The sequence below is a fragment of the Pan paniscus genome, chromosome X (genome assembly GCF_029289425.2).
Source record: "Pan paniscus chromosome X, NHGRI_mPanPan1-v2.0_pri, whole genome shotgun sequence".
In the NCBI taxonomy this organism is placed as follows: Eukaryota; Metazoa; Chordata; class Mammalia; order Primates; family Hominidae; genus Pan; species Pan paniscus.
In genome coordinates this window covers 145127950-145200038 of record NC_073272.2, presented here as the reverse complement: position 1 = coordinate 145200038, position 72089 = coordinate 145127950, and the positions used below count along the sequence as shown (strand labels likewise).

At 40.0% G+C, this 72089-nt stretch overlaps 1 protein-coding gene across 9 annotated transcripts; it reads right to left on the bottom strand.

Annotated features, from left to right (window-relative positions):
- Positions 1-45447: 45447 nt before the first annotated feature.
- SLITRK2 (SLIT and NTRK like family member 2) lies at positions 45448-57468 on the bottom strand. 9 transcript variants are annotated; one of them, XM_057301071.2, is made up of 5 exons: positions 57232-57468; positions 54723-54785; positions 53374-53427; positions 53090-53251; positions 45448-52870 (listed from the first exon to the last, which is right to left on the bottom strand). In XM_057301071.2, exon 5 carries the CDS (start codon positions 52825-52827, stop codon positions 50290-50292), a length of 2538 nt encoding a protein of 845 aa, XP_057157054.1. In that variant the 5' UTR covers positions 52828-52870; positions 53090-53251; positions 53374-53427; positions 54723-54785; positions 57232-57468; the 3' UTR covers positions 45448-50289. The 9 variants fall into 9 exon arrangements, with proteins under 9 accessions (XP_057157054.1, XP_057157053.1, XP_057157052.1 ...); XM_057301070.2 differs by having other exon boundaries at positions 53100-53251; XM_057301069.2 differs by having other exon boundaries at positions 49241-52870; positions 53374-54516.
- Positions 57469-72089: the final 14621 nt, after the last annotated feature.

Genomic DNA, 72089 nt, shown 5'->3' with positions numbered 1-72089 from the left:
ATGTGCTATGCTATGACATCATTAGATCACAGAAATTTTTAGTGCTATTATAATGTTATAGAACCATCATCAAATATGCAATCTGTCATTGACCCAAATATTGTTATGGGGCACAACACTGTATATAAAACTATATATATATATATACACACACACACACACACTCATCTATAGCTATATACATATAACTGTAACTAGTTACATATATCATGTGTATTATATAGAGAGAGTTATAATTATCCATGCTCTGTGTTCTAACAATTTACACTCAGTAAGTTAATTATATAAATTTCTGTCTCATCACTATATTATTTATTTTGCTGACCACTGGTGGACATCCATACATCTACCTGTGTGGGTATGCATGCACATATGTTTGTGTTTCTCTGAATAATGGTAAACAAATGCAGATAGTTGTAATCATTAGACACGGTGATATGGTTTGGCTGTGTCCCCATCCAAATCTCACCTTGAATTGTAGCTCTCATGACCCCCATGTGTTGGGGGAGGGGCCCAGTGAGAGGCAATTGAATCATGGGGACAGGTCTTTCCTGTGCTGTTCTCGTGATAGTGAATAAGTCTCAGGAGACCTGATGGTTTCATAAAGAGGAGTTCCCCTGCACATTGTCTCTCTTGCCTGCTGCCATGTAAGACATCCCTTTGCTCTTCCTTCATCTTCTGCCGTGATTGTGAGGCCTCCCCAGCCATGTGGAACTGTGAGTTCATTAAAACTCTTTCCTTTATAAATTACCCAGTCTCGGGTATGTCTTTATTAGCAGCACGAGAACAGACCAATACACACAGTTTAGAGAAAAGCATTAACTCTTGGAAAGGTGTCACTAAGGTGACATAAGTTGCTTTTCATAATGTGCAAAATTATTTCTATTTTACTTCACCCAGCCTAATTAAATCCTCTCCCTCTTGTGGTACTAGAAGTAGTGTCAATAGCATCTCCTACCTGTAGCTCTAGAGCATTAAGCTAAGGGGAGTAGCCAAGTTGAGAGTGCAGAGGCCTGAATGAGATCTGACAAGTGAAGGAATTGCATGCTTTGAGTAGGCAAATTAAGAAAACCTTAAGATAGGCTTGAAGGAGTGCAGTATAAAGCAAAGGGCTTCAAGTTCTGAGAGTATCAAGGGAAAAAATAAGTCAAAATGGATGAGGATGAGGGCATAACAATCTGGAAGAATATTGGTAATAAGATGCCTTTAACCTTGGATCAGTTTTCCTTTTCCTTCAGCAGGTGGAAGTGTGGGTAGTTTTCAACAGTGCCTTAATTGACCCTGACTGTATCTACCACCTTTGATAATGGAAAGTTGTCTGCATTAGGCTTCCTTGCTTTTATATTATAACCAAAGAATGTATGCAAAGATGCCCAACTATGGAAGAGACTCAACATATTTAGCAATTATTGGGTATGTCCTCCTAGGATTTGCTTCTGAAGAATCACATCAAGTGGTCCAGAATAGAGCCTTTAAATGCTTTTTTGAAATCCCCAAAGTAGAAGGGCAAGATGGCTAACTAGACACAGTCAGGAGGAGCATCTGTCACTGAGGGACAGAGACATCAGGGAGACTGGTGCACTCCTAGTGGATCTTCAGAAGGAAGGCAATGAGAGTGGACAGAGGGAAGACACACATGCTGGGCTGAAGGGGGAGGAAGCTGGAAACCTTGCACAGGGCTACTGTGTACCAGGATTCCTTCCTGGCCCCAAATGACTCCTGGGGAAGGGGTGAGTTACACAGGAAAGGAGCAACCTGCTCTCGCCAAAGGCCTCTGGAATCCTGGCAGAAGGAGATCCCACAACCACCACAGACATTTGAGTAGGCAGGGAGAGCTGCTTAGAGAAGAGGTAGGGGCAGAACTCCAGCCGGGACACAGCCCAGAGAGGTTAGTGCAAGAGTGTCTGTAGTAGAGCATGGCCAGGGACACTGATCCCCCTGGGCTTGACTTGCTCTTATAGATTTCAGCCTTAAGGAATGGTCAGACCTGAATACTGCAGGGCAGTCTTGCTGATGAGATGGGGCCAATCAGACCTGAGCACCCCTTGGTCTGCTTGCCACTCCAGGGGCCCCAGCCTGTTCACGCAGGCTTGGATGCCAGGGGGGATACCTCCTACGAGACTGAATCATAGCTCCTACTCTGGTGAGCTGTGCCTGACTGGCAGACAGCTCCAGCAGAGCGACCCCCACATACATGTACTAGCCTGCCCATGCCTGCCCTACTGAAGCCTCCCCTGAACCACTTTGCCTGCATATGCTCTCCCACAGCCACCTCCCACATCACTTCGCCAGTGCGTTTGCACACGGGCAGACTTGACTCTCCTTCCCTGCCAGCACGCATGCGCATGTGCACGCTGGTGTGTCACTGCTGCCAGCATGAGTGCACCTCAACTCCCCTTTCCCCACCACACTGCTATTGCCATTTGAGTGTTGGAGGGAACAGGACCCACAGGTACCCTGTTCCTGCACCAATACTGCCGTGGGTACAAAACTAGGCACAGGAAACAGCAGACTTGCCCCCAGCCTGAGCAGCCATCATCACCCAGATGAACGTGCACAGAGGGTGCACAGTCCTGTGCCCACCAGTGCACTGCCCCCATGCTAACACCACCACCAGCATGAAAACATGCATAGTTGCCAGCATGGTCCCCCTTCCCCCTAGAGCCAGGCCCCCCCTGCTACTGCTGCAAATGCCCACATAGAGGCTGCCAGCCTGGCACCCACTAGCATCCTGCCACTGCTGACAAACGGGCACCCCACTGCACTGCTACTGCCACTGCTGCTGACATGTGCAAACAAGAATGTATCCTTCTGTCACTCCCCTACCAAGTGCTTTGGCTGGCACCACCCACTTGAAGTGTTGTGACCAGTGGTCCGCAAACACCTTGACCCCTCAAGCACAGCAGGTTCTTAACATCGAGGACCCAGAGAACAAAGCCTGGGCCCAAAACAAGTTCCCCATAGATAGAGCGTGCAGTCTAGGAGTCCTGAGCTGAGCCTTGCCCCCCTAAAAACTTCCAGAAATGAAGCCAGTCAACTAAACCCACCTTATAACACACTCAGACTCCCAAGGTCATCAAATAGAATTACAAAGAAAAAACATCCAAATGAGAGCAACTTCAAAGATTGAAAGAACATCAGTCCACAAAGATGAGAAAGAACCAGCGCAAGAATTCTGACACCTCAAAAAGCCAGAATGCCTTCTTTCCTCCAAACAATGTCGCTAGTTCTCCAGCAAGAGTTCTTAACCAGGCTGAGATATCTGAACTGACAGAAATAGAATTCAGAAAATAGATAAGAACAAAGATCATCAAGATTCAGGAGAAGGTTGAAACCCAATCTAAGGAAGATAAGAATCACAATAAAATGATACAATAACTGGCAGACAAAATAGCCAGTATAGAAAAGAATGTAACTGCCCTGATAGAAACACACTACAAGAATTTTAAAATGTGATCACAAATATTAACAATAGAATAGATCAAACTGGGGAAAGAATCTCAGAACTTAAAGACTGGCTTTCTGAAATAAGGCAGTCAGACAAGAATAAAAAATAGAGAATGAAAAGGAATGAACAAAATCTCTGAGAAATATGAGATTATGTAAAGAAAGCAAACCTATGACTCATTGATGTCCCTGAAAGAGATGGGGAGAATGGAAGCAACTTGGAAAACATTTCAGAATATCATCTTTGACAACTTCCCCAACCTAGCTAGAGAGGCCAATATTCAAATTCGGGAAAGGCAGAGAACCCTTGCGAGATACTTTACAAGAAGATGATCCCCAAGACACAGAATCGTCAGATTCTCCCAGGTAAAAATGAAAGAAGAAAATGTTGAAGACATCTAGAGAGAAAGGAGACGTCACCTAAAAAAGGAAACCCATTGGACTAACAGCAGACCTCTCAGCAGAAACCCTGTAAGCCAGAAGAGATTGGGGGCCTGTGTCCAGCATTCTTAAAGAAAAGGAATTCCAGCCAAGAATTTTATGTCCGGCCAAACTAAGCTTCAAAAGCAAAGAAGAAATAAGAGCCTTAACAGACAAGAAAATGCTGAGAGAATTAATTACCACCAGACCTGCCTTACAGGAGCTCCTCAAAGAAGCACTAAATATGGAAAGGAAAGACCATTACCAGCCACTACAAAAGCACACTTAAGTACACAGAACAGTGACACTATAAAGCAATCACAAAAACAAGTCTGCATAATAACTATCAAGCCATATGATGACAGGATCAAATTCACACATATTAATATTAACTTTGAATGTAAATGGGCTAAATGCCCCCAATTAAAAAGCACAGAGTGACAATCTGGATAAAGAAGCAAGGCTCAGCATACCATTGGGCCTTGCTTCTTCATCCAGATTGTCACTCTGTGCCTTTTCTCACCCATCTCACATGCAGTTACACTCATAGGCTCAAAATAAAGGCATGGAGAAAAATCTACCAAGAAAACAGAAAACAAAAAAGCAGGAGTTGCAATCTTAATTTCATATGAAAAAGACTTGAAACCAACAAAGATCAAAGAAGACAAATAATGTTATTACACAATGGTAAAGGGTTCAATTTAACAAGAAGGCATAACTATCCTAAATATATATGCACCTGGATCACCCATATTGATAAAGCAAGTTCTTAGAGACCTTCAAAGAGACTTGGACTCCCACACAATAATAGTGGGAGTCTTCCACACATGACAGACAGTATTAGAGAGATCATCAAGGCAGAATACAAAGATATTCAGGACTGGAACTCAACACTGGATTAAATGGACCTGATAGACATCTACAGGTCTCTCCACTCCAAAACAACTGAAGACACATTCTTCTCATTGCCACATGGCAAATACTCTAAAATAGACTAAATAATCGGACATAAAACAATCCTCAGCAAATGAAAAAGACCCAAAATCTACCAACCACTCTCTGAGACCACAATGCAATAAAAATAGAAATCAAGACGAAGAAAGTAGCTCAAAATCACATAATTACATGGAAGTTAAACAACCTGCTCCTGAATGACTTTTGGGTAAATAATGAAATTAAGGCAGAAATCAAGTTCTTTGAAAATAATAAGAACAAAGATACAACATACCAGAATCTTTCATCCACAGCTAAGTCAGTGTTAAAAAGGAAATTTATACCACTAGACACCCACATGAAAATGTAAGAAAGATCTCAAATTAACAAGCTAACATTCCAACTAAAAACACTAGAAAAGCAAGAGCAAACCAACCCCAAAGCTAGCAAGAGAAAATGACCAAAATCAGAGCTGAACTGAGGGAGATTAAGACATGAAAAATCATTCAAAAGGTCAACAAATCAGGAGTTTGTGTTTTGAATAAATTAATAAGATAGACAGCTAGCTAGACTAATAAAGAAGAAAAGAGAAAAAATCTAAATAAACACAATCAGAAGCAACAAGGAGGATATTACCACTGACCCCACCAAAATACAAATAACCATCAAAAACTACTATGAACACTGCTATGCACACTAACTAGAAAACCTAGAAGAAATGGATAAATTCCTGAACAGTACACACACCCTCCCAAGAATGAACCAAGGTGAATTTGAATCCCTGAACATACCAATAACAAGCTTCAAAATTGAATCTGTAATAAATATCCTATCAACCAAAGACACCCAAATTCTACCAGATGTACAAAGAAGAGTTAGAACTGTTCCTATGAAACATTCCAAATAATTGAGGCAGAGGGACTCCTCCCCATCTCGTTTTATGAGGCCAGCATTATCCTGACACCAAAATCTAGCAGAGACACACACACAAAAAGAAAATTTCAGGTCAATATCTTTGATGAACACTGATGCAAAAATCCTCACCAAAATGCTAGCAAACTGAATCCAGCAGCACGTTAAAAAGCTAATCCACCACAATCAAGTAGGCGTTATCCCTGGGATCCAAGTTTGATTCAACATATGCAAACCAATAAATGTGATTCATCACATAAGCAGAACTAAAGACAAAAACTACATGATTATCTCAATAGATTCACAAAAGTTTTTTTATAAAATTCAACATTCGTTCATGTTAAAAACTCTCAATAAACCTAGGTATTGAAGAAATATATGTCAATATAATAAGAGCCATAGATGACAAACCCACGGCCGGCTTCTTACTGAATGTGGAAAAGTTGGAAGCATTACTTGTGATAACCAGCACAAGATAAAGATGCCCTCCCTCACCACGCCTATTCAAGATAATATTGAAAGTCCTTGCCAGAGTATTCAGATAAGAGAAGGAAAGAAAGGACATCCAAATAGGAAGAGAGGATGTCAAATTTTCCCTGTTTGCAGATGACATGATTTGATATCTAGAAATATCCATAGTCTCAGAACAAAAGCTTCTTAAGCTGATAAACAACTTCAGTAGTTTCAGGATACAAAATCAACGTAGAAAAATCTCTAGCATTCCCATATACCAACAACAGCCAAGCCAAGAGCAAAATGACGAATGCAATCACATTCACAATTGCCACAAAAAGAATAAAATACCTAGGAATACAGCTAACCAGGGAGGTAAATGATCTCTACAATAACAATTACAAAATACTGCTCAAGGAAATCAGAGATGACACAAACAAATGGAAAAGCATTTCATGCTCGTGGATAGGAAGAATCAATATAGTTAAAATGGCCATACTTCCCAAAACAATTTACAGATTCAATGCTATTCCTATTAAATTACCAATGACATTCTTCATAGAACTAGAAAAAAACTATTTTAAAATTCATATGGAATGCAAAATGATCCCAAATAGCTAAGGCAATCCTAAGCAAAAAGAACAAAGCCGGAGGCATCACATTACCCAACTTCAAATTATATTACAGGGCTATAGTAACCAAAACAGCATGGTACAGGTACAAAAACAGACACATAGACCAATGGAACAGAAGAGAGAGCCCAGAAATAAGGCCATACACCTACAACCATCTGATCTTTGACAAAGCTGACAAAAACACGCAATGGGGAAAAGACTCCCTATTCAATAAATAATGCCGGGATAACTGGCTAGCCATATGCAGAAGATTGAACCTGGACCCCTTCCTTACAACATACACAAAAATAAACTCGAGATGGTTTAAGGACTTAAATGTAAAACCCAAAACTATAAAAACCCTGGAAGACAACCTAGGCAATACCATTCTGGACATAGGAACTGACAAAGATTTCATGACAAAGACAGCAAAAGAAATTGGAACAAAAGCAAAAATTGACAAATGGGATCTAATTAAACTAAAGAGCTTCTGCACAGCAAAAGAAACTATCAACAGAGTAAATAGAAAACCTACAGAATGGGAGAATTGTTTTTCAAACTATTCATCTGACAAAAGTCAAATATGCAGCATTGTGAGATACTTGAACAGATATGCAGAAAAAAAACATTAAAAAGTCGGCAAAGGACATGAACACTTTTCAAAAGAAGACATGTGTGGCCAAGAAGCATATGAAAAAAGCTCAATATCACTCATTGTTAGAGAAATACAAATCAAAACCACACTGAGATATCATCTCACACCAGTCAGAATGGCTATTATTAAAAAGTTAAAAAATAACAGATGCCGGTGATGTTACAGAGAAAGAGAACATTGATACACTGTTTCTAGGAGTGTAAATTAGTTCAACCATTGTGGAAAGTAGTGTGATGATTCCTCAAACAGCTAAAAACGAATTGCCATTTGACCCAGCAATTCCATTACTGGGTATATAACCAAAGGAAGTAAATCATTCTACCATAAAGACACATGCATGTGAATGTTCATTGCAGCACTATTCACAATAACAAAGACATGGAATCAACCTAAATGCCCATCAGTGACAGATTAGACAAAGAAAACGTGGTACATATATATCATGGAATATTATGCAACCATATAAAAGAACAAGATTATGTCTTTTGTGACAACATGCATGGAGCTGGAGGCTATCATCCTAAGCAAACTAATGCGGAAACAGAATATCAAACACTGTATGTTCTCACTTATAAATGGGAGCTAAATGATGAGAACACATGGACACATAGAGAGGAACAAGGCACACTGGGGCCTACTGGAGAGTGAAGAGTGGGAGGAGGCAGAGGATCAGAAAAAAAAAAAATCTGTTGGGTACTAGGGTTAATACCTGGGTGACGAAATAATCTGTACAATAAATCCCCATGATGCAAGTTTACCTATATAACAAACCTTTATGTGTACCCCTGAACCTAAAATCAAAGTTTTATTAAATAAGAAAATCCTCAAAGTCTCATAATATTGAAACTATCTCTACATCTCTACTCTGTGTTATTTTAGAAACAACATATCCCAAGTATTAAAGCTTTACAACATACCTCCCAAATTAATTTTCAAGGTCCCAGGGAGAGAAGAGTGTATTCAGAACTAAGGTCGAGAAATTACAAATTTTTTTGATAAACAACTGACTTAACTGGCCATGCAATCAAACATTTTGTCCTGAGAAATTAAGCATATTTCAGAAAATGCTTTCATATAATCTTAAATATGTTTTTGTAAGGACAGTTTATGATGTTCTCCCCTAAGGATGCATTCCTCAGAACATATCTCCATCGTTAACTAACACATGACTATATGTGTGTGTGATATATATACCACACACACACACAGAGAGAGAGACAGAGAGACAGAGAGCCTCCACGTGCATGCAAGAGAGATTGGTATGTTCAAAAAGTTTTAGAAGTGATTAAACTTAACCATTTGAGGAAAAGTAGCAAGTCTAAAATTAAATTATCTTTGGAAACTCCTTAAGTTGCCTCCAAAAGTACAGTTCAGCACGTCTTTCAGTAATTCCAGCATAGCTAGTTTTTCCTTCAGTGTTGATGTGGATTGTTTCTTCATTTGGTCATCAGATAAATTAATTGGCTTGTCTTTAAGGCCTATATTAGTAGTCAGGGTTCTCCAGATAAACAAAACTAATAGGGTGGTGAGAGAGACAGAGGCAGAGAGAGAGAGAGAGAGAGAGAGATTGTGATTCATTGTAATGAATTGGCTTATGCAATTATAGAGGCTGACAAGTCCCAAGAGCTGCGATCAGCAATCTGGGGACCCAAGAAAACCAATGATGTAGATTCAGTTGGAGTCTAATGGCCTGAGAAACAGGAAAGTTGGTGGATGGTTAAGTTCCAGTCTGAATGCCAGCAAGCTCGAGATCCAGAAAAAGCTAATAATGTTTTAGATCAAGTTTGGAGGCATGACACAAAGATGTCCCAGCTCAAGGCAGGAGAAACTCCCTCTCACTCAAGGAAGGGTTGGCCTTTTATTTTATTCAGGCCTTTAACTGATTGCACGAGGACCACCCACATTAGGAAGGGCCATCAACCTAGCCATTCAAATGTTAATCTCATCCAAACCACCCTAACAGGCACACTCAAAATAGTGTTGGACCAAATACCTGGGCACCCAACGGCCCAGTGTAGTTGACCCATAAAATTAACTATTGCAGGGACGATGTTGAGTAAAAATGAAGAATCTTTTAAACTCTTGAATCACACTCTGCACAGAGAGATACTCATGTTTCAAAAGTCACAGCACTAAGATTCTGAAAATATTCGACTCAGGTGCACCATCTACTGAGTTCATTCTGGGGACATAGGCTTACAAAGTTTACTTATGAAGTAAAATGTCATGAAGATTTACCCTCATCATTTTAATTATTCTTGTTTTCTTCTGTTCACTCTTTCATTCCCTCTCCCTCTCCTCCTCCCCCTGTCACCCACCATCCCTCCCTCTTTCTCTCTTCCCAGCCCACATGTTTACAATTTAAGTTAAATGCACATATGGTACATCCTTGCTATGTATGCTTCTCCCATTTCTTGCTATTGCAACAGAATGTTGAATGGATCTTTTCCGTACGACTTTAGAACTTTTGGTTAATGGTTAATGCTCCAAATCTGAGGACATTGGGTAATAAATAACTCCACCTTCTAAAGAGTATTTGCTAGACACATTCCCATAAGGCTTACCAAAGTGTGGCTAACAGGTCTTGCAAGCCTGCTCATTGCTACCAGCCTGTAGAGAGAGAAGACTAGAAATTTCTGAATTCATTAAATTAGGTGCATTCATTTAAGTGGGGGAGAATTCATAGCAGGAAGAGGTAGGCCTGTTGGTGCGGGGGTATGGTTTTACACTTTTCCTTCCTCGATCCTCAGCCCAGGAAAAGGGCTCTAAGACAAACACTTAGAACCGTTGGGGCTGTCTGCAACTGGGGAGGCTTATATATGATTCCCTGGCTGGATGTTTGCTAAGCTACAAAAAGCATCACCCCTTGCCCCCACGTTGACATCAGAGTGAAACATAATAGAATAATTCTCGGGAAACTTGATACGTGTCTTTAAAAATGTGAACATAGACACTTGTGTTTGCTTCTCACCTGAATGTTGTTTGGCACTGCTTGTAGTGGCAGGATGAAAAGAGAGTGTCAGTGGGGCAGCCTTCACTTTTCCTACTTGGCATTTCAAGAATTTGGAGTATTCTTCCCAAACTAGTAGATGCCATAGAAGGGAGCCAGGCTTGAGCCATCTTGCTTCTTATCACAGTCTTCTACGGAAATGGGACCCGGGATATAGTGTCATGGGGAAGAACTGAGTGGGTTCACAATGTTTTTGCCAGAGTATACTTTGCTCACATTTTAAGGAACCATGTAGTGCTGAAGACCCTACAGTCAATTTTCTGAACAGTCTATAAATGTTTCCAAAAAGGAACTAGCATTTGGGTCACTAGCCACACAAGGAATTTACAGCTAAATAAATAGTCATTCCTCCTTTCTCTCAACCACCTCTCTCAACCTGATCCTGGGGAAAACTGGAAAATAACAAATGAGAAGCAAATAACTGAGGCTACTTCTCCATCTCAATTTCAGGTGCCTAAGCCACAGGTCAGGCCTGAACTTGGAGAGGGGGATGAGTGCAGGAAATAGAAGTTTTGTATTGGAAGTGAGATTGAAGTTTTGATTTGGACTGGGATGGACATTCAAATCCCTGAAAACGTGTCATGAGGCTTTTTGTAGGTGTAACTATGTAGGAAAAAACAATTCTATGGAAGCTATGCTTTCAGTGGTAGGGCAGGGAGATCCATAAAAGCAGGGTAGGGAATAGTGCTGGGAGAAGAATGAAGTCATTTCCTATTTGTGCCTTACCAATTTCAGTCCATTCAATAAACTGGTATCAGTTTTGTAGTAAGGTCTGAAGTATATCAGGGGATGGGAGAGGTTTGTGAGAGAAACTGACTGTAGTCTGTCACTCTGATTTACTGGGGGAACATTATTCAGAGTCAGAATCCATTTCAGCCAGTCTGGAGAGTAGGCTTCATCATTTAGATGCACTTTTAGGGAAATTATTTTCCAGCCTCTTTGAAAAAGCATTATCCAAAGTTTAGATTACTTTTGGGGAATATTATTGGATTACAGTCTTTGAACAATGGCTGACACATGGTCTGAGATTTGCTGTGAGTTGATGGAATGCCTGTGAGGTCCCACCATTGAGATCATTCATGCCATCCAAGCAAACAGCCCCTTAGAGTCTAAAGCAGAATTCTTTAGTGCCCTTGGAGGCTTTCAGGTGAGGAACAAGAGATCTGGAGGACATAGTGCTGGTTGGTGGGTCAGAGTACAGAGCTGGGTTCAGCCTCCAGAAAAAGCAGCATAGGTTGGGCTCTGCATTCTTTTAGGTCCTCAGCAGGTGTGGATTATGATAAAGCTCCAAATGCAATAAGAAAAATGAATTATTTATCTGGAAAAGAAGTGGAAGTGAAGCCAACTGGACTCTGCAAGCAAGGGTGTAAAGGAAATGTTTTGGTTTAATATTGATACATTTTAAACAAGACACAGCCATGATTGCCAGATTAGGGCAACTAGGATAGCAAGACTGGGGAATATGGGCTCTTAGGGAAGTACCAGAAATGGTCAAGATTGACTCAGGTGTAATCCCAGTTGCACCTGCAGATACCAGCTGATGAGGGCTTGAGAGAGATGGAGCTGAATAGCCATGGGGTTTCTGTCTGAGTGCATTATCCACCACTCTCACTCTCTCATCTTCTTACTCCCTCTTCCACAGGCAAGCGAAAGTGACTTAAGATGATGTGGAAGTTCTTAAGAAACGCCTGGACCTGGAAAGCCTCGTCCCTTTTCCTGTGTTTCTCTAGGAAGAAAGATGCTGCAGTAGGCTTTGTGTGAGTAGGTGTTTTTTTCTTTTTGAGGGAAGAGGCTAAATTTTCTATGTGAGTTGTCATTCTGTGTTAACAGGCACAGTGTCCTTAAGAGACTGAGGCAATCCATCAACTGGCTAAATACAGCAGGGGTTGGGAACCCTTGATCACCATGGGATTTTGTGGCACTCCCACTATCCCCCATCCAAACCCACAACTTTGAAAATCATAAAACTGGGGGGAACATTTTGGACTTTGGCATGATGTAGAATGGCATCTCAAGCTGATCTTATCCAGCTCTTAATGTGAAAGAGAACCTTAGTTGGTATGGGAGGTGCATATAATATTATTATTTGCAAAGCATTCTTTCAAATAGAATACTTAAAAATGCTTTTTCATCATTTTCATAGGGGAGGATTGAGAGTAACTATTTCCAACTCTTTCACAGGAATGAGAACTAATGTGGTACTCTTGTGATAGTTACAGTAAAATGATCTGATTTCATGCTGGTGCTGGATGATACTTTTCACTTGCCTGAGATCGGCCTGTCATTGATTTCCATATGAAAAAAGAATATGAAACACATAATTCATATACATGTTTGGCACACCGTTAAGTATATGGTTAATACGTATTGAATTCAGTTGGAATTTAGAAGTTATTACATGACCAATAGTATATAATTCACAGAGGCATGTGACATAAATTAAGCATTTATGTGTGGAAATGTGGTTCATTGCTTGTGGTTATCACACATATAATCAATATAGATAGATACAGATATGGTGAGAAATTATGTGACATCTGTTGTCAGTGTTTTTGGTTTGGTTTGGCCAAGAAGGCATTTGTGGGACTATTTATTTCTTAGGAGGGGCCTAAAATTCAAGTTTTCTGCCTGAAGGTGACCAGTGATCTTCAGAGACATTTATCTTTGGCAGGAAACCAGCAAGCTTCCATTCAGACATTCATACTTCTTTCAGATCTTTCTTTATCTTCCTTCTTACACGTCATCCAAGGAATCACTATGATTGTCCTTCCAAGTGCCAGCTGATATTTTCAGCTTCCTGTCTCTTTGCCCAAGGGAAAAAATGCTGATTTCCTCTTTGCTATTTGGCAAATGTCAAAAGAAAAAGACTGGCTACGCTATGTATTCCTTTCAGCAGCATGAATGGACATGCTGTATTTTTTCTCCAAAGAAGATTTAACTAGCTAAAACTTAATTAGCCTAAACTCAAAGAGTTTTTCCTATTATTTCTCTATTGCTTCTCCTTCATTTGTTCCTTTCTGTTTCAAGAATTCCAATCCTATGTACTTAAGAATTTCACGGCCTTTACATCTTTGCATATTGTGTTTCTGTCTCTTAAACCTTTTCTCTGGGTTTCAGGAGAAATTTTTAAATTCTTCTATTTTACAGATTTCGTTTTCTGCAGTAATCTGTCTACTGTTCATTGCCTTGATGGTACTGGTTTTTTTTCATTCTGTAATTGCATATTTTATGTAAAAGCCATCTTGCGTGATTTCTCGTTGCTTTGTTTTAATCTATAAAATGTTCTCTTAAAACTCTTGGAGAATACAAATTATAATTTTTCTGATGTTTCCTTCAGTTCCATAGGTTAAGTCTATTTCAGTGGTAGAAGTCTACCCTTATTCCTTGAACTAGTCTTTTTCTTCTGGACTACTGAATCTTTTCATATTGTTGAATATTTCATATTGGTGAATTGTTCTGTTTTCACATCCTAACCATGCAGTTGCTACTGAGTTTTGCTAGTTAGTACACATAATTTATTTTTGAAAAGAAAAGTGAAAGTTTGACATTTTTAAAGTTTTGTTTTTCTAGATTGAGGATCAAGTTCGTTGTAAATAAACATGGAGAGGATTCCTGCAGACAGTGCTGCGCGCAGCAGTTTCTCTCCACGTTTTTGGTGGTAGCTTAAAGTTAGCTTGAAGACTGACCTATTTGAAAATTGTCGTTGCTGCCTATTATGACCTGTTACAGCACTGGCCTCTCTCTTTTTAGCACATCGCCCCTGCTAGGGGTATTACGTAGGCGAGTGAATACTCCAGTTGTCACTTAGTGGTCTGGTGCTGGAGTAGTTCTCAGATCATTGTATTGTCCCCTTCCCCCACTGACCCATAGGTCCAGGGTCTTACTTACATTCACTTCCACAGGGGTCATGGGAATTCGAAGAGGGTCTGCTCAGGGATGCCGTCTATTTACCTCTCATCTGGGTTTTTCATTCTTATGTGGAAGAACAACAGAATAATATAGCCCTAGACCTTCTCCCATCCATACCACACCTTTCGGAATGTTGCGATTCTTGCCTGTTGATGGGATCCTTCTGTTTTCCAGTAATAGTTTAAATTTTTATTTTTATATTTATGTGATTATTTTAATTAACAGGAGTGTTCAGTGCAGCATTGCTCTTTTATAGTGAACAGTCGAAAACTAGCAAAAAGTTAAATAATTTGTATCCACTAAATACGAGACCATTCAAATTAATGTAAATCCACACTTGTTTCTAAGTGAAGAAAAAGTTACAACATTTATTGGATAGCATGATAACCATTTTATAAAATTAAATTACATGTAAGCAGAGAAAGAAAGCTCTTGCTGTCCGTTGAAGTCATTCTAGCATTTAGGATTTGAAAAAAAAAAAAAATGTGTTGGTCTGCCATCCTAAGTCCTGTGGGAAGTCTAGTATTTCCCCAATATTTTTGGGAATTCCTGACAATTTATATTCTCATGATCACTTCTGATTCAAAATCTGTGCTTCTTTTTAATTCTTGTGCTTCTCTTCCTCTTCCTGAAACTTGGTCACTATTCCTTTATTTCATTTTCCCAAACCATTTCTTTATTCATTCAACAAATATTGAATGAATTTAAAAAATTACTTTGTTAATGGTTGGGTCTTTATGTTCATTCTAAGATAGTTTATTGTTGTTAAGGAGGAGTTTCCCACTCTCATGGAGATTACATTTTCAACCAAGGCATTTGTAGATATGTTGCTGATGACTTGAGTGAATTCAGGGGCAGCTATTTAACACCCTTGTTCTTGAAATTCCTCTGCCTATTCTTTCACAAAGAATTCCTTACAGCCCCCTTCCCTTGAAGGTGCCACCTTCCTACCAGCCTGCTCAACTTTCAATTTCTTCACTTTATCTCTCATTGAATCCCTGTCCTTTATTTATTTTTTTTCCCAGAATAGTTTTTTAATTTCATTTCTTTCCTCTAATCACATGCATGGGACCTCATCATTCTCATCCTCAAGTACTTATTAAGGCATTTACCTAATCAGATACAGTCCGTTTCCTAAAAAGAACTCTCTCTAGTATTAGCTGTTAAAGTAATTCACTTTACTACTTCACTGCATGTTTTTGTAAGTCTAGAGAAATATATAAATTGTGACATCCAAATGGATGATATCATCTCAGGGCTCTGGGATTAGGGGTGGTTTTCTTCCTTACTTCATTATTCATAATCTGAATTTTCTATTTTCCAATATAAATTTATATTACAAAAAAAATCTTTAAAAGCAAACAAGAAACCTTACTAAAACCCTCAATCTCTTCAGCTTATGTAATTAAAAACAGAATATAGTTGATCTCAACTTATCATTTCAGGTTCTCAAACTTTTCTGACAAGCATCTTATTTGTAAATCAAATAAGTTTCCTGAAAAGGGGACTGTAGTATATATTTTAAAACTAATTTCAACAACATTCTTTAAAATAAGCACACAATTTGGGTATATACATATTACTAGCCAAAGAAAGGGTAGATTAAAACATGAAAGTGTTTTAATTTGGGGGGATGAATAGGGATTTACTTTAAATCTTTCTGTATGGTTTAAATTTTTATCATCAGATGTATGTATTACTTTTATTTTAAAAGTTGAAAAGATAGAGGGCAGAGAAATGGGGGTTGAATAGAGGGCAGAGAAATCGGGGTTGAAAAGATGGAAATAAAACTTGAAAAGAAATGCATACACCAAATATAAAGCTTCTCTAGAGCCTTTCCATTCATTTTCTGTTAGAAAACATCCTTCATAGGTGATTTTGAGGAAAATCCTGGTTGACTGTGTTACAAAGTAGTACTTTACCCGACCTCGATTAATCACACTATAGTAAAAAAGAGAGTCTGCTACTGACAGACAAGACGAGCTGGATTTCCTAAGCCGACTAAGAATCCCTAAGCCTAGCTGGGAAGGTGACCACATCCACCTTTAGACACGGGGCTTGCAGCTTAGCTCACACCCGACCAATCAGGTAGTAAAGAGAGCTCACTAAAATGCTAATTAGGCAAAAACAGGAGGTAAAGAAAGAGCCAATCATTTATCGCCTGAGAGCACAGCGGGAGGGACAATGATCGGGATATAAACCCAGGCATTCTAGCCAGCAACGGCTACCCTCTTTGGGTCCCCTCCCTTTGTAATGGAGCTCTGTTTTCACCCCATTAAATCTTGCAGCTGCACACTCTTCTGGTCCATGTTTGTTACTGCTTGAGCTGAGCTTTCGCTTGCTGTCCACCACTACTGTTTGCTGCTGTTGCAGTTGCAGACCCGCCACTGACTTCCATCCCTCCAGATACGGCAGGGTGTCCGCTGTGCTCCTGATCCAGAGAGGCATCCATTGCCACTCCTGATTGGGCTAAAGGCTCGCCATTGTTCCTGCATGGCTAAGTGCCCAGGTTCATCCTAATTGAGCTGAACACTAGTCACTGGGTTCCACGGTTCTCTTCTGTGACCCACGGCTTCTAACAGAGCTGTAACACTCACTGCGTGGCCCAAGATTCCATTCCTTGGAATCCGTGAGGCCAAGAACCCCAGGTCAGAGAACATGAGGCTTGCCACCATCTTGGAAGAGGCCTGCCGCCATCTTGGAAGCAGCCCGCCACCATCTTGGAGGTGGCCTGCCACCATCTTGGGAGCTCTGGGAACAAGGACCCCCACAGTAACACTACTAAGTAGTTACATGACCTTAAGCAAGTCATTTCATCTAATACATATTTTGTGATCTTCAAAATGAGGGATTTGGACTATGTTGTGAATTATAAATCCCAAGTCCAACATTTTTATGACTCCATTTAAAATTAATTAAAACATCTAGAATAAAAGATGAAGAAGGATAAGTGTCAGTGGATAAAGATGCAAATAGCTGGTTCTGTAAGTAGAAAACAAGGGTCCATTCCCCTGAGAAAAAATTGTTAAAGGCCTATACCTGCTTTGACAACCTTGTAACATACAGAGCACAGAACTGACACTATCTTAATTCTTCTTTGCCAAGCATTTTCTATATAGATTGTGATTTTTTTTTCCTATGGCAAAAAGTGATCTCATTTTATAGAATGTGTAAGCTATTTGGTTTCCAACCAACTGTGCTGAGTGCATCTACTCTGTAGAGAGAAGGATGCTGGAACCTAGATGTATAAAGCACTGATCTATAAAGCACTTTATAGGTGCTTTATAGGATACTGGAACCTAGATGTATAAAGCACTCTGGGCTAATCCCTGGTAATGACTGACCCAAAGGTGCCTCAAGGAAATGTCAGGCACTTTGCAAAGCCACACTTCATCCTTCAGATCAATTTGAAAAATACTGCGTTGCTTTAATTCTTGAAACAATGTCCCTAGCAAGATGAAAGAGTGCTACTTCTCTAAGTGCGTGGATTTGGCAATAAAATATCTGGCCCTTCTTGTACCCAAATTAAAACTAATGTTTTTATAGTCCTATCACTTTTATGAACAACGCAAGACAACTTCCTCTGCTTCAGTACAAGGATACGGAACTCGAATCTGTAATATAAATGAGGCTTTAGGAATCTGGTTTCAATAAAATTCTATTCTTCTTATTGAAAATTACAAAGTACCCCCAAAACAGTGGAGGTGACAGTTTTATAAAAATGAGTACCTACCATTCTGGCCAACTGAATTCAAAAGGTTTCCCCCTGTCCAAGAAAGAGGAGCAAACTCTTAAGAGAAAGGATTATAGTATTTATCGGGTCCAGGTTTGTTGCTGTCATTTCACTCTTAGTTCCTTAAGCCAGGTTTCCCCTATTGCCTCTTCCATATGACACTCACTGTGAGTTCTTCAGGCCATTTTCAAATGTCTACTAAATTTATTGTTCCAAGTATGCTCGAAGGATCTAAATCATAATGCCCTCATTCTGTCATATTTATTTAAATGTATATTGGTGTGTAGGCTTATTTTATTATTAAAAAAGATATCTCCCTTTTTGCTCTGTCTAATCTAAACAATCTTTAACTGTGTCAAGCAAGGAATTAATTAGTTTTATATTTCTCATGTTAATTTCTCTGGCTTTCCCAGTTAGTTCCAATGGAGGTTTGTTTTATTAGCTTAATAACACTTTTTTTCCTTCTGTGCTACAAAGATTTTTCATAAAAAATTTAAGGATTTCATATGGGGCTGAATAAATAGAAAATAATTGAATGACAAGGCTGATATATGGGCCTCTCCAGGTACCCAGCTGTTGTAACCCCATCAAGTCTGTAAGGAGTACTGGCTCTGTCCCGCGTGTGCCATGGCATCTTGGCAATGGACAGATCTGGTATCAAGACAGTCATCTCTGCATGAGCACAGAAGGGTAGGAGGAGAATGCAGGCAAGTGGACTATTTATTTAAAGGCAAAATTTCAAGGGGCTGACCTACCACATCAGGGACAATGACTAATGTGTTCTACAGAGAGAAGCGAAGCAGAGGAACAACTATTCCCAAAGGTTAGATGCCATCCATTGAACTCCATTAAGCAATCAAATACCCCAGATGACTCAGAGTCACACTGTTTCTTATGTTGGGAAAACTTGCACTCCACCCACCTCATCCATTAATGCCTCAGCCCCTCAGCAAGGAAGGTCTCCATCCTGAGAGGATATGTAATTATAAGGAGAATGCTAATTGAGAGAGGGCTAACTTGAGGAGGGCTCTAGTAGGCTCAATTTTAGTTATTATTCTTCAGGGAAGAAAACATTAGGCAAGGAGAGCTCTGGAAGTAGCAGCCAGGGGAGCACTTGTGACTGAGGAGTTTAAGGGATGTTCTTTAAGATCCACAACATCTTAAAGGGACTGCAAAGGACTAAAGGAAACAGATGTGATGGCACAAGTCCTGGAGGTGCTACAGTGGCCTATTACTTTTTGTCCTTTTTTTTTTTCCTTTTTAAAAATTGTGGTAAAATAAGCTAACATAAAATTTACCATCTTAACCATTTTTAAGTGAATAGTTTAGTGATGCTAAGTAAATTCATAGTGCCACGATCCATCCACAGAACTCTTTTCATCTTCCCAAACTGAATCTCTGTACTCATTAAACACTAACTTCCCCACCCCCCTCCCCCAGCCCCTGGCACTCACCATTCTGCTTTCTCTCACTATGAGTTTGATGACTCCAGGAACCTCAAATAAGTAGAATCACACAGTATTTGTGTCTTTGTTGCTGGCTTCTTTCACTTAGCATGGTGTCCTCAAGTTTCATCCATGTTGTAGCATGTAGCATGTGCCATAATTTCCTTTTTTTTTTTTTTTCTGAGACAGAGTCTTGCCCCTGTTGCCCAAGCTGGAGTGCAATGGCGTGATCTGGGCTCACTGCAACCTCTGCCTCCTGGGTTCAAGCAATTCTCCTGCCTCAGCTTCCTGGGTAGCTGGGATTACAAGTGCGTGCCACCATGCCTGGCTAATTTTTTGTATTTTTAGTAGAGACGGGGTTTCACGGTGTTGGCCAGGCTGGTCTCGAACTCCTGACCTCGTGATCTGCCTGCCTCAGCTTCCCAAAGTGCTGGGATTACAGGTGTGAGCCACCATGCCCAGCCAATTTCCTTTTTTAAAAGACTGAATAATAATATTCCATTGTATGGATAGACCACTTTTCATTTGCCCTTTCATTGGTTGATGGATACTTGGGATACAATGGACTGTTTCTGAATTAAAACCAGATTGTTCCTGGACACTATCTAGAACTAAGTTGCCAAGAGTGTGTATTATAGAAAAGTTCCTGGGACACCAGCAAGGTCCTATTCACAACAGTTCAGCTTTCTGAGAAAATAACCAAAATGACAAAAAAAACTACGCAGCATAATTGAATTGCTGTTTGGTGGGAAGAAGGAAACAGCACCTATTTAGTACATTTGCTTGGTTGCTTGTGGTTTTGATAATACTTTTTTACTAGAGTGATAATCACAAGTTTAAATAAAATTCGGAAAGCACCGAATCTCTCTCAAAACACATTTAGTAATTTCATATTTCTGTCCAATGAACTAAATTTCTTAGTATTGTGTGAAAGTTCACCTTGTAAAGATGTATAAAATCCTGTAGGCTTTTGATGCATTATGGATGTAAAGTGGTGCTTTTTTAAGAGCAAAATGCATATTTCATACTTTCCAAAACAGTTTATGTTTTAAAAGATAACATTCATTTGTCTTAAAAAGATCTTTTAGAAGCTTTGGGAATGTAAAAAAGCATTCATAACAGGCTAGTACACGGGTTTTCAACTTGCTGTTATGTCACGATCTGATATCTGATGCCCTTTCTTAATCCTCTTCCAATTTTCTCTCTCATCTATATTTTTCACTCTCCTTTCAAAGTCAATTTCCCCCTTTTCTATTCTTCCTTTCTTACATATTTCTTAGCCTTGCCCATGCCTCAGCCTGCTGTATACTGCTGTGTGTCTTCATAAACGTTATTCAACCCTGCTGATGGCTCTGAGGGAAAGAGCAGATGTGGGTGGAATGTGACAGCCAGCTAAAAGATCCTTCGACTCCCTCACCAGTACAAATGAATACTTGAAAATTGCCCTAAAACATGTTAGCTTACAATGAATTATTAGAGACAAATAACATACAGATGGAATGTTCTTGCTAATCGAAGGAAATTTGAAATAGTTATTTTGTTTTTAAGAAGATTAGTTGCTGGTTTGGCTCTTTAAGGCATTTACCATACTAAATAATGCAAACAGTTAGTGGTGATATAAATTCCCCCCTATTATGGATAAATGTCTGAAAAGGCAAATGTTTTCAGTAAGACTTTTCCAAGGGTTCTTTTCTCACTTGAGCCTCGTAGATGTTTTTATTTCTTCATAGTCTTAAGTGTAGTCCATATTTAAATTTGGCTCATTTCAAATCCATGCTGGTATTAATGTGAACATGAACATAAATAACATAACATTTTCCCACGCTTTCAATAGCTGTTGACTTTGGTTACTGCCAAATAGATTTGGTTATATTCATCAAACCCTAAGTCACCAAAACACTAGTTGCTCAGATGAAAGAACGGGTTGCCACTGGTTATACGAAGCCATGGTTTAATAACTCTTTTTCTGTCTGTCTCTCTCCCTCCCTCTCTCCTTCTCTTTTACCCCCTTTTTGCAGTCTCTGTCTCTCCTCTCTTTCTGTGCTTCTTTCAGTTTCTCTCTCTCCCTCCCTACATACAAACACACACACACAGACACACACACACAGACACACACACACACGCACACAAACACCCACACACGCAGACACAGACACACACGCACACAGACACACAAGACACACGCACACAGACACACACACACACGCACACACACACGCACATACACACAGAGACACATACACAGACACACACAGACACACACACGCACACAGACGTCCACACACGCAGACACACACACATACGCACACAGACACATACAGACACACACGCACATACACACACACAGACACACGCAGACACACACAGACACACAGACAGACACACACACGCACACATGCACACAGACACACACAAACACGTATGCACACAGACACACGCAGACACACACAGACACACGCAGACACACACGCACACAGACACCCACACACGCAGACACACACACGCACACAGACACACACAGACACACACACAGACACGCACACAGACACACACATGCACACAGACACACACGCACATACAGAGACACATACACACAGACACACACGCAGACACACAGACACACACACACAGTGCTTCTTTCCACTTAAGCTGGGTAATCCTAAGCAAATGCATTCCTCTCTCTTTCCCTGACTTTCTCTCTCTATAAAAAGAAGTTAGACTAAATGATCTTTAAGACCCTTTCTGGCTCAAACATGCTTTGCTTTAAAGTCTATGAATAAACATGACACCAATATCCACATTGCTACTTCCCTTTTAAAATGACCTATACTCTGGGAAAGAGAGTTTGATGAATGTTGTAAAAAATCACTTCCTGGAAATGAGATGAGCTGTTTTCATAATGAATATGATTTCATGCACCTAGCTTTTAAAGAAGCATTTTACCTGCTTGGTTTCTAAATTGCAGATTATCATGGCATTAAGAAAATTAATGGTTAACATTTATAGCCATTTACAAAATCCACTCCACATTGATAAGTTCTGAAGCATAGCCTAGTGACTTTCCCAATAAGGTTACTATTTCTTTTGTACAGCTGAAAACCTTAAAGGTGAATTACTAGTGAATTGATATATAGTACTATAGCCAACGTATTTAAATTTAAATTTGTCATATGTCAGTATGTACTGAACACACCATAAAGCTAGCTGCAAGTGTTTCATTTACTTTTAAAAAGTGGCATATAATAGTATTTCTGAGAGAAATAAGTTTATTTAATTGACTGATGATGATTCTCATCTCTTTAAAATAAAGTGCATCTAAATATATATTTGTCTTGCTGAGCCCAAACCAATGAAAAAGCATGCTTATTACTTGCTACGTCAAGTATCACCCATAGCTTCATAAGCAGACTGAGATTAATGGTAGGGGTACCTGTAACCAAGGTATTAAACTATTGATTTGGGAAGACACGTAACGCTTCTGATTTTATCTTCAAAATAACTCTGAGCATCAGCAATGGTAAGCAAATAAAATGTGATGCGATATGGATTGTGCTAAGTTATTTCCTCCTCAAAATTCCATTCATCAGAGAAACTGGAAAGGATGGACAGCTCCAGACGCTGGAAAGGAGAATCATCTTAATGGTGGATGTCTCTTACTTTGTTGTCTTCACAGGGCGTCACTGCCCAGGAAGGAAAACATACTGTGAACCGAGTTGGTCCCATGAGTCTGAGGCAACACGATAGATGTCTGGCTGGCCTCTCTTATAAGTCATAATATTGCTCTTGACTTTTCAAATAGAATGCCTACGTAAGCATTCTGAAAATGCACCCTTGTGTTGTGGGATTTGGGCTTGTGGGAAAATCCCAATGTACGTAATCTAACTGGGCTTAGTTTTAAATAATAGAGAAAGTCTTCTGTATTTATTTACCTTTCTTTCTTTCTTTTCTCTTTCCTCTCTTACATAGTCAGATATTAAATGTTGAAAAAGAAACAAGAATGTGTAAAATTTATGACTTGGTAGCTGAAATCAAAAGAAGGGATAAAAGAAGAAAGGGAAAAGAAGTTTGGTGCCAGAGTGATCTAGGTGTGAACTACAATTGCTGATCATGATGTTCTACATATCTACTAAGGATATGGCCAGAAAATTGTCTCCAAGAGTCCTAGCAGCCATTAGGAAAAAAAGAGGATCTATGTGCTGCAAAATCCACAATGTCCATGAAGTAGAAATATATTAAGTATGCAATGGATATGTAATCATTCTTTGTAGAGAGAGAGGCCAGGAATTTTTCCCGGGCATCCATGTAAACAGTAGTATTGGTCATCTAATGACTAAAGTCTCGAACACTATCTCTACATGTAACGATGAGTTACAGTGGGTTTTTATTTACCATGGCCCTTTTTTTGGGACAGGCACTCACTTTGTTGCCCAGGCTGGAGTGCAGTGGCACCATCGTAGCTCACTGTGGCTTCTACCTCCCAGGCTCAATTGATCCTCCCACCTCAGCTTCCCAAGTAGCTGGGACTGTGGGTGCATGCCACTATGCCCAGTGCCTGAGTAATTTTTTCTTTTCTTTCTTTTTCTTTTTTTTAGAGATGAGATCTCACTTTGTTGTCCAGACTGGTCTCAAACTCCTGGACTCAAGTAATCCTCCTGTCTTGGCCTCTCAAAGTGCTGGTATTACAGGCCTGAGCCACAGCAGCTGGCCACCATGACCCTTAATAGAGGTTAAAGGTGTAGTATCATTCCAAAGCATAATTTGGGAAAAGACATTCTGCTGGATGGGCAGGATGATTACATCTATGTGCCTAGCTATCTGCTGACATACTCGAATCCAGGGATGTATTGGAAGAGTGGAGGGACCATGTCTGCTCTTAGAAATTCTTCCACATAAGGAGATGTTCATTTCAACTCAGCTTTTGACCAGAATTGAGTGGCAAAGAACTTGGGATTTTGTCTCATAAATAGTTAGAGCCCTGCTGCTTTATGTTGCAGTTGAATGTATATACAACCAGATCTGCATGATTTTACCAAGAGTAGAGCTGGGAAAAGTGTAAATATCATTTTCTTGAAGTTGAGAAATGATGAGATAAAGACAGTTGAAATATATTATGAAATGAAAAGTACTAATTAGATTAATTGAATACTTGTCAGGCATTGTTCAAAGTACTTTGTATGCATGATCTCATTTACTCATCATATCAACCATTCTTATACCAATTTTCCACATGAGGATATTGAATATCCGGGAAGTTAAGAAACTTGCCCAATAACCTACAAGTTGGAAGTGATGAAGCCAGGATTTAAAGCCTGGCTACAGATTCCACATTATTAACTACTATAATATATCGCCTCCTTGTGAGAGTGCTCCCCTCACTACTCCAAAATGATACCTCTAAAAGAAGCAGAGGGCCACCAGACAGCAGATAATTTCACAAAAACAGCTTGGCTATGATGCAGATTGGATTATCCAAGTAGAACAATGTGGGTACTCCCCAGATTTTGGCCTGGCAGTCAGAGGGAAGAGATCTGCAGTTGAAATCAGGCTTCCTGGCTTTGAGTCCTTTGAATACAACCTTTGATAAGTTTCTACTCCTCTTTGGCTCGGTTTCCCCAACTGTACAATGAGAATTTTGAACTAGAATCTAGAGCGTCTTCACCAGGGGCACATAGTAATGTCACCTGGGTAACTTTCAAAGTGATAGGGAAGGGAAGTCCTGGGAAGGGAAGAGCGTGGTCCCTTTAAATGATACGGACGTGGGGGAGGGAAGTGCTGGGTAGAGGAGGGCATGGTCTTTGCCTAGGGCCCCGCCCCCACGTACCTAGGTGAGGACAGGCGTTTCTTGCCTAAATGTTGCATTTCCCAAGACCACCCTGGCCTGCCACACCCCCATCCTGTGCCTGTAAAGACCTGGAGACTGGCTGGGCACGGTGGCTCATGCCTGTAATTCCAGCACTTTGGGAGCCCAAGGCAGGCGGATCACGAGGTCAGGAGATTGAGACCGTCCTGGCAAACATGGTGAAACCCCGTCTCTACTAAAAATACAAAAATTAGCTGGGCGTGGTGGTGCACGCCTGTAGTCCCAGCTACTCGGGAGGCTGAGGCAGGAGAATTGCTTGAACCTGGGAGGTGGAGGTTGCAGTGAGCCGAGATCGCACCACTGCACTCCAGCCTGGCGACAGAGCGAGACTCCGTCTCAGACAAAACAAAAGAAAACAAAACAAAAACAAATGAACAGAAAAACCGGAGAGGACCCTAGCAGGCAGATACAGAGGCAGCTGGACGTCTAGAGGAGCACATCAGCGGAGGAACACACAGGCGGCTGGACACCAAGCCACCGATTGGAAGAAGCAGAATGATGTGGAGTTTGGGTCAGTCAGAGGAGAGCCCAGGTCGCTGAGTAGCCAGATTCCACTCCATCCCCTTCTGACTTACCCTGAGCTACCTCCGCTCAATAAAACCTCGTACTCATTCTCCAAGCCCAGGTGTGATCCAATTCTTCCAGTACACCAAGGCAAGAACCCGGGATACAGAAAGCCCTCTGTCCTTGCTACAAGAAAGAGGGCATAATTGAGCTAGTTAGCACAAACCACCTATAGATGGCAAAACGAAAAGAGCACCCTGTAACACATACCCACTGGGGCTTCAGGAGCTGTAAACATTCACCCCTAGACACTGCGGTGGGGTCGGAACCCCACAGCCTGCCCGTCTGCGTGCTCCCCTAGAGGTTTGAGAAGCGGGGCACTGAAAAAGCGAGCCACACCCCCATCACTTGCCCTTTGAGGGGGACAAGGGAATTTTTCCCGTTTCAAAAGCACATATGCTCAGGCCCTCCTCCAGACTTACTGAGCTCCCATTGTGAGCTAGATGCTGTAGAGGACATTGCGATAAGTTTTAAAAGACAAGTTTCTCCTTTGCAAAGGCCATTATGGTTTGATGCACAAATAAATAATTCTGCCTATGTAGAGGTTTGTGTTGGGCTAAAAGCTAGAGGTACTTGTATGAATGTAGTTCTGTGTATAAAAGCAGGAACAACATTATTACTCTTTCATGGTGAAGGACACTTGAAAAGGGGCCATGGGGGAAAGCTGAGAAGCAACAGCTAAAGCAAGCCTATAAGGACTCAGGAAAGCTGCTGAAGTGAGCGAACCCCGAGCACTGGCTACTGAAGTGAGGAAGGCATGAATAGCAGTAGGGAGTTTGAGAGCAGACCTAGGCATGTTAGGAATCCCAATAAAGCAATGAGGAATGAGGACAAGCACACTGGCTTTTTTTTTTTTTTTTTTTTTTTTTTTTGCTACTGGTACTGACTAGAACACTCAGATTTGCCATTTACCAGCTGTGTCACAGAGGGCATATCTATTTGATTTCCCTGAGCTTCAGTTTCTGTGATTGGAATATGGAGACAAACAGTACACTAGAGTCATGGGGGTTTTATTTGGATTTTGTCTTGTTCTTACTTTTTCTTTAAAATTTATTGTATCCTTTCTACTTGCCAGGCACTGTTCTAAGGGCTTTATGAGTGTTATCTCATTTCATCTTCACCAGACCCCAAGGAACGGGTCCAAGACACCGAGCGGTCAGTCTGGATCCACTTAGTTTAATTCCAGAGGCTACACTCAGTCTCTGAGGGAAGGTGGGTGCTCAGGAATTACTTGTTTCCCTATCCTTTCTTTCTGCTTAGCATGGGCAACTGTTCCAAATGGACAGAAGCTACTAAATTGCTTCTTTACAAGCTAAGTCCATTAAATTCTCTCCATTATGAAAACGGCTTCTCTCGTTCCAGAAAGTGCTTTTTACAAGATTCATTAAAGTCCCTTTCCCGTGTTCATGTCATTTTATGAGGATAGCAGAAATATAGCTATTAGTGCCATGCGTTGTCATAGACTTGTAGAACACCAGTGTTAGAGCTCTAAAGGCCCTTGGAAATCCTCTAGTTTACTCCTCTCATTTTACACATGGGGTAACTGAGGCTCTGAGTAGGTAAGTGATTTAACCATGAAAACCCACCAAGCTTGTGACTGTTCTCTGACTCCTAAGTCTATCCCCTTTCCACTTTATGACTCACTAACACCAATCAGAAATCTTGTGAGCATATATACCATTGGTGATTCATTCATTCATTCAACGGATATTATTGGAGCATTTACTATATGCCAGGCACTGTGCAAAGTCCTGGACTGAAAGAAATAGGCAGGAGGTTATGGTCGGCTTAGACAACACATCTTCACTATTACTGGAAGAGGGTGGGAGATAGAGGAGAGCAACGAAAATCCTGTACATCAGCAATCCTTGACTTTGGCTACTTACTAAAATTGCCTCAGGATCAGTTTAAAATGCCAATGCAAAAAAATATCTACAGACCCATCCTACACAAGTTGAATAAGAATCTGTGCATAGGGTCTGGGCATCTGTGGTTCCCCCTGTGATTTTAATGTGACCCTAGAGTTGGTAACCACTACTCCAAGCGTGTGGTCTTCTGAAATAGATGAGAAGTGTACAGAAAGGATGGTCCTTACACTAAGACTTAGCAGGAAATTGCTGTTGTAGGTTAACAAAAGCCTGGCCGGAGAGGCAATGGCTCTGGGAACAACCAAAATATATTAAACTGAAGCTCATATCCTGGCATATTCATGAGTTGGTCAAGCCACACTGCAAGATATTGGGCGATTTCTCATTACTTACACTGAGATGTGAAAAAACTGTCAATCACTTGTTGAATGCCAAGCGCTGTACTAGGCACTTCGACATATATGAGTGAATGTAAGTAACCCTTAAACCACTGTGTAGTAGGTGCAATTATTATGCTCAATTTCCAGTTGAGGAAACTGAGAACCGAGAGGGCAAACTTGCTCCAGATCACAGAGGATGTGGCAGAACCAAGATTGGGACAAATGTTTTCTAACTTCAAGACTCTTTTCCACCATGTCATATTGCAAAGAAGGCATTTTCTAAAACAAACATGTTATGCTATTGGATCATGTGCGATTTAAATTGTACAGCCATTGTGATCATCAATCTCATGTTAGGCTGGTCTTTTCTTGCCCTGATTCTTTTCTCCCTCATCATGCCTGCCTGCTTGCTGTATGTCTTCCTGCTATTGCAGCCACAGGTGCAATCATGAAAGACACAAAAAAGGAAGACACTTGCCATTCAACCCTCTCTTTTCCCGGAGGAATGAATATGTCATACCTTTGACTTTGAAATCACTTCCTGTAATGAGTTTTGCCAAAGAAGAGGCACAAAGAATTGTGTCTTATTCTTAGCACATATTCTCAGCATGCCTTTTAATGACTCCCATGGAACCAGTTCTATGCATGCTGTGTTTCTGTCTATACTGAGCATTAGCAAGCACAAACAAACATTTCTCTACAGTGGTTTGAAATTAACAAGACAATGTTGGATACATTTCTGCTCTATTGTTGCTGAAAACTAAAATATGTATTTACTTTCCTCTGAAGTAACCAAAAATTTCTGTCTACACTGTGCCTGTCTGTTTTGGCTGCATTTAAGGAAAGCACACCAGTTGACATACTGTGTAGATTTCAGCCCTGGCCTGCAAGTATTTTCATCTGCTTCTTGGAGGTGGTAGGGAGAGTGATGGAAGTATTTTTACTTCATCTGTTGGCAGCCCATTCACACGTCCAACGTGCTCATAAAAAGTCTCTGCAATGAAAAGCCAGCATAGGGTGTCAGAAGAAATAAAAGGCAAACCAAATTTAATCTGGGGATTTTTATGGGTACGGCGAGGGAAAAGTAAATGTCACAGTGCTGCCTGCAAGATGCTACCACTGGCATGCCAGCTTCCCTTTCCAGTGTGGCTTATCAACGAAGTTCAGTAGCCACTGAATGAGAAGCTTTTTGGAATAAAAACATGTTCACACACACAGTGGCTCCGCAGACGTTCATGCCCAAAGGAAGACAGGCTGCATCGTGCAACATCCGAAGTTTCTGCATAGTATTGACACTGGGGAGCAGTGGCATATGTGATGTCTGCCATATCCCCTGAAGTCTTTCGTGCTCAGGCAGGGGGTGGGGTTGGTATGACGGAATCATAATCATAAAAAAAACTCATTAGAACACACAACCACTATTGTTTAATGCTACTCTCTGGCAGAAGGATGAGGCCTCTGTGCTCCAGTTGCCAGGGTAAATTAGATAGTCAAATCGAACTTCCAAACCTCTCACTAAAGAGGTAAGAGATCATTAGTGTCTCACAAAATAATGTTGAGTTTTCTCTCACTTTCCTAGTGACAGTTCAGGCCTGGTTTTCATATTCTGTCCAGAGACTTTAAACATCATCAAGTACGTTGGCTTTTATAAATGTTGCGTGGATAGACGTGCTTTTTTTAAAGTGCTTGGTAAGACCATAACAAGTGTGCTATGCAGATTGCCAAAAACCCTTCCCAGAAAATTGAAAAAACTTGGTTCCTTTGTTCCAGAACCTTACAGTGTGATCTGTGACTGTCCTGAAGCTCTGCGTCATGACAGTGTTGCCTTCAAATACTCTGGGTTACTATCTGGGCTGCTGCAGGACATTCAGTAAGGGATGCTCTCAGGCACTTGGAGGAGAACAACACTATGTTTCTTCTACAATGAGCGTCTCCCTTGGCTGTACATCTCCGTAAGCGAGTTGAAAATGGGAACAGCAAAAGCTCTGTGCCACATGAAGCCTGCTGGACCTTGCATATCAGACAAACCAGCGCTCTGATGGGCACGTGGTGTTTTGCCTCTGCTCTTGCTCCCAGTAGCATGGCTGCTTGGGCTCTTGACACTGCCCAAATTTTGGGGGGACATAAAAGGTTGCCAGGGCGGGGCTGAGCGCCATGATAAGAGAGCAGAGAAATATATCAATGAAGGGAATTTTTCTTTTTTTTCCCCCTCATAACTCCAAACTAAAAATAAACCGCAAAACATTGTAACCACCACAAATACGAACCAGCATGGGGGAAAACACTCACAAGAATGTGCACACGCACATACACACAAGCTCACTGATAGGGTGGTTGTGAACATGGCATGAATTTATACATGCAAAGCACTCAGAATATTGTATGGCAGAAATTAAGTGCTATATAATTGTTTGTTATTATTATTATTTGCATTAAGATGGGCATATGTCCATGTTGGATCAATCAAAAGAATAAAACACCCCATAGTTGCCCAATATATTTCCTTCATATTCAAGTCTTAACAAGAATGGATCAAGCTGTAAGAGGACTCATCTTTGCATATTAAAATTAATACAGGAAGAAAAAAGAAAGAAAGAATGAGAGCAATTAGGATGATGCTAACTAACCACAGAAAGCAAACAGAGGCCAGATGTGATGGCTCACGCCTGTAATCCCAGCACTTTGGGACGCCGAGGTGGGCGGATCACCTGAGGTCAGGAGTTCCAGACCAGCCTGACCTTAAGTCAGGTGAAACCTGGTGAAACCCGGTCTCTACTAAAAAAGAAACCCATCTCTACTAAAAACAAAACAAAACAAAACCATCTCTACTAAAAAAATACAAAAATTAACTGGGTGTGGTGGTGGGCACCTATAATCCCAGCTACTCAGGAGGCTGAGGCAGGAGAATTGCTTAAACCCGGGAGGTGGAGGTTGCAGTGACCAGAGATCATGCCACTGCACTCCAGCCTGGGTGACAGAGCGAGACTCCATCTCAAAAAAGAAAGAAGAAAAAAAAAGGAAAGATAAAGAAGGCAAAGAAAAAAAAATGGTGGTATTTAATGGTATCCTAAGCAGAACCCAGAAGAAAAACACGTATCACGTGGTTGGATAAGATCACCAAAGATACTTCAGAAAATCTTTTCAGAACCATCCCCCTACACACATACATGCACATCTTGAATATTAGGAGTCTTTTAAACAGCTATGTGATTACAAAGGTGAAATGTTCTCAGGCTTATGTTAATAGAAACCAAATGCTGAAATTATTTTCCTGCCTGCTTACCTTCTGCCTGAGGTCAGAGCACCCCCGCTTTGTGTAGTATGGTGGTCAGGCTCTCCCTATTTATTTAGCACAACCTAGACTGAACCACCCCTGTTCAACATCTGGATGCAGGAGAGGCTGTCCATAGCTGTGATTTGTGAATGGCTGATATCCACCAGGGTGCTTCTCACGCATAAGCCTAATTCATCGTCCTGTTCAATTTTCTTTTCAAGTTATCATGCGTGAGAGATATTTAGAATCCTGAAATGTGAGAGCCAGAAAGAGTCTTTGAGATCAACTTGTCCAACCTCCTCATTTTACACTCACAACTGATAACTGCATTCCAATTTGTCACCAACATCGCTTCTGGCATAATTAGGGCTGCTAGCACTGGGAAAATGGGAACTGCTCCTCTTCCCCACATTCTCAGAAAGGCCAAGGTCACAGCCACCCCTCCCCCAGGCAGCCTCACACACAGTTTTCACTGTTTCCTTTCTGCTGCTGTGTGAGGCAGCTTATAAGCAACAGCTTTTTGTTGCTGAGGGAAGAACAAAACCCTGGCCTCCCAGCAGTGGAAAGATTTATAAGAGCTCAAAGAAGGTCAAAAGGCTAAATTACCCTGTGACTTGTATGTAATCGGCATCTTCTAGCGTGCTACAGGATGAGGCTGATTACATGGAAGGCAAAGGTGAAGAAAAAGCATAAATAATCAAAGGAAATGAAGCTTGAACTGGTCATAGTCCTCATCTTTTTTTTCAGTCTTCACACAGCTTTCTGCTGAACATTTTTTTCTAAGAGCATTTAGAAAGAACAAACCTTAAAGATTCTTCCCTGATTTATCTAAAAGTAGCAATAAAAAATGACTTATTATATGGGGTTTTCTTTATTTTTAAGAGAGTCAAGAAAAAAATATGCTCATAAATTAGAAGAAATGGTCCAGAATCAAAAGGCGTAATTATTGAGGAGTCACTTCCATTTGGAGGAATCAACGAAGCCTTCAGGGAAGAAATGTAACTTTCCCATTTCTTTTTCCCCTTTCCTGTTTCATTCTTTTTTGCTTTTTTACAGGGATGACTGAGGGGATGTGGTAATATTTAGTTAAAACTGAGATAAGCATATCTTTACTTCTCTCTCTTTCTCACTGTCTCTGTCTTTGTCTCTGTCTCTGTCTCTCTCTGTTTCTCTCTCTCTCTCTCATACATCCATCATATAAATCTCAAGTGTCCATTATATTCTGGGAACTTTCTGTCTCTAGTTAACCCTAGGTTAGCACTCAGCACACTGTATTTCAAGTGCTCACTAGGTGACAGTAAGCTCCATGAGAGCAGAAACATCATCTATTTTATTTACCACTATTTGCTCGGCACCAGACGTAGTGCCCAGCATAGAGGAGGTGCCCAGTAAATACCAGTTGCATACATGAATGATTTTGGCACCAGTTCTTTGGACAACTTCATGGCTGTGATTTAAAATGAAACAAAGAAGAATATATTCCTAGGTAGTGTTTTTCCACACACCCCTGACCTTTACAAGGATCATCACTTTGTCTGCCTTGTCTCCGCAGAATTCCAGAGCTTAGCGAGATATGGGCACTTGAATGTTGGTTTAGTGACATAATGAATACATCATAGAAATCATTTAATAAAGAAATCATAACAGACCCAGAGTTTTTAGGAAGGCCACTTTCAGTGTAACATACACAAGCCCTGTTAAGTAACAAAGTTGAGAAGAAAACAAATTTAAGTTATAACCAAATTATAATTATCTACTTGAATGCTTTCCAACTACTGCTGTGTGTAAGACATGACTGACATCCAAATTATATTGACCTTCCCTCTAAAAGTAATCTCAGCCTTACAATAATTTCACATGTTGCAGAGCTTCTAGCCATGTAGCATTTATATATTCATACAGTCATCACCTACATGCCCATACTAAATAACAGATACCAGGTAATGTTCATGATATAAAGGAATTGTTAGCACATTCATGAATTAGGGCATTTGTAGGTAATTCTCATGGAAGCATAGCTTTTTTTTTTTTTTTCGAAGCAGGACATTTATCTACAAAAGCCTTCAGTGCATATTTAGAAGCAAAAATATTATGTTTCTCATAGGTACTTTGGAATTCCACACAGATGGGGATATGGATTTAGTAAATGCTTTTTATGATGAGACTTTATTAATTATACAAAGCCTTAGTCAAATATATGTGAGAATCCTGTATGATAGAGATATACAAGATTCTAGAAGGATTTGACCTCTCCCTTTTTCTCATCTTATAAAGATACGTGATAATAGGTTCTCTAATTCTTTGGTTTTCTTTCTCATTCGGACTTCCATATGCCTGGTTTCAGCTGCTCCAGCTACTGTTCTGACTTAATTGTGCTTCTCACTTCTGTTTTCTCCCTACCCTAGTTTAATATCCAAGGCACTACAACAATTGTATCTAAATACAAATTTGATCATGTCACTACCCAACTCAAACTCACATTGCCTTCAGTCCCCTTAGAGTGACATTTAAGGCCCTTCACAATATGCTTGCAGCCTACCATATCAGTCTCAGCCTTGCTGTTCTCCCTTTACATCCTACGCTGTAGTTACACCAGATGTCTGGTGCACAGGTCTCTGTTTTTGAGTCTGATGTTCTCTTTTCCACCTTTTCAGCCAACACAATTCTACTCATCCTCGTATGTCTAGTGTGAGTGCTTTTTTTTTTTTTTTTTTTTACTTTGGACAGAGTTTCACTTTGTTGCCCAGGCTGGAGTGCAGTGGCACGGTCTCGGCTCGCTGCAACCTCTGCCTCCTGGGTTCAAGCAATTCGCGTGCCTCAGCCTCCCGCATAGCTGGGATTACAGGCACCTGCCACTATGCCTGGCTGATTTTTTTTTTTTTTTGTATGTATAGTAGAGGTGGGGTTTCACCATGTTGCCCAGGCTGGTCTCGAACTCCCGAGCTCAGGCAATCAGCCTATCTCTGCATCCCACAGCGCTAGGCTTATAGGCGTGAGCCACTGCGCCTGGCCTTGAGTGCACTTTTGCTAGGGCTTCCTACCTAGAGTGAGTCAGTGGCTGCGGCCTCTGCCTTCTCAAGGCACTCAGTGGGTGCATCCTTCTCTCATGGCATTTACCACTCTGCATTAGCATTCGTTTTATGCATGACTTTCTGCACCACTTGATTGTGATCTCCTTGAGGATTAGAGCCAGAGTTTTGCATAGTGTTTAATAAATGTTTGTTACATGAATGAGTTAATGAGTTAATGAGTTAATTATTTCCCCCGGCTATGGACCTTAGTCGGCATTCAAAACAGTCCTTCCCCATTTGGGAATCTCTATTTCCATATAGTATAATGAGGCCTCTTAAGTTTACCAGAGGTCTGGGAAAAGGAAATGTAAAAACAGACGTTACACTCCAGAAAACATTATGAATGAGAATGCTGGAAAAAAAAGTTTGTTGCATAATAGCTAGGAGTGAAAAGTTCTTTTCTTTGTTCCTGGGAGCAATAAAGTGATAACCCATATTTCAATCTCCTTCCCACACTTGCTCTTGTCAGTGTTTACCATATGAAAAAAAAAATCAAGTTATTTTATCCAGACTTCTGGTCACCTCCAAAAAAATGAGAAGGAATATATTTTCCTATTAATTGTGCTTGATTTTATAATTTTATGAAGATCAGGTGAGATTTACAAGTATCTCGGGGCAGCATGGTTTAAAAACAAAGTTACCGGCTGTAGGTAAAAAGTGTGTAATTAACAAAACTGGAAATTTCTTCATCTAAAATTTAATTCACAGGTTCAATTTAGTATTATTTGAATGATGGCATAATTTTTAAAGAAGAATTGTGCATTTTTAAATCACAGCTAGTCTTAGGACCATTTTTGTTCAATGTATATGACAGATTTGGAGAGACTTTGATCTCATTACTACTTATAGAAAAAATAGCCTTTGGCAATATAAGATATGTTATGTTTTAAAAAAAGTCACACTGCAGTTTTTAATCTACCAGTTCTAAGAATAACTAAAAATAAACATAAGGAATTCTTGATTTGTGGTTTTAAGAATTAAGTCAGAGAGTTATGTACTTATTCACCAAATCAGCTTTTAAAGTTTATTTCCATAATCATTACTTGGTTTGATCGTTTGTAGCAATCATGAATGAAATTCAGTAACATTAAGGTGATTAGGGAAAGAAACAAAATAAAACAAAACAAATAATGCCAGAAGTTTTATAAGTCACAAGCTAGCTCTCTACTGTGATTCAGCAACTTTTAGCAATTGAATCTAAATCCGATTCAAAGCTTTCTGAATCTGTAGCCATCAGACAAGCCCCAGAGCTCGAAGAAAGAGTCTTCTGGTGCCTGAGTCCACCCTTCCATGCTTGAAGTAACAAAGCAGCCAACCCAGCGGTATAGCTTACCTCTCCTCCGGGCTCGAGGCCTCTGCACAACTTGGCACTATTGGGATTTTGTCAGATTAAGGAATCAATGGACAATGTGCTGAGTGCTTTTATTTAAACATAAATACATAAATAAATGTAAGCCCTAACCGTGGAGCCCAACATACAGTCTGAACTGCCTAAGTCACACCAGTGCTTACACAGCCCTTCAATAAACTGATGTGTTTTCAGGTCAAAAAGACCAAACCCGTAAATCAAGGCAATGCTGTCCCTATGACTTATTTGCATTCTGAGTGAGACACGCAGTTTTAGGTCTTATGAAAACAGAAGACTGATATGCAATCCAGTGGCTCAGGGTTCCAAACATGCCAGCTTCAAAGGCAGCTGTGAGGTTTGCCTGTGAGCTCCTCCTATGTGTGGGACAAATGCTAGTTAGAAATCTTTGCATGGGCATTGGGGGAGTCTTTGCTTGTACAATAATGTCCTAATGTGACCTTTTTCATTTACTATTTAAGGAGTTTTACTATGAGTAATTAAGAAAACTTATCCGGATGCCATTTAATAGAAATTCTCAAAGCCTTTTGAAACAATTTTACCTATAATGAAGCAATAGAATGAAACCAAAATATCCATCCTGTGAATCAGGATTCCATCATTTCTACACCTGCTGTAATGTATTGCGTCAACTTTTCCAAGTTCTCTTCCCCTCAAAATGCTCCTTTTTCTTTATGTTCTTAAATGAAGAAAACTCTGCTCCCTTCCTCGTCCTTCACTTTCGAGGCTGCTCTGCTGAGTAAAATCTGGCCCCACTTGAAGTTATTCTTGTGGCCACAGCATAGGTGACAGAGGTAAATGGAGAGTTTTTAAAAGTACACAATTTCTTTCTTACAAAGCCTCCTCAAATAATGCAAGCCATTTTTTACCTGCCCTAGAAAAACTAAATTGCTCTTCTTACATTGCAAAATCATCCAGCTACTCTCAACAGCTCTACACTATTGAGATAACAACAGACTTTGCACAGAACAGAAAATCTGCATTGCCCCCCACTGCTGCTGCTTTAGCACGGATGTTTTTACTTTTCTTAAACACACACACACACACACGCAGTCTGAATTAGCTAAAAAGGTGAGTAAAAGATGAATAAAGAGCACTTAAGGAGAAAGCGTATTTAAAGAGTGTTTAAAGGAGAAACATCCACACTTCCATTTAGTTCAATACCTCGTCTGAGAGGACAATGTGATAAAACACATATAGTCAGAAAAACGAGAGAATGTGGGATGTTCATAAGTTAATGGTCCTATTAGAAATAGATCTGCCTTAGGCAAGAGGAATTTGTGGCAGGTTAATTGAGTCACAGGTGTCATAGACCTAGGAAGGGTTACATAAATTGTGAGGCCGAGTGAAAATTAAAAATGTGGAGTCCCTTGTTCAAAAGCTATTCATAATTTCAAGAACCATCAGAGGAGCAGAGCGTTAAACCAAATGTGAGCTTGAGACTTCTAAGCTTGAGATTCTGCACAACTGCACAGATTATATGCCCCTGAAGTTGGCTCCGCACATATCTAAGGCCTAGATGGCCTACGTGAATCTTGTGTAAGGCTGAAATTCTTTGTCAGGTGGCCTCAGGTTTCTCATCTAATAACCAAACCCGTTCAAGGTTCTCTCCCTTACTCTAAACTAGTTCAGTCATTTGGAAGACAGTGTGGCAATTCCTCAGGGATCTAGAACTAGAAATACCATTTCACCCAGCCATCTCATTACTGGGTATATACCCAAAGGATTATAAATCATGCTGCTATAAAGACACATGCACACGTATGTTTATTGCGGCATTATTCACAATAGCAAAGACTTGGAACCAACCCAAATGTCCAACAATGATAGACTGGATTAAGAAAATGTGGCACATATACACAATGGAATACTATGCAGCCATAAAAAAGGATGAGTTCATGTCCTCTGTTGGGACATGGATGAAGCTAGAAACCATCATTCTGAGCAAACTATCACAAGGACAGAAAACCAAACACCACATGTTCTCACTCATAGATGGGAATTGAACAATGAGAACACTTGGACACAGGGTGGGGAACACCAAGGCCTGTCGTGGGGTGGGGGAGGGGGGAGGGATAGCATTAGGAGATATACCTAATGTAAATGACGAGTTAATGGGTGCAGCACAGCAACATGGCACATGTATACATATGTAACAAACCTGCATGTTGTGCACATGTACCCTAGAACTTAAAGTATAATAATAAAATAAAATAAAATAAATAAAAGGTTCTCTCCCTTAAGAATCCATGAAGAAAATAGTCCTTTTTCAAAATCCATTTGCCTTATGCCTTTCCCTTAGAGAAAACTAATATTATTATGCTTAGAATCTGCTGATTATAAAAAATGGACATGTTACTAAATATGGCTTTCTAAAAGATCAATCTTATTCAAACAACTCAATAGCAAAACAACAAATAATCCAATTTAAAAATTGGCAAAAGACCCGAATACACATTTCTTAAAAAGAAGACATACAAATGGCCAACAGGTATATGAAAAAAATGTGTAGTATCACTAATCATCAGGGAAATGTAAATCAAAACCACAATGAGTTATCACCTTACTCCAGTTAGACTGGCTATTAACAAACAGAGAAAATAACAGATGCTGGCGAAGGTGCAGAGAAAGGGGAACACTTGTGCTCTGTTGGTGGAAATGTAAAATGGTGCAGCCAATATGGAAAATAACAGAGAGGGTCCTCCAAAAACTAAAAGTCAAACTACCATATGATCTAGCAATGTCATTACTGGGTATATAGCCAAAGGAAAGGAAATCAGTATGTTGAAGATATATCTGCGATATATCGGCCCATGTTCATTGCAACACTATTCACAATAGCCAATATAGGGAATCGACCTAAGAGGCCATCTGTGGATGAATGGATTAAGAAAATGTGGTATATACACAGTGGAATACTATTCAGCCATAAAACAGAATAAAATCCTGTCATTTGCAGCAATATGGATGAACCTGAAGGACATCATGTTAAGTGAAAACACCCAACACAGAAAGATAAATACTGCATGATTTCACTTTTATGTTGAATCTAGAAACATTGATCTCATAGAATTAGAGAGTAAAATAGTGGTTACCAGAGACTGGGGAGGGTAGGTGAAATTGGGGCTGGAAAAGGTTGCATGAGAGGTAAATGATATAGTCAGACAGGAAGAATAAATTCTGGTGCTTTATTAGACAGTAAGGTGACTATAGCTAATAACAATTCAGTATATATTTCAAGAGAGGCAGAAGAGAGGATTTTGAATGTCATCACTACAAAGAAATTAATGTTTAAAGTGATGGATATGCAATCTATCCTGATTCGATCATTATACAATGTATACATGTGTTGAAACAGCAAGCTCTACCCCATAAATATGTACAATTATTGTCTGTCAATTATAAATAGAAAAGAATGAAGGAAAGAAGAAAAAAAGAAAAGCTGCTATTAAAAAGCAATAGTTCTGTTTATGCTGATATGGAAAGATCTTTGAGATGTAATGTTAAATAAGAACAGAAAGATGCATAAAGAAAAGAGAAAAAAAAAATCAGTCTGTCCTCCCAGCTTGTGGATAGCCTGTGGTTGAACACAGAAGCAGGGTTTCCTCTATCTTCTCTTCATTTCCCTAATCGCAGGGGTTCACTTTCTTATCCCTGAATTACCATAGCAACTTCCTAGAACTCAGTCTCCTCTCTGCCCAAATGTTCAGATCACTCTTTCAGCCAGACAACTCAATGCGTCTCTGTTTATCCAGTGAAACTCAGTGATGGAGTGGACAGGACGTGGGTAAAAACTCAGTCATAACTCGTTTCAAATTATCCCTTTGGCACCTTTTATTGTACAACAAATATATGTTATTTTTTAAGTATTAACTCACTGATACAACCACACTGTGAGTTATATATAATCATTGTCCCTTTGTTTCAGATGAGAAAACTGAGCCCTGGAGAAGTTAAATGACTGGCTCAGTGTCACACAGCTAGTAAGTGGCAGAGCTGGGTTTCAAACGGGGGCATGCTGGCTCCAGAGTGCCTGCTCTTGAACACCCATCTGTGCTGATCCTAGCTAAACTGGCCTCTCCCTATAGTCACTGGGTCAGTGGAGCAAGTCCTAAAACTCCCTAAACCTCAACTCCCTCCTTCTAACACAGACATAACAATCTCAAGTGGTGAGGACAAGGAATATCAATAGAAATGCATGTGACAATTTTCTAAGACCGCATACAAATATTAGTAGTTTTATAACTTTTGTTTTGCTTGGAGAACCTTCCATTATTTTTGGACTCAAGTCCAAGTTCCCTTTTCTGGCTCTCAGAACCATGAAAAGGTAAGTTCAGCCAGTAGTATTCTTGTCACTGTTGTATGCATGCATATTCCTGTCTTTACATTTTCAAGCTTGCTGATTGCCCAAGCCTTTCTCAATTCAAGGCTGTTTCAGTGTCCTGCTTGCTCCGCACAGCCTTCTTAGATCATGCCAGTCTGGTCCATATTGATCTTTTTCTTTTCTGATCCTGACCTCCCATATCTTCTTCAAGGATTAGTAGCTCATCTTGCCAATTTGGTTATAAATTCTTCAACAGCAGGCATCATGTCTTATTTCAAGTGTGTATGTTGTTTCCCCAACATACAGGAGGTCCTTGAGGAAGATTCAGTGGCTAGTGAGATTTCCATTTTCGCCCAGCATCTTGCCCCAGGGCTGGGCCCACACACAGCCTGCAGGAACACTTGTGGATTTGTTTTAGATGTGCACAGCATCTGCTTGAATGTTCAGCACACAGTGAGCACTGCATAAATTGTATTTTTAGAGGCAATCTGTTACCACATAAGGATTACCAGAAATTACTCATACTCTTTGTGTAAGTAGATTTATACAATTATAATATCTAAGAGCTGAAATAAGAATGAGGGAAATAAAATCATGAGGGCTTTTTTAAGCAAAAAGGAATGTTAGAACTTCTGGTCAAAATGTGTTCACTGGTGTGTCAGAGAGCAGGTGTGAAGTTTGTTGAAAATAACTTGTTATTAATAATAATGTGTCCAGTTTGAGAATGATTTACTATTTTCAATGAATTAAAGTGGATTCCAGTTTTCTCCAATGGCTTCATTTTTATTCAACTGTTTTATTGAGTGGGAAGGCTAAATCTAACTACTTTATCTGACAAAAATACAAACAAAACAAACCAAAACAAAAAAACTGAGGCTCAGAGAAGGGAAGGACCTGGTCCAGTGTCACACAGAGAATTCGCAGAAGCATGGAGGCTAAATCTCGTTTTTATCAGATCCTCCTCGGGTCAGCAAATGAGAAAGAATCAGTGTGATTTGAGAAGAGCAAAACAGAGCCCAGTAAAATTTTAAATCTTATTCAAATAGCAAAAATATTTGGCTCCTAGTTAGAGATCATGACTTAGGAAGGATTTCTCTTGGACAGGCACAGTAAGAGGAGATTGTGAAACTCCCTATTTCTTAGCCCTCTGTTATAAATCATTTGAGAAAGTATATATTTACCCTTCTTTTTCTAAGACTTTACTTTGTCTTTGTACAAATACCCATCTTTGTATATTTGATTTTGCCCTACAGAGAAACTCAGAAAGTATGATTGAAAAACAAGCTACATCAATACAGACAGAGCTTCTCCTCATTTTAGTCTGTAAGAACAGGAAAATTAGCTTATTTTTAAAATTTCAGAACAATTGAGCCCTTTGCATAGTAGAACTGAACAATTTTCTGATGAATTTGAGCAAAGCAAAATCTGAATAAATGCAGTTTAAAACTAATGAATTATTTCAACAAACGCCTACCCTAACTTACACAGATTATTACTTAAAATCTATTTGCTTTTCAGAAATCAACTTAGTCAATAAAATATATTTTGTTCAAAAATTTCAAGTTAAATATTTGAAATGTAATCATATTATAAGTCTTTAATATTCCAATGACATCCTTTTAAATTTATTTTTAAGATGGTGGGGTTTGGACAAAGATAACCTACACTGCCTCTTTAATAACCTTCTGTAACATGACAGAAAAAAGCACGCAGCCAACTGTTGCTGGATTTTCCTTTCATTCGCGAATGCTTTTAATAAACCCCTCAGAAACCTCTGGAAAGCAGAGAAATGTTTTGAATGGATACGTTTTTTCCTCTTTTCTACTCTTACACGAGAACATATCGGCTGAATATTATAATATTGAGGGCTTTATTTCTTTGTTTCCAGTTAAAATCTATATGAGCAGATGGAGACACATCAGTCCAGAAATAAAACTATGGCTGAAGTTTATGGTCATGAAGAGGCCAAACACCTCTAGTCAGCGGAGAGCTTTGCTCACTGGAATGAATCACTGAATTTCTGAAGCTCAACTGAGTTGTCCAAGGGTCTGTCAGTATCCCGGATAAGAAACTTGGCAGTGTTGGCTAAAAGGGAGAGGTGATAAAACATTAAATAAAAAAACAAATGCTATTTTCCCTGAAATGTGATAATGTGGTCTACCTAGATAGATTCATAGTTTACTTTGTTTAATTGTCACGGAGGATAACTAAATTCACTTATCAACAAAAAAAGACAACTCCTTGAAAAATAGATAAATGGAAAATCCATCACAATCCCCCCCCCGCCAAAAAAAAGGTAGTAGGGTTTTGTGATTTACAAAGAAATGAGGAAAATGGCTTAAAATTTTTTTAAGTCAAGCTTAGAAAGAGAGATTAACCCAAGATAAATTGTGCATTTGAATCCTTCAGAAAAAAATCAGAATAGGGCTATATCCAAAGTAGACAACTGAAAAGAGAAGTATAAGAGATTTTCAGGCTTAAATAATAATTGTCTCAATCCCTATTTTGTCTTGTGTGTAGCAACCATTTCCGAAGTAGCCTACAATCACAGAGAACCAAAGTTGAATGTGTCCGCTGAGTTCATCTAGTCCAACACTGTTCCCAGATGAGGGAGCTGAGGCCCAATGAGAACCACAACTTATCCTCACAGCTTTATAGCCACACTAAGGTCAGAACCTCAGATCCTAGGACTCTTCACTGTGAAATACCACTTGTAGGCTCTTATTTTGTATAAATTGAACTGTACATAACAATCTCGTTTTGACAGAAATACGACTTACTATGGTTTTAACTCAAATAATTTCTCTTCTCTCTGGAAGACATAAGAAACAAATCAATCAAATATACAGAGCCATAATAAAAACTAAATGATAAGCTCTGGAAGAATTTATCATTCAAGCTCGTCAGAGACTGCATTTTCTCTTAACTCAGAACGTCCCAATTCCAAAAGCCAATAACAAGACAATCTCACCGCTCTGCAGTAAAGCTACTTTTAACTCTAGAATGAAATCATTGGGTTCAATGGACAGACCGAAGTGTCACTTAAAAAATCAGGCCTGCCTGCATGTAATTAACTTTAGATCTTGGCTATGTGTTACTACACTTCTCTGCCATCCTCATGGGGTATGTCTCTGTGTGTGTGTGTGTGTGTGTGTGTGTGTGTGTGTGTGTGTGTCTGTGTGTCTCATAAAATTCTGAAAATATTCAAACCAAATAGTTTAAGACTTCCAGGAACAGCTGATAATTCATTGTAATTATGCTTTAAACTTAGATCCTCTAGTTTTCAACCATTTTTTCAGCATTTATTTGAGAACCAGAGCCTTATTCACCCATTCACTCATTTATTCACTAAACAGAAGTATTTATTGGAGAGTAAGGTATTATGCGCCAAAACACTATGCCAGGTGTTAACAATATAAAAGTAAAAGGCAGATCAGGGAGGGATTTGTCTGAGGTTTACCCAGAGTACAGTCCATCACAAATCTTGTCTGCCTGGTAGTCTCTTTGTGAGCTGGAAAGTACCTTAGATTGTATGTTGTGGTCCACATTCTGCCAAGATCAAAATGTCCCAGAATTCCAGGAAACAATCTGACAGATAAATAGCTTAAATGTTCTTTTATCGTAAATGTTGATAGGAAATATAAAATAATAATTTAAAATAAAATTAACAAAAATGATGTATAAGTAATTACAAAGTTGTTGCTCAGGGAAGTATGGATGAGGAACATTTTCCACCCCTTCCAAGATTGACAAAATCTATTTTGATGCTTTTTTATTTTTTATTTTTTGTGACGGAGCTTCACTCTTGTTGCCCAGGCTGGAGTGCAATGGCGCAATCTCGGCTCACTGCAACCTCCGCCTCCTGGGTTCAAGCAATTTTCCTGCCTCAGGCTCCCAAGTAGCTGGGATTACAGGCATGTGCCACCACGCCCAGCTAATTCTTTGAATTTAGTAGAGATGGGGTTTCACCATGTTGGTCAGGCTGGTCTTAAAATCCTGACCTAAAGTGATCCACCCACCTCAGCCGCCCAAAGTGCTGGGATTACAGGCTTGAGCCACCACACCCGGCCTATTTTGATGCTCTTTTTCCAGTATCAACAGGCACATTATGAACTTAATATTTTATATTACATATGTTCAGAATGGGGAGCTGTACACTACTTTTATTCTCATTTCAACTGATCTTGTCAAGGGATCTAATAACCTGGTATACTGGCACCAATTCTCCTTTAGCAAAACACTTTTGAATGTGGCTATTCCAATTGTTTCAGCTGCCCTATGAAGGCTACGTGAATAAACTGAATATATTGTGCATATATTGGTAATCCTAAGAGAGAATAATTTGTTATAAGTCCTCATGTTCCCACAGGAATCTCAAATCCTTTGTTATGTTATACATTTGTGATTTGGAGCATGCCTGGCAGATATATTCTAATATTCAACCAAATGCAAATAGCCAAAGTAGTAACTTTGCCATTATATCACCATAATCATAGGAACAAATGAACCCCCTGCCTTTCTCTCTCATTATTTTTTCTAAATCTACTTTTTAGGAATACAGTGATGGCATTTCTATTAATGAACTCATAATTTACATTCCTTGGATTTGTACGTCAGTCTTTTATTAAGTACAAATATATCAGGTCACATACGGTGTTAGACTGAATTTTATAATTAAAAAACAATTGGCTTTGGTGTAGATGTATGTCTGTGTCTGGTGAGGAGAGTGGGGAATCAGTACTTTTTTCAGTATTTAGCAAAGCATCTCTATTTGAATCGTTTTTGTTGTTTACTTGTAATTTTTTAAGTCTAATACTAACGAACAGTCATGGAAAAGTATGAATATATATTTTTATAAAGCTTATTTTACCTTAAACATGTAAACTAATCATATAAAGAATCAAAGCCTTTATGTGTGAGCATATCAAGGCGAAGAAAACAGTTTCAATTATAGTTTCTCATTCATTTCCTCTTCAGACTCTAAATATCTTTTCTAACTAATTTAAGTGTTCATTGTTAGTGAATATTTATTTATTAACTGAAATCTAATTACACATAAAGTAACTGTGTAAACAGTTTATCCAATAAAACCCAAGATCATTTGATCACATTTCCAATGTTTCATTTTGCCTATTAACAGCCCAAAATATGACATTTATTTTTTGAAACAATGTCACTATTAGGCACAGAAGTCTATTTACACAAGAGCTTGTTTCATTTGACATTTATTGCAATAACTTGAGAACAATTATTTGCAACTAAATCTAACAGTATTTGTACGAGTACTTTCAAGCTAAAGTACTGCTAAAAAATTTCAACATGCATGCAATTCAATATGTTTACATAATAACATAATTTATTATAAAACCTGTGACTCTGAGCACTTTATGGAATATGTGCTTATGGAATACCCTCTGCTGTAACATGGCCACATCTGAGAAAAGAGAGCTGCTGAGCAGAAGAGTCCCGTGTTCAATTTTGTTGAAATGGGTTGGCTGCTCAGACTGTTCAGGACTGCTACTGTGCTATGATAGCATTGCTTGATAGCTCAGTTCACATCAGACTTCAGAAGACTTTCAAGCACAAGCCGTTAGCCACCAACAAACTGGTAGCACAAGCAGCCTTGGCAAAACACAGTTACTATGCAGGTGGGCTCTGTTTTAAGCAAAGTCGATATTGAAAATCCAAACATACAAAAGAGATAAATCAGAGAATGGTTATTTGTATTATAAAATGGTTTTCTGCTTTATGAAAGAATTCACAAGTTTCCTCTAAATGGCAGCTCCCCTAATGCATTTAAAATACAATTTGATTTACAAAAGTTCAATTTACACGTGACTTTTTGCACAATCATTGTGAGAAGCAAAGTACACCTATATACAGTACTTAATTTTCTCTCTCAGGATTAAGGTGTCTTATCATTGTATTGATAAAAGACACTTAAGCCAAAACGTTATAATTTAAGCCACTGAAATAGAAAGTAAATATTACCTCTGAAACATGGATATTCCAGAAAATTTAAGTACCTTTTTAAATTTTGTATTTACAATCTTGGGTAGTCATCTTTACAAAGTAGTGCTTTAGATAGCACAAGTACATAGCTTTCATTAGGCCATAACATTGGGCCTTATTTTGCAAAAACAAATGTTTTATTATATCTTATTTTGGTGTTTAAATTTGTTTTATTTTATCTTATTTTGGTGTTTTTTTTCCTTTTTAGCTGTGTAATTCTAAAGAGATGTTAGACTAAGCTAGGCTATTTATTATATATCTGTTTTATACCTTACTGCACAGAATCACCTTTAAAAACTTAACTTCCTGCATTGCATTACTGTCTCCACTGTTAATCTGGGCGATTGCCATTCAGGTAAGACTCTCTCTTATTAGCACTAAGCTCCTTGCTAGGGTGAGAGTGAGTAGTAGGGGGTGGCGTGGAGGGTGAAGAGGGTGTTGTGAGGAGGGTAGAGACCCTGTCCACTGTATGTCTCAGGACATAGCCTAGAGCCAGGCACCCAGGAAATAAGCACTCAATAACTACTGAATGAACAAATGAATGAAGAAATGAATGGACTGGGAGAATTGTCTGGACGGCTTTCTTCACTCTAGCATCCAACCCAGTATATTTCTGGAATATGTAGAATCGAAATGAATTTTCAGAGTCTGAAAAATCACAGAACCTCTTTCTTATTCCTTAAATGCTTTTTGTAAAATTCATAAATTATTAAGCCCTTGATGACTTGGAGACATTAAGAAAAATTAAGTCACAGAGGTCAGAGGAAAAAGAAGAGGAAATTGAAGGGTCATTTCCTTACTCACCAGCTGCTGGAGAGAACTAACAAGGCACACAGGTTGACCATAGTCCAGAACCAAATTAGGCTCTTAGCAATTGTGTTCATACTGAGAAGTGGTATTTTTGAGTGTTTCAATAAAAACTTAGCCACAGGTATATTCGGAAATAGTGAAAGCAACTAATTAAGAGCTAAAATAGAAGGGAATTACCATTTGTCATTTGTAGGGCCGGACATACAGATATGTTCTTGGCAGGGCCCTGGGAGACTGCATTCTGTAGGCTGGAACCATTTTGCTGTGCTGATGCTCATACGTCTTAAAGCTGCATGTGAAATAAAAGTGAAATAGCAATATCCAGCTGTGGAAGATAAAAATAAAAATCCTAAAATAAAATATGGTCGAAAGTGCTTGAGCAGATAAAGCAAAACAGAATATAGTCAGTGGGGATGCTAGTGAGTTAATACAACTTAAAATGTTTATGATTGCATTAGAAAATAAAGGTTCAAAGTATATGATGTATGATGATTTTAAATAAAATAGTCTGGAATACATTCAAATAATTTCATTTAAAAATCTACTGCAAATTAAGTATAACTCTAACAAGCAAGAGGATATAGAATTAAACCATAATTATTAGGCAACGGAGTTTATAAATTTGAGTTCTCTCAGTAGGCGTCTTTAAAATCGTGTAAGTAAGTTAATATTAAGGTATCATCTGTCTTTAAACTTAATGACTTAATATTTTTTCTATGGACAATGGCATTTTACAGGAGTATCTTTACTTTCAGAAAAATAAAAATGAACACTGAAGTGGAATCACTGCATCAAGAGCCTCTAGTCATATAATTTAAGCCTGAAAATGATCTTAACAGAATATATATGCAAATTTGCCTTCACAATCACTTCCCAAAATACCTACCTCTGTATTCTGTATTTATCATTGCATCAAATGAGAGCAGTCAGAAAAGGATTTTTGAAACTCTTTTATATATAAATACTTCACTCAAAGATGAAGTGGTTTCCAGGAGTCTTCTCCACATTCAACTAGCATAATATTCTAGCTCCTCTTCTGTGAAATGTAAAATATCTGTACATTAACTTTCTTGAAGATCATTTCAGCCCACCATTTTCAACTTTCTTCTAATGGATCGAAATAGGAATTATCACCTCTAATCAAAGAATGAGCATGTTAGCTTGCCACTGTAGATATTCAGAGATTTTATGTTGTTGAAGATATGTTTTTCTTCAATGCCCTTTACGTTATTATATACACACAATTACCTTCTATTGTTTTTACAAACAACTATTTTACACCAGTAATCATTAATCCAAATAATTTGGATTTAAGGAATTTCTAATTGAAAGCCTATCACATGAATTGTTTATAGTGACAGACAATATACTACTGGTAATTTTAAAGCTTTAAAAGTAAGTTATCAGTATCCACTTCAATCTCCACATGACGATAAAGGATTATTATGTGCAGTAACCTATTTATGAAAAGGAAACAGTGTGCTTCTTTCAGACGCCATCGCTTGCTTTAATAAGGAATTGAAAAGCTGAACTACTTTATATGCAGATCACCATCCCAGTTGCATAAGGATTTACAATAGACAAAACAAAACTATTTTTTGTTGTAAAGAAGGGCTGTTTGTTTAAATCACACAATCACGTTTGCATCTAAAATTATTTACAGTCTAATAAGGCTTCATAAATGTTATATAGACTTGGCTAATTAAAATCATTTTAATGCTAACACCAAAATGAAAGTCTTGCTCAAGCTGACAAGGAAAACTTCAAGTAACACAAGCCTAAAGAAGGCAGAAGGAAAAAGATGCTTAATGTCTTGGTTTAGGTAACTATTGATCGATTTGGAGACGCAAATAGTACTTGATTTGATAGCACCCCATTAATGCTTCAATTAAACTCAAGAGGAAAATGCTGTTTTGTCAGAAAGTGTTAAACTTGAGAAGGATTATGAGTCTAACCCGTGATCTAAAATAAATAGAGTAATGGATACATTTTTATCTCTGCTACCTTGAATTTTGCAGAGAACTTACTTGGGAAGTTTTAATCTCATCCATGAAGTCTTCCTTCGAGGTCTTTAATGGCTCATATGTCTTTGTTAAATGAGGTGTGTGGCGGCCTCTACTGGTGTGTGTTTATAGAAAATGTTTCAATAGGCAGAAAAAATATTAATTTCAATTAAAAAGTTAGAAATACAGACTTTTTCATTTAAATATATAAAAATATCTAATTCAATGCAGAAAAATATATTACTAGCTGTGTCACGTTCTTTTAATTAGGAAAATAATCTAAAACACTCACCATGTTAGTGTAAAATAATGATTTACGGAAGGGCATTAATTGCTCAATTCACTCTGATATTGGGTTAAATATATTTTATTAATGAATTATTAATCCTGACTGAGGTGGCTTATTACCTCTAGCCCACTGTTAAATCCCCTTAGTTGACTTAAATAAAATCACTTAAACCCAGAGGAAAGGAAATATTTTATAGTTAAGCCTACAAAGTCCTAGAACTAGAATCATTTGATGACAGGCTGGTTTCTATAACTCAAGCAAACTGTACGTTGACTTAATATAGCTGACACATCAATCTATTTTACAGTGTTTTCAATTTCAAAAATACAACACATTAAAATATTTTCAATTTATCAAAGCTAAAAGCAACATTTAAGTAATGTACTTAAAGTGCGAAGGCACTTTAACACAAAGTAGTGATACCCAGTGGCTATACTCGGTAACTGACGATGGAAATACCATATATCATTATTTACAAAAGAAGTTGTAGTCACAAAAGATCTTTGGAGATCTTCTACAAAATACACTAAATATCCATTTTCATTTGAAAAGTTTGCCTATGCTTTCTTCAGTCACTATAATCTCCTCTTCCCACTCCCACACTGAAAAACAAAGAAGAAAAAAGAAACAAAACCATAAACAAAATCTATGAAGAAATGCATTGTAGAAACATTCATGTCCACTGATGGTTCCTAAGAAGAGAAGGGAAAAAGAAAAAAAAAAAAAAAAAAGGAGGGGAGGAGAGCGAGAGAGAAATAATTTAAAGGAAAACTTGCAAAAGCAAAATCATGACTTCATCCTATCTCCCAAACATTTTCAAAGTCCCCCATTAACACTGGGAAAGGGAGAACAAAAACAAACACAAAAGCTAATGTCCTTGTTTCCAACAGTTCGGAGCAGCATCCTCTGATGCCTTAGGGTTGTAAATGATTTCCCTTCACAGCTGACTGATTGCAGTTTGTTTTTCCAGAACTTCGAGGTAGTCCGGTTCTGATTGCGGCTTAGCTTGCAGTAAAGGGTGGTTGGGTTTTGACTGCCCCACAAAGCATTTCCTGGGAGTTCCATATAAAACGGTTTTATTGATTCTGTCTTGGTTTTGGCGTCGAGATTCATAGGAAGGGGCAAACTGCCTTTTAGGTAAGGTACAAAAGTTATAGTGGACTAGGCCTGCGCTGGGAAGTTCCTTGACTCGCTCAGCAATATTTTGATACAGCAGCTCAGGCTCTCTTGGTGTGGCCTGCTTTTCTAGCAGCTCAGTGGCACTTATTGTGTAAGCAGGTGTGGCTGGCTCTTCTTTTTTCTCCTCCAGGTTGCTATAGCTGAACTCTTGCAGGTTTCGGTAATAGGCTACTGGGTCTCCTTCCTTCTGCATGTAGATGGGGTTTTGGCACATCTGACCCACAGGTGGGGGGATATAGTTGTAGACATGGCCGTCTGTTTTATCGTGAGTCTCAGTGTTGTAAGACCCATACTGTAATTGAAAGGAGCTTACGTCTAAGTTGTTGGTATTCCTGGGAACGCTCGGCACTCCCTTTCGGCGTTTCAAGACAAAGACGAATAAACCGGCCCCAAAACAGACAGATAAGATGAAAACAACAAGCAATCCCAGAATTAAGACAGACAGTGGAACTTCAGTGTGTAGTTCAGGATAGGAACTAGGAGACACACTAAGCGACCGAGGTGTGTCTGTATTGTGATTCATTGACAAGATGGTTCCATCTGACAAGTTTGGGCTGTCTGGACAGATAGCCTCCCTCCCCAGAAATTTTAGTATCTCCCCTGCATGCTTAGCAGGAGATTCGCAAGTCACCTCATTAATGATGACAGGGGAATTGGCATGTTCTGTCCAGTCTTTCAGCCCCATGATGTCACAGGTACAGTCCCAGGGGTTCTCTTGCAGATCTATCTGGATGAAAGCCGGGAGCTGATCCAGAACCCCTTTCACGGGCAGGTGAGAAAAATGGTTGTTTCTCAGATTCAGCCTGGTTAGGGCCGTCCCCCCAAATATATTATCAGGTAAGGACCGAAGAAGGTTGTTGTTCAGAAACAGTAGCTGTAGGTTAATCAAAGCATCAAAGGTCAGAGGCTTAATTTCCTTAATGACATTATACTCTAAATAGAGATATTGCAAGCTCTGCAGTCCATCAAACATAGAAGGGTACAGCACTTCAAGGTAATTGCCATTCAGATAAAGTCTGCGTAAACTGGTCAGGTTTGTAAAGGCACCTTCCTGAATGACTGCAATCCTGTTGTTTCCTAAGTGCAGTAAGTCCAAAGAACTGTATTCTAAGAGGTCATTCTTATAGACAGTTTGAAGATAGTTCCCTGTTAGGTAGAGTTTCTTTGGACTGGTCGGTTTGGGCTGCAGGTCAGAGATATTAGTGAACTTCCTTTCTTGGCAGTTTACATTCAGACCATTGTCTGAGCTCTGAGAGGTGCAGACACAGCTGCTGGGACAGGTGAGAGGCACAGGAGACTTGGTCTGGTACACCATGATGGGTCCAAAACTTTGCCTGTCCTTTGACACAGTCACTCGGGGAGTTGGACGATTTCTCATTTTGGGCGGCCGGCTGGCTTTCGGAGCCCTGGTTGGGTTCAGAGCAGGATTCATTGTAGGTGACAGCCTTTGGACGTGGGTGTCAGCATGGCTGCCCCTCTGACTGGAATCACTGGCACTTTTTCTGGGACAGAGGTCTTGCCTGGTCAGCTGGGTCACGTCTTTCCCATGCAACCTAAAGGGAGTCTCACAGACAATCTCTCCCACAAAAACAGTTATGGTGTCTAGCCAGGCCTTGAGAGGAAGTAAGTCACAAGTGCAATTCCATGGATTTTCCTCCAGCTGAATCTCCATGATCCCTCCAATATGTTCAAGGACGCCAGCAAAAGGCATTACTTTTAGCCTATTGCCCCTGAGGTCTAAGTGGGTCAGCAGGACAAAGCGGAACACATTGCTGGGCAGTGAAAGCAGAAGGTTGTCATTCAGGATGAGCACTTTGAGCTTGTTAAGTTTGCTGAATGCCCCAGCCTCGATGGCACTGATGTAATTGTAGTCAGCCTGGAGATACTCCAGGCTCTCCAGGCCTAGGAAGGTGTCCTCCCTCAATATCTCAAGCTTGTTGTTGTTGAGATGCAGTCTTTTGAGAGTTTTCAGGCCACTGAATGCCCCCGTTCGGATCTCCTGTAACCCGTTGTTACCTAGGTGAAGAGTCACCGCGTTGGAGTAATTGACAAATTCGTTTGGATACAGTCTTGTCAAGAGGTTTCCATTGAGAAAAAGCTGATAGATTCGATACTGGGGGGGCTGGAGCAGGCTAACTGTTGTAAATCCTTTGTTCTCACAGTTGATATTCAGTACGTTTTCCTTTTCTTCGCACAGACAGCGGATCTTGCAAATGTCTTTGGCAGTTTTGCGACTCTCTGTCTGTAAGATCCCGGCCACGGTTAACACACTGAGGAACCAAACGCCGCTCAGCATCTTTAGGCACCTTCGGTGTCAACTCAGGTACCTACAGGCAAACCTTAGGTGGGGGCAGGGGGAAGAAGCGGGTGCAGGGAAGAAAGAAACAAGGAAGCCCGATTAAAAATGGTAAAGCAAGGAGGCGGAGTGGGAGCGAGGGAGAATGAGGGGGTTAGCAGCACGGCAGAATGAAATCATTGCATTTTCCAAAGCGGTTTCTTTTCTCCGCTCCCTATTCCCCCATCCCGAGGCCACCCACACACGCGCCCCGGGAACACACATGCTTGCACCTGATTTCCCGGGGGGGGGTCGCAGCCAGCCGCCAAGTCATTAGTAACCGAGTTGTCCTACTAAATCCTGCCCATCTCCTCCTCCCCTGGGGTATCTCGAAGAGATCTCGGGCAGCTCGCCCGTCTTGAGCTCCCAGCAGAAATCGCAATCGCTTTAGGAAAAAAAAAAAAAAAGCGCAAAAAGGGGGTGGGAAAATCAAGAATCAGGGGGCTGGCGGCAGGTGTAGAGGAGAGATAGAGATGGCAAAGACGGTGCGAGGTGGGGGTTACTCACACATCAGGAGAAGACTGAATCCCTCTCCTCTGCAGTCCATCAGGAGTTTAGCATCTTCAGGAAGTGGGAGAACAAGGTAAAATAAGACGCTGCTTCCAGGGGGGATGCCCTGCTTTTTGTTGGTTGATTTAATTTGACTGGGGGTGCGCAGAAATTAAAAATCCGACAGGAGGCAGGAGCGGAAGAGAAGAGTTGGAGCTGAGGGAAGCCGAGCTGCCAGGGAGGGACTGGGGTGCGATTCTGTAGGGAGGTCGGAGAGCCGGCTGGCCCGGTCGGCGGGCGGTCGGCGGGCGAAGGCGACGACGGAGCCTGGGCGCGCGTTTCCAATTCGGTGGCGGTGGCAGCAGTGCGTCTAGCAGTTTGAATCTGAGAGGCTTTGCAGGCTCCCCGGGACAGGACTAGGGTGACGTCACGGGGGAGGGGGCAGGCAGAGGATCCAGGGCGCGCGGTGGGGGAGGGTTGGGCAGATGCTTCCCTTCCTTGCAAGTGGCTTTGCAAAGCTCAATTCCCGGCTGCGTCAGTTGATTCTGAACTACTCCACCTCCAACCTGGCTGGCGGCAGGAGAAGCTCCTGCAGAGGGGTTTCTCAAGGAGGGGCCCTGCTAATGGCCTGGCACCTCCTTGGGCCCCTCTGTGTGTTCTCTCTCACTCCTCCCTCTTTCTCTCACCTACACAATGCCTATGGAGGGCAGGGGTGGGGGTGGGGGGTTCTTCTCCCAGATTCCCAAGCAAGGGAGAAGTGTGTGTGTGTGTGTGAGTGACAGTGTGTGAGAGTGTGTGTGTGTGTGTGTGCGTGTGTGTGTGTGTGTGTGTGGTGTGCCTCTTTGCTACAGGACTGGTGCCCCACTTGCCAGCTCCTAGCTCAGATGCTCTCTGTGCAGAGAGTGGGGTGTGTGTGCATGCACCAATGTGTCTGTGTAGGAGGGTGAGGAGTTCTCTTAGGGGATTTATACTTTACATACAGAGCCCTGATTCAGTGCTAAGAGAATTCCTTTCTGGGTGGTGACCCACCAAACATATTTGCCTGGACTCTGAAAGTCAGCTCAATGTTAGCTTATAGACTGAGAAAAACAAAAACAAAACCCTTTTCTCCCTGAGGTTTATACTTAGCCAGATAATGAGGTTTAAACGTGCACTTCTTGCCTGGAGGAAGGAGAAAAGAAGTGGGTGTCAGAAAAGCACTGCCAGGCTGAGCCTCAGCTGGGAGTGGGAGCCAAAGGAAGGGTGGTTGAGCCCTCCAGGCTGCAGGGGCAGGGGAGCTAGGAGAAAAGAGGAAGCTGGTGCAGGAAGACTGGCTCCTGAGAAAGAGAGGAGATGTAAAAGGAATCCTGGCCTGAGACCGAGCTTACCTGGGTTCTGATCTGGCTCTGTTGCTAGATGTGCCACTAGCTTCTGGATCTTCCTGTGTCCATCTGCAAAAGGCAGGTAGGTAGACTGTATGGGCCCTCCCAGCTCTGATATCCAATGCGGGTTTAAATAGCCTTTCCAGAGCATTGCTAATGGCCAGGTGTTGGATTTTTGCCTTCATTATCTGTTTTCTCCTTAATTATCTTACAGCTCCTTGGACCCAAGAGTCTTCCATTGTGGAATCAATTCGCAAGGGGTAAACAATGTCTGCTGTTGCCTGGAAAGGCCTTGGTTGCCTCTGGTAGGAAGGGGGAGATGGGTCAGGAAAAGGAGGGAATCAACCAGGGAAAAGGAGTTGACCAAATGATGTGCCTGTCCCACAAAACACTTCAGCTTGCTTTCCCGGAGTCCCACTGCCTGGCCAAATGTGGAATAGGTAAACACACAGATACAACAAACCACTTGAGAACAGAATGACCCTTGCTTCTCCCCTTCTCCTTCCTTGTTAAGCCTAGGTGCTAGGATTGTTCCCTTTATACAAGCTCCTTTCTCTCCGGGAAGGGCGGGGGTAGTTTATAAACTTAGGCACTAGGGCCACCTGTAGCTGGTGATCTGTGCATTATTTTCTTGAGCTTTCTCCCTTTCTCCTTCTTCTTCTTCTAAGAGCCTTGGACCAGGCACCAGGAGCCCCCTTACCCTCTAATTCTTGCTTGGCGTTTAGCAAAATACTTTCCTTCTGAAGACTCAAATTTTCCTTCTCCGTAGAGAAGGGCAAACTTGAGATGAGCTCTGAGGCAGAGGGACAGCCCTGTGGATGGCCTCCCACCGTGTATTGCAATTGCATCATTAGATGGAAGCAGTCTGATGCAGTGGGAGCACAATTAAGCTCCCTTTCCTAGCAAAGGAGGCATTTGTTTCTATGTATTTCCAAAGGTTAAAAGCACATAGTTCCTAGAGCAATAAGATTTATTCATTCAGTCATTCATTCAACAAACATGTATTATGTCAATATTTAACTGAAGTAAAGACGTGAGAGCCGAACAAGACCTTAGAAGTCAGGTTCGTTTTACAGATGAGGTCATTTCTTAACCAGGGAAAGTGCTGACTTACTCAAGAAACTACAAACAGAAACAAAACCCAGGGATTATGAGTCCCAGTCCATCATCTTTCCAAAAAGCACACTACTGCTTAATATGAATTAAAAATCTACTTAAACTTAAATAGTGGTGGTAGTGTTTTACTTAAAGGTATCCTTTTTATTTAAAAAAATGTATTTGAAAGTGAAACATCAAATACTAGTTTCGGTTCTCAGATACAGTAATTTCCTTCAAGACATTGATGACACTTTCAATATTCCTTGAGGACAGATTATTTTTGCGAAAAATTTCAGAGACAGGAGAGAGATTCAGAGAGAAAGGTGGAGGTGGTTGGGAGCTCATGAGATTCTCGAGACCTACAGAATCAAGGAAATTCATGGGTAATCTAACTGTGGGAAGCGACACTCGGACCCTAAGGAGGTCTTCGTTCCTGCCTGTCCTTGAGAGTCCACAGCTGCTTTCCAAAACGTAGTTCCTAGGAACAAATCAGCCTGAAACGCGATAACCACTTTAAGTAAGTTTCATTTGGCCCCGTGTCTTCTGAAGAACTGCCACAGCACCCCGCTAGGGAGAGCGGGCTTTTAAGGCTGTGGAAAGGTTCAGGGTGAACTGGGACCCCAAGGGAGGGAAAGGCGGTCATTAAAATAAGGAAAACGCTCCCTCTCCTTGCTGAGGCAAGGGAGGCTTAAAGACGAACTCCGTCGCCTGTCTCACTCGTATCTAACCGAGTAGAGCCTGGCTCAGGTCTCCAAGCCTTCCACAGGACACGGTGGGTGCCGGCGGACTTACAGCCCACCTCCGTCCCGGCCGCCCATCAGGCCACGAGGGGGCTAAGAGGAGTCCGGGGAACCAGAGAGGGGGCACTGCTTGCCCGCAGCCTCTTCTTCTAAACACCCGCCGCCCGCAAGCCGGGTCGAATCCCATTTCCGAAGGGCGCTTCCGGGAGACCAGGTGTCTCCGAGCGTCCCCGATCGCCGGTAACTGGGCACCGGCCGCCAGCGCAGCCCTACCTTCCCTGCCCCTACCTGCTAGACTCCTGGTGCGGTGCCCGGCATGCGGACCTACAGCCGCGACGGCCACTCGGGCTGCCCTCGCCGTGGGACTTGGGCACTGCAGGCCGACCGGAGGCTTCTAGCTCGCGCCGGGTGCGTGGGCCCTCCCTGGCCGCCTGTGCCACCCTGCTGCGCGACGCGCGGAGCCCGACCACGCCCGCGCGGACGGTCCCGGGGTGAGGAATCTCCAGTGGGGATTGAGGGTAGAGGGCGGCCGCCAGCGAGCTGCCCTGCGCGGATGGCGCCCAGCCTCCCCACGCTGGTGCCCCTCGCAAGGAGAGGTGGCCGGGAAAGGCAACGGACTGAGGAAAGCCGGCTCACTGGCCGCGTCGCCACCGCGTCCCTGAGTGCTCAGAACTTACCGAGCGAGCGCGCTGCCCAGATCTTTTCCCGGAGGCGCCCGCAGCATCTGCGACTCGGGGAGGCAAAGGAGCCGGCACCGCCTCGGACTGGCGCAGCCCAGGAGCGAGAGCACCGCGGGGAGCGCGGGCGGCGCCCCCAGGGCAGGCAGATCCCCACCGAGCAGCTAGCCAACGGGCAACGCTTCTTGCAGGAAGGAGGGAGGGAGGCGAGAGGGAGGAGGGAAGTAAAGCGGGAGGGAGGAGAGGGGAAGAAGGGAGGGAGGAGGGAGGAGGGAGGGAGGAGGGAGGGAGGGATCGCGTCCCCTCTCCCTCACTTATCAATCACCCCACAGATCAAATATCCGGGCTGTGCACCCAGGACGGGGATGTAAGAGCCCACAAAGGAGCCGCTGCTCCATTTCTCTGACAAGCGCTGCGGAGCACTGCTCACGCCTCTCCGTCCCTCTTGCCTGGAACTCTGCCCAGCCCTTGCGGCTTCCACCCAGGGCTGCAGCTCGGGCTCGGTCAAGTGAAATAAGAATGGCACACGGTCGGTACCATGTCCAAGGGGAGACTAAGACTACTGGGTGGAAGTTAACGACAAGTGAAAGAGCAGTCAGCCATCCGAGCTGGACACCCTCCGGGACAGCTGCCTCCCCTAACTAGTAAGCGCCCAGTCTTTGGGAGTTCGCAGGCAGATATTTAAGAACCTCCTACGAGGATCGTAAACAAGGACTTTCAACATAATATAGAGCTGAACTTGAGTTGTGCAAGTGTGTTAACAAAAGCAAGCCCTTAGCAGCGTTCCAGTGCCCATTTTGATTCCCTTTATTCTTCACGACGACGTTGCCTGGATCTTCTAGAGCGTGATTTTTGCCATCCTCCCTTCCCTTTTCTCCTTTCTTCTTCCTCTTATTAGTAGCCCAGGTGGTTGTGATTCTATTAAAGGAAGGCGCTCTGTGAAAAGAGTCAGTGTAGTTCAAGACGGAGGTGCGGTTTTTGCCAAGAGCATTGCGTTTCCCCTCAAGACTTGCTTTCTCTAGGGCCTCTCCTCTACTCTTCCAGAGTATTCGAGATAAAGTTGCAGTTTGATAAATTTATGCCAGGAGTAGGGAGTTCATTTGATGACACTAAGTCATTTTCCCCTCCATCCTGTAGGAGAACGTCATTAATTCAAGTCGTTGCCACCCCCTATCCTTTTCATGCCCGCTAGAGTCTGCAAAACCCCAAATCCTTCTTACTCTCGAAAAGCGTGGTGGTGGACAGCAGACGGGGAGGCGAGGAGAGAGGTGCAAAATTAGACGCAAAATTACCTCTCCAGCTAGTGGATCTGCATTGGAATTTGTCTGTTTCCATATTTCCCATGCCTTTAAACTCGTTCTCACAGCACTGACAACCACCTTTTTCTTGTCCTTCCCGTGGGAATCTTTTGTGCTTCTCCTGTCCTCTCTTCTTGGCTTTCTTTCATCATGGTTTTCTAAGGAGATTATGCTGGGCTTTTTAAAAAGAAAACTACTGGCAATCTTATATTATGAAGATGTACAGAGTTTGCTTTAATAATAGTCAGAAGAATTATAATCATATCTTCGGAGTTGTAAGGGTCATTACTGTTCCTTTTACTTCAGTCTTGTGAAAGCCTTTTTGAAATGTTCCTACCATTCAGATAAGCAACTTCAGAATAACATAGTTCTCACATAAGCACGTGGGCAGTGTATGTACGGTTATATATTCAGAAGCATTGCTCTTCTTTTTACAATATCTGTATTAGTGTAAACATCCAATGTGCTGTTTGCTACAGACTAAAAGCAGTGGACTGAGCACATCATATTATTAACTAAATGAGGTCAGTTAATACTGTTACTTCTGTCTTTACCGTATTTCTGACTGTGTCATCTTTTCATGTCGTTTTTAGTAGATGTTATAAACAACTGCAAAACACAGAGCTAAGAGGCCATTCCAATACAGAAATAATGAGACAGTCATGCTGAAAAACTGAGACAGTTTACTAAGAAGGGTGATGTGTCTGTAGCCAAAGGGAACATACAAAATAAGCAAAAACTTCTATACAGAGTAGAGAAGGAACATGGCATTAATGATGAAAAGTGATACTTTATTTAGATCCAGTAGTAACATGTAATAGATGGCATGCATCAATTTTAATTAGCCTTGTAAGCAAGTCTAACCTGTTCACCAGCCTTCGAAAAGCATTTAGCAGCCTGCCTTTCCACATGGGACCACACTGATGGTAAGACAAAATTAAAAAGAGCAGACTTTTCTTTTTGTCAGCATAAAATTTTCAAGTAGGTGGATAGCTGTGCTTTGACTGCACAGACACAAAAATTGATGAGCAATATAAAACTTTCTGAGAGGGTTTTGCATAGACAGTTATAATGGAGGAGAGTTTGAAGTCTGTGAAAAATTTAAATATGCCAATTTATTTGAAAGCTGCTTTATGCTGAATTTTCTAAAAGCTTCTGTGTTAGAGGAAAATTTCCAAATAGAATTGAATACTAAAGACACCATATTAATGTACTTCTGTTCATTAATAAAAATCACATTATTCTTTTTTCTACTAGCACTGTAAATGTATCTTTATATCCGTGTGCTGTTTTCTTTTTAAAAAACTTTTATTTTAGGTTCAGGTGTACGTGTGCAAGTTTGTTATATAGGTAAATTGCATGTGGTGGGGGTTTGGTTTACTGTAAGCTACTTTCTACTGTGAAGTTCGTGTTACTAAACAACAGAGAGATCCCGATTGGAAAACTAGTGGAAAAATAGAGAAATAAAACTAAATCTTGCCTGGGTTTTTATAATTTCATTCTAAGGTTAGAAGAAAACCAGAAATTTCACCTGCGATGAGTGAGAGAAAAAGCGCATATGTTTCCAGGATGATGTAAAGGATGCCCTATTACTGCGTAGTACGTAATTTACCTGAGAATGTTGCTTTTTCAACTTCTTCACACCTATCCACAACTAGAAAGCTTTAAAACATATAAAAGAAGACAAAATAGAAACATCATGCAGAGTCAGTAATTCTAAGACAGATGTGCTGCATTTTCAGTGAACATAGTTTCTTTCCAACCAAAGGTTTCAAAGAAGAGTTCCACAGAACAAATTCCTAAATAAAGAAACGCAACAAAGCAGACATGCCCTTAATATTAGTAATTATAGTTTACAGGATATTGTAGACTTTTGTTCCTGATGTTATTGAAAAGGTGGGTATTTTTAAATTCAATTCAATTATTTGGATTATTTGGCAGGCATTTTGGCCTGATTGAAATAGTGCTGGGCCAAGACCCAGAGCAGTTTTTCTTTTAATCAAATACATATCCAAGCCCTTGGAGCCCAATGACCTGGGTTCAAATTCCACCCGTGCTACTTTCTCACAATGGGACAAAAACAGCATTACACCAATTTCAGGTCCCCATGTGTAAAACTGGCACCTGCTATATGGAGTCAGTAAGGATGGGGTGTATACAGAACTCTTGAAAATTGAACAGTGGTACATGTATGTGCAAATAAATCTTAAACTGAAAAATTCTTTAACTCACTTCTTAAAATAAATAAGTTATACAAAATATTTTATATCTGTTTTCTATGTTTCTCATGACAATCCTCAACAGGCCAGTATGATTAGCCAGACTTTACAAAAGAGGAAAGTGAGACTCAGAAAATTTAAGTAACTTACCCATACTCACATTCTTGGTGAAATGGTTGATTTCAGTCAGAAACCAATATCTTAATTTAAGTTGGATAACAGAATTAGCATTAGAAAAAATATTTATGATTCTAGTTGGAGCCATGTAATGTCAAACATTTAAAATAACTTCAAAAAAATTCCATCTTTCATTTTACAGATGTTTTCAAATAGTTACATATATGTATACATCAGGGCTCAAACTCAACACTGTTGATATATTTGGCCAAATGATTATTTGTTGTGGGGGCTGCCCTATGCAATGTAGAAGGATTAGCAGCATCCCTGGCTTTTGTGTATGTGTGTGTAATGTACATATGTATACTATATATACATACATGTAATTATATACATGTAATATGTCATATAATAATATATAATGAAATATTATTCTATTGTAGTCGATTTTTTAAATGCTTGGCTGTGGCCCACTAAACTGAACTCAGGAGTGACTATAGATTGCCTCTTACAGTTTGAATAACACTGCCACACTGGAATGGGCAGGAAAGGAAGGAAAATGGGATAGAAAGGAGAAAAGAGGCAGTAGATCAAGAGGGGAAGTACAGAAATAGAAGGAAAAGACAACTGCATGTCGTACAAAGTTATAGAAAGACTTATGGTGCCCCCATCAATTACACCAAGTGCCACTTATTAATGATACCTGTTCTCTAAGGGCTCTGGCTCTCCCTCTTTTTTGACTGAGTCCAGTGATTTATCAGTAAGAACCACATTTAAGCTTACTAGACTTGGGAGCACATATACATGGCAAAAGCCACAAATTTAACAGATAAGGCTCAGGACAGCATTAGTAGGTATTTCATCTATCCTGACACATTCTGTCTTATTAATTTTGCTGCAGCTGGAAGTCATATTTTGGTTTGGAGTTACAACCTAATGTGTTCAGGAGGAAGCCAAATTTATTAGGTTTGACGTTGCACTTTATTGGAATGGTATAATGCAGTTGAGCCTCTGTAATAAGTTCTGTTGATTTTATTTATGTATTTATGTTTGGCTAGTATAAATATATGGTAAAGTATGTGCTGTGGTAGAGAGTTTAAGGCTGACTCTGCTGGAAAATTCAAAAATGTCTGCATAGAAGATGCCCAGTTCTAAAGAGTTACAGTCAGAAGAGCAGCTACTCAGGATTTGCATTAAGTAGTTCTGATTTTTAAAAATGTCATCATTTGTGAAGAGGACTAGTCTATTAATATGAACAAAATGGCAAGGATGACATACCCCAGATCTACCTGAAGTTGTGATTTGCACAAAATGAAGCAGAGTTTAGAAATTGTAGGTTTAGAAATGAGGCAAGTAAGATCTAGAATGTAAATAAAATCATTTCCAGTAATAGCTGGATGCCGCATTCAACCATCATTGCAAATCAATGTGAGCAGAATGGATGTTTTTTACCTTGAATGCTGATGACTTATTACTCAGATGTGATATCAATTATTTTTGTCCCCTTCTATTTTTCATCTCCCAGGCAGTTTCTTAAGTGACAGTACAATGACATTTGGAATACAACCCTCTTCACCTGATTATGGTAGGTCAGGTAACCTCTTAGTCAGATGTAATGGCCCCAGGACATATATTAAGTAACTTTTGCATCTGCCTTTGGTCTCACTATATTCCGAAGCAAATTGAAAAGAAAATGAGCCTCAAGTTTTATGAGTTTTAGATTACCTAAATACACCTGAAGTTCTCTTAGAAAAATAGCCTGAAGTGTCTCTGAGGTGGAAGAATTATATGCAGTATCTTGAAAGCATCACTTTGCGGTAATCTCAGGAAACCATGCCAATATTGAAAGCATAATTATCACCAAATTTTTCTTCCACCATGGGCATCACCACAGCAACACAAGTACAGGAGTGGGATCAGTGTCACTTTATTAATATTTTGAAAGGAGGCAAAAGCAAGCTTATTTTTTTTTTTGCTACACATCGTTGCTTCAGAATAATAAATTCAGTATGCTGATCCTTTAGCTTTTCATATATAGGTCTAGTTGACCCAGGTTAGAGAATGGCACAATTAGAACTGGAAAATTTATTTGCCTTAATTTGAATATATTGAACTGTTTAATGTATTTTTCAATAGAAATACTAATGTGTAGGGAGCTCTGTACATGACTGCTAAATGATGAACGCTGGTTATTATTTGCAGCATGGAAAGACAACTGTCAAATTAATGAACTGATGTTCTGGTTACAATTTTAAAAAATATAATCACTCAATTTCAGGTAACTCCTATACTTGAATATAAATAAACATTGTATAACAATTTTGGCTAAACCTGGATCCCTGCTGTAAGGTTCCATTTGCTTGGAATTCAAATGTCATATGATTTACTGAAGGTTCTGAATGGATCTGCTTTGATTTATATTGCAACATTGGGGTGTATTGAATTCCAATGAAATTGTTGATTTGTTATCTTTGCTATGGCCATTAGCCAAATTCATTCTTGAGCTGCAGTGGTGATGTAGATCACAGCCTACCTGGCTTCATCAAGTTGTGCTTCTCTATGGTTTTTAAGTATGTGGTTTGGCTAAAATAGAGTTCAAGGACACAGATGGACCATAATACCTATATTAAATTAAACATCCAACTTCTTGATCAATTTTCAGTGTTAATATGCAAAACACCTGTATTAGTCTGTTCTCACACTGCTAATAAAAACATACCCAAGACTGGGACATTTATTAAAAAAAAAAAAGAGAGAGGTTTAATGGACTCACAGTTCCACATGGCTGGGAGGCCTCACAATTATGGCAGAAGGTGAAAGCCATGTCTTACATGGCGGCAGACAAGAGAGAATGAGAACCAAGTGAAAGGGGAAACTCCGTATAAAATTAACAGATCTCATCATGAGACTTACTACCACGAGAACAGTATGGGGGAAACCACCCCATGATTCTAGTATCTCTCCCCAGGTCCCTCCCACAAAACGTGGGAATTATGGGAACTACAATTCAAGATGAGATTTGGATGGGGACACAGCCAAACCGTATCAGTACCTTAAATAATTTTAAAAACCCACCTTAATAAATTACTGTAACTGATAATTCTATGTAAAAAGTCTCAAAATAATAGGGGAACAGGGCAAGTGATCTACAATTAAACTGCAGGCTTACAAAGCTTCTTTCATGCATGCTCAATTCTTATCTTTCATTGAAATACCAAAGTAATGTAATGTTTAAGAATTTTCTACTTGCAAAATGCTGATGATTATTTTGGGTATAAAAGCACTTGATAGCCTAAGAGTTTGTGTTTTATGTATGTGCCTATCTATCAATACCTTCCTTTCCCTGTTTCCTCCCTTCCTTCCTTCTTTTCTTTCTTTTATAATTGATTTGGGAATTCCTTCATTCACAGTTAGATGTTTTATCAACAAAAAATATAAACACTACAGGGAGCAGTTTATATTATGATAAAATGATTACTTGAAATGGGTTATCACTACATATAAGTTTCTACGATAAAGATATCATCATGTTTTTTTTTTTTTCGACAGTCTCGCTCTGATGCCAGGCTGGAGTGCAGTGGTGCAATCTCAGCTCACTGCAACCTCTGCCTCCCCGGTTCAAGCAAATCTCCTGCCTCAGCCTCCCGAGTAGTTGGGACTACAGGCACGCACGCCACCATGCCCAGCTAATTTTTGTATTTTTAGGAGAGACGGGGTTTCACCATGTTGGCCAGGATGGTCTCAATCTCTTGACCTCATGACCTGCCTTGGCCTCCCAAAGTGCTGGGATTACAGGTGTGAGCCACCGTGCCCAGCCATAATTGTTATTTTTACTCAAATTTCCATAGGCTATTAGAATGGTAGGATGGGAAGGGGATCTAGCTTCAGCGTGCCTTATTTTGTAGTTTGTGTTCATCTCCAACATCCACATCCCCTGGGCCCTTGTTAAACAGGAAGATTTCTGAGCTCCTCTAAAATCTTACCGAATAGAACTTTCTGAAGGTGAAGTCTGGGAATGGTACTTTTATAGGACTCTCAAGGGAATCTGATGTAAATGGCAAGATCCATTCTAGTCCAACATCTTCATTTTATAGATGGGGAAAATGAGGCTCAGAGAGGTGAAGTGACTTTATTCAGTCATACAGGCAGAGTCAAAAGAAAAATTCACATCTCCCAACTCTCATGTAAATGCCTCTGCTTGGTTGTTTAATGTTTTGATACTTTAATTTTAGAATTATATTTTTTCATTGATGTTCAGCGTTAAAATTTACCATTGCACAATACACTCTGCTTATGAACCATGTTATAATAGGCCTGCAAAAAGTGCATGCTTGGTCAGCCACATTAAGCAGTACCATTTTATTTTCAAATTCTTTTAACTAAAATTTTATTGCTTATGTTGTGCTTTGGGATGAACTATATAAAATGGAATAAAATGCTTGGTAAATAGTTATTGAATTTAAAAAAATGAACACAAATCTCAGTATTGAGTTTGGAAAGATTTACTTCATTATTTTCACATACATGCTAAAATATCAAACTTAATGAAATCTGAAGTAGCTTACTTTTCATGCTATCATTTACTAGATCTACTGAATAATTTTGAGGATATTGCAGGGAGACCTGGGTCCATAAATAGTTTTTTTTTCTCTTTCATTTTGCATCTTCTTCATTTCAAAATTTTGAGTAGTTATATAAGTCCTTCAGAGTAGGCCTCTGATGCATGGGGGCTGAGAACATTATCATGAAGCTCACTTGACCTATAAGTGTCAACTTCAAGAAAATTTCTGCTACTAACTTTTGAAGATAAAATAGAACATCTAATGAACATTCAGAAGAGGAAGATATATATCCATTTCATGTAAGCTGACCTGGATTTCAGCTGCAGGATCTCTTCTTGACGCATTTATAACTCATTTTAATTGCTAATAGGTACTGTGTGTACACACCCAAGGCAGAATGGGACTAAGCCTCTCAGATTTACAAAGGTGAATTAACTGAAAATTAAACAATAGGTTTTTGTGAAAAGACATTTCATTTGACATAATCTAATACTGAACCAAATAGATGTGATTGACAAGCCCCAATTATCCAAGAAAGTTGAAAGGACTAGTGACATTTTTATGCCCCATCTACATTACTTTAATTATTTAAAAGGGGGATTTGGTGATTTCATTTGCATAAAGTGCAGATAGTAGAAAGTATGTGGGCTTTGGAGTCAAACAGATCTGGATTTGAATTCCAGCTCAACTATCTAACCAAGAATGTGAGTAGGAGTGTGGGCATGTTTTAAATTCCCTGAGTCTCACTTTCCTCTTTTGTAAAGTCTGGATAATTATACTCACCTAGTGAGTATTATTGTGAGAAACATAGAAAAAAGATATAAAATGTTTCATACAGTGCCTAGCATTTAGTAGGTGAAAAGGAAAACATATTATCCTCCAAATGTCCTTAGCTTGATCCATAGAGTAGGGAATACCATCCTTCTGGAAATAATACGGAGAGTGGGTCTCTCTCTCTTTCTCTCGCTTTCTCTTCTTCTGCCTCCTCCTCCTCCTCCTCCTCCTCCTCCCTGCCTCCCTTCTCCTTCTCCTCCTCCTGACTCCAAGAAAGAAGTGATCTCCCTGGTGAGTTTGAGAGAAGAATCTGAACAAGATTAGCTCAGTGATGTTTGTGTCCTTTTTTCTTTCCAGGGCCACCTACTCTCAGATTATGCCCAGCACTGCCTGGGACTGGATGGCTAAATTTAATTCAGAAGTCTTTGCCGGGAAGTCCAATTATGGCCATAGACCAAACCAAGTTATTGAATTTATTGTTAACAGTAATGAACCTGGTATTTTGAGCTCCATCTGTCTGATACTTGCATTTACTTCTTAATTAGTTATGAAACCACAGTGTATTGAAAAGCGTTAACATGATCACCACCAATTGCCCACCAGTAGGCAGTCAATAAATTATAGCTATTATCACAGACGTTTTTAACTGTACCCTCATGCTTTCTGTAATAATTTGATCTATTCAATATACAAAATATCTGTCACTTAATGAACTCCTTATGGGGTATTGCTGTATACTTTAATTCCTTATTAATTAATTAGGAGAAAAATGGCCATTAGTATCTCCTATCTGGGTGAGTAGCATAACTGCCTCACAGTTTGTCAAAAGTGAAATTAACTTCAAATTGACAAGAAATGTTAGGTTTGATTCCCCCTCAAGTTCAATTCTGCTTAGTCATACATTGTATGTATTCTTTCTAAGCCCAGACAATGTCTAATATATCAAAAGTAACTGGATTTAGAGGTATTACGAAGTAATAGTCTTCATCATAGAAAAACCAATTCTCTTATTGTAGCTTCACCTGGTTTGTGAGAAAATGTGCGTGTGTGTGTGTGTGTGTGTGTGTGACTTTAATTGTCATTTATACTTTGTGACATGAATACAGCAAGTGGCAGAACACAAATGTGTGAGTCCAAGGAAAAATATTAACAGTAGGATCCTTACTCCTTGGTAGGTCAAAAAGTTCTTTATCTTTTTGTTTTAATTAAGATAATGAAGGAATGAAAAAAAAGAGAAGAGAAATATAGACAATAACATACAAGATCCCTTGTTCCTACCATGTCAATTGACTGTGTTAAAAAGGCCAGAAGCAAATGTGATCAATATTATCAATATAAAAATAAACAACATAAAGATGAAGTTGGTTTGTATCTTCTCACCAGTTTCATTCTTTTTAACTCTCCCCAAATGCAGACATGTTGATGTGCATAGATCCAGTTTCTTTTAGATAACTACCTACATATTTACTCATGGGCAATATATAGGCTCGTTTTGTGAGAAAAATAATGTATGTATTCTTATCTATTTTAACTAATTTCTTTTAGATTTTTCCATGTTGATACATAGACACCTATTTAATGACTCTTTCAGTTTAACTGCAACATAGTAGTCATCATATAAATACATCGAATTATATGTATCAATTCTCCTAAGATGTTTCCAACTTTTTCACCAATACGAAGAAGCCACATTCTTGCAATAAATACCTTTCCTGGTCATGTTGCCTTCAGTGTTCTGAGTAGGTGCCCTTTTTTTCTTTCGTAGTGCAGACTCCTGTTTTTGTTTTGTTTTGTTTTGTTTTGTTTTAATCCCACAGCATTTAACACAATTTATAACATTGTATTTAGTTATTTTATTTGCCTTCAGTGTTTTGAGTAGGTGCCCTTTTTTTCTTCTATAGTGCAGACTCCTGTTTTATTACTCCATGGCATTTAACACAATTTATAACATTGTATTTAGTTATTTTATTTATTGTTTACTTCTTTTACTTCTTCTTCTTTTTTTTTTTTTTTTTTTTTTTTTTGATGAAGTCTCGCTGTTGTCGCCCAGGCTGGAGGGCAATGGCGCGATCTCAGCTCATTGCAACCTCCACCTCCCAGGTTCAAGCGATTCTCCTGTTTCAGCCTCCCGAGTAGCTGGGATTACAGGCGCCTGTCACCACGCCTGGCTAATTTTTTGTATTTTTGATAGAGACGGGGTTTCACCATGTTGGCCAGGCTGGTCTCTAACTCCTGACCTCAGGTGGTCTGCCCATCTCGGCCTCCCAAAGTGCTGGGATTACAGGCGTGAGCCACCTCGCCTGGCCTATTGTTTACTTCTTTTTAATGACTAACTTCCTCACTAGATTGGTCTGTATGCAGGAACCGCGTTTGTTTTTGCTGCATTTTAAATGACTGTCATATAGCATATGCTCAATAAACATTTGTTGAATACATGAAAGAAATCAGAACAACAAATGGATGACTTTTTCCTTAAGGGGGATCATCTGCCAGGAATTTGCTTATTCCTTTAGAAAAAATATATTTCTGGCAGGCCTGCACTAACTGGTTAGCTAAAAATACCCAGACCTCTTTGGTTCCCCATTGTTACTGTGGCTTAGACTTAATCTTGAATTTCTCCTATGTGAGCTATAATCCAAGAAACCAGACCATGTATAGATATCTCATTTCTCTGAATCTTAGAGCCACCAGTAATAGAAGTGAGTGTCATTGTAAATATAAAGTCATCCTCAGAAGAAGATGGACCTTAAGACAAGCAAAAGCTACTACAGCAGATTTTACATTACCAGTAGCCTTTTACGGTTAGTCAAAGGAGCCCAATTTTTATTCCAGGACATTGCCTCCCAGAATGAACACTATCATTGTCAACTTCGTTGCAGCTAAGCAAAGCCCTGTCACTAAGTTCTGGCCAATGAGAGTGGAAGTGTCATTTGGGAACTATGGGAAGTCTTCTTTAAAAAGGAGATGAATGCCCTTGTTCTGCACTCCTTTGATACTGTTTCCATGGCCATCTTGGGCCATAAAGACTAGGGCTACCCTCTAGGGTTGTGGAAATCATTCCCAGAACATGCTGGGGTCCCTAAGGACCATGTAGAACCATCATAGTAGCCCTCAATTGCCTACCTGTGGGCATTCTTTTATGTTAACTTTTATTTTAGGTTCAGGGGTACATGTGCAGGTTTGTTATATAGGTAAACTCATGTCATGGGGGTTTGTTGTACAGATTATTGTCACCCATGTATTAATCCTAGTACCCACTAGTTATTTTTCCTGATCCTCTGCCTCCTCCCACCCTCCACCATCTTATAAGCGCCAGTGTGCCTTGCTCCCCTATATGTGTCCATGTGTTCTCATCATTTAGTTCCCACTTAAAAGCAAGAACATACAGTATTTGGTTTTCTGTTCCTGCATTAGTTCGCTAAGGATAATGGCCTACAGCTCCATCCATGTTCCTGCAAAGGGCATGATCTCATTTTTTATGGCTGCATAGTATTCCATGGTGTATATGTACCACATTTTCTTTGACCCATCTGTCATTGATAGGCATTTAGGTTGACTCCATGTCTTTGCTATTGTGAATAGTGCTGCAGTGAACATACACGTGCATGTGTCTTCATGATAGAACGATTTATATTCCTTTGGGTATATACCCAGTAATAGGATTGCTGGGTCCAATGGTAGTTCTGTTTATCCTTTGAGTAATCACCCCAGTGCTTTTCATAATGGTTGAACTAATTTACATTTCCACCAACAGCATATAAGCATTCCCTTTTCTCTGCAACCTTGCCAGCATCTGTTATCTTTTGATTTTTTAACAATAGCCATCCTGACTGGGGTAAGATGGTATCTCATGATGGTTTTAATTTGCATTTCTCTAATGATTAGTGATGTTGACCTTTTTTCATATAACTGTTGGTTGCACGTGTGTCTTCTTTTGAAAAAAGTATTCATGTTCTTTTCTGACTTTTTAATGAAGTTGTTTGTTTTTTGCTTATAAATTTGTTGAAGTTTCTTATAGGTTCTGGATATTAGACCTCTGTTGAATGTATAGTTTGCAAATATAAGTTCCCATTCTGTAAGTTGTCGCTTTACTCTATTGTCAGTTTCTTTTGTTGTATAGAAGCTCTTCAATTAGGTCACATTTGGGAATTTTTGTTTTTGTTGCAATTGCTTTTGGGATCTGTAACACCATGAAATCTTGGCCAGATCCTATGTCCAGAATGGTATTGCGTAAGTTATCTTCCAGGGTTTTTGTGATTTTGGGTTTTACACTTAAGTCTTTAATCCATCTTGAGTTGATCTTTGTATATGGTATACAGAAGGGATCCAGTTTCAATCTTCTGCATGTGGCCAGCCCGTTATTCCAGCATCATTTATTGAATAGGGGGTCCTTTCCTCATTGCTTATTTTTGTCAGCTTTGTCAAAGATCAGATGGCTGTAGATGTGCAGCCTTACTTCTGGGCTCTCTCTTCTGTTCCATTGGTCTATGCGTCTGTTTTTGTACCAGTACCATGCTGTTTTGGTTACTGTAGCCCTGCAATAAGTTTGAAGTCATATTCTTTTTTAACATGAGAATTAACATTCCATATCCAGGTGACACTAATTCAAAGAGATATATTTAGCTAAAGCAATATCATCTTAGAAATCTTGCCTTTTGACAAAAAATATACAAACTGGCACAGAAGCCACTTAATAGCTATGTAAACCTAAGCAGCTAACTCTTAAGGCTTTTTTTTTTTTTCTTTTATAAAACTACAGGCTAAACTCAAAATTATATAAACTCTTTGTCTGCTATAGAATTCTGCCACTAGATCTAAATACAATCACTCTGGATTGTTTTGGGGCTAACATGAGGAAGAAATAAAGCCTGTCTTTACAGTTTGGCAAAAGTTCATTAATTGGATTTTTTTTGATCATTTGAATGCAGGGTAGCCTGAAGTTTATCTTTGTACTATCTAAAAAAAACTTCAACAAATCTGCAAGGTAATTGTTGGCTTACTTTAGCAACCAACTGCTTCCTAATTGAAACTTGGCAGCTCCTATTTGCATAGAAACAGTTAATGTACTAATTTTAAATGATTTTTTAAAAATCCATTTGCTAAAATTGTCTGGCAAGACCTCATAATGTTACTCATATTGTAGTGAGGTGGTCCAAGACAGAACCTCGATATTTCTGATTCCTTGATGACTGGTAGTAGGGATAAAACTGCTTTTCCAAAATTGCAGGAAATTAGCTTCCTGGGGCTGGAAAAAGTAAAAATGGGGCTGTGCCTTTCTTGTCCTTCTAGAAGGGATTACTTGTGAGCCTTATTGTCATGCAGAAGAATGTTAAGTACTTATTCTTTGTCCTTTGATATTGAAAGTAATCTAAGTGTAAATAAATCACAGTGGGATGCTAACTTATTCTAATAATATAAAAATATACTTTTGGTAGGGGTGTGGGGTTGGGAATCCAAGCCCTTGTTGATATCTAGAGATTTTCTATTTCCTCTGGCCTGACCTAGGACAAATGTATTCAAGAGAAAGATATCAGGAGAAGAAACTCTGGCAGCTGGCTTGCAAGAGACCCTACATATTGTTATGTGTCCTGTGGGTTTTGGGAGCAGCTATTTCTGATATTAAGCTAAATTTTCCTTTCTGAATTGTAATATTCTTACAAAATTCTCAAATTTCCAGTACAATGTGTTAACCACCAAACCTGATCGCAGGCTCGTGTTAACACTACCTTGGGGAGGGGAGAAAGGGACTCTACTGTTGCATTCAGACAAAAGTTTTTGAGAGCTGGTGTGGCTTGACTTAATGGTAAGCAGATAGATGAGATTCAGGAGTGATCCAGAGACACTGGAAGCAGCAGTATGGAACCAAAAGAAACAAGTGGAACAGATAA

Excerpts from the sequence above, each read along its gene's own strand:
- SLITRK2 (XM_057301071.2), bottom strand. The coding sequence starts at position 52,827 with ATGCTGAGCGGCGTTTGGTTCCTCAGTGTGTTAACCGTGGCCGGGATC.